The sequence below is a fragment of the Archocentrus centrarchus genome, unplaced genomic scaffold (genome assembly GCF_007364275.1).
Source record: "Archocentrus centrarchus isolate MPI-CPG fArcCen1 unplaced genomic scaffold, fArcCen1 scaffold_24_ctg1, whole genome shotgun sequence".
Classification (NCBI taxonomy): Eukaryota; Metazoa; Chordata; class Actinopteri; order Cichliformes; family Cichlidae; genus Archocentrus; species Archocentrus centrarchus.
In genome coordinates this window covers 6,942,700-7,000,156 of record NW_022060254.1, presented here as the reverse complement: position 1 = coordinate 7,000,156, position 57,457 = coordinate 6,942,700, and the positions used below count along the sequence as shown (strand labels likewise).

Here is a 57,457-nt window from a genome sequence, read left to right as displayed (position 1 = left end):
CAGCAGTGACAGATCTCATTTTCAGTGTTGACATGTTGCTGATGTGAGAACAGCAGTTCTCAGGAGGCTCTGTGTCTTCAGTCTGCTTCTAATCTCTAATATCTGACATGTTACAGCCACACAGCTCTGACAGGAGGCTGCTGCAGAGCAGGGCTCCATTTCTGAGACAGACTGCAGAGTCGTTAGTTTGACCAAACTCACTATAATATGTGTTTATTTTCTGTGGTCCAGCAGCTGATGGAGAGCTGTCACTTTAAATAAAAAGAGACCTGAGTGGGGTCTGAAATGGTTTTATTAAGATTAGATTAGATAAAATGATTAATCCCTTCAGGGTTAATATGGAAATTAAAGTTCCAGTAGCAGCTTTTACAGGTAGCATAGGCACACATACACATCAGAAATCACAAACAAACATGGATAAATAAATAAATAATAAACAGACAAGTATTTCTTTATGTTGTGTTGTGGTTGGGCTCAGGCTGTTACTTCTCCAGGAGTTTCCTGTTAAAAGACAGCAGCCTTCTCAGGAAGCACAGACTGCTCTGTCCCTTCCCTTACAGGTGAGCGATGTTGTGTGTCCAGTCCAGCTTGCTGTCGAACCGCAGTCCAAGGTACTTCTATGCGTCAACAGCCTCCACCTCAACTCCCTCTAGGACTAGTCGTACTAACATCCAGAGCCTTCAGGAACTCAGGGTGAATCTCATACACCCCAGGGGCCCTGACACCAAAGGGTTGTTTAACCACCTCAGTAACCTGTGGTACACAGCCAACTAATAAAGACTGATTGATCATTTTTAAAATTGAAGCATCAATAATTGGAAAGACTTCTTTGAACAGTCTAGTAGGAATGGGATCTAATAAACATGTTGCTGCTTTGGAGGAAGAAACTATTGAAGTTAACTCTGAAAGATCAACTGGAGCAAAAGAGTCTAAACAATAAATCTTTGAGATGCTTATGAATAATTTTTTCTTTAATGTCTAAAATTTTATTTGTAAAGAAATTCATGAAGTCACTACCGTATTTTTCGGACTATAAGGCGCACTTAAAATCCTTAAATTTTCTCAAAAAATCGGCAGTGCACCTTATGTATGAATTCTTGTTTTGATTACTGACTTTGAACCAATTTTATGTGGTACAAAATCTGCAAAAGGTTTTAGTGCGACTTTGGTAAGGGACGCTTTTCCCAGAGCGTACAAAGTGTATGACAGGGTAGCGGGGGGGTAACACCCAGCGTACGGTTTTCAAATAGTTAGAAAATGTCGGTCGGTCTGTGTAATTTGAGCGCTGATGGCCGAGGCATCCACACCACTGCACCATTGCGTGATCTGCAGTGATATTTCCTCTGGTCTGGCAGGTCAGTTCAAAGGCCTCATTGAATTCATCGATGCTGGCCCGGATATTTGTGCGTAATCTGGAGATCAGCGGCACTGTTGTCAACTTTTGTGCAACAAAACTCACTGTGGGCTGTCTCAAAAAATCGTTAAGTCACTAAAGGACGAGTAGAGGTCCGGGGGTGTGTGTGCTGTCCCCCTCGGTGCCAAAGAGAGGTCCGGGCGATGCCACAGCGTATGAAGGGACGCAGTACGAGCGCTGTATGAACACAAAACACGGTGACAGCGGAGTTTTCAGGTTTCCAGTGTTGTGTCAAAAAGGGATTTCCTTTTTATTTTTTTTTATGTTTTTTCTTACATCTGTAAATATACTGGTGCAGAGGATTTGTGAAGGGGTAATATATAAAATTAATTAAGACGTTGAAGAAGATGACGAGAGATTGCCAGCAAAAGTTTCCCTTTTATTAACAATTAAATGGTTGCTGTGTGCCGCAACCAAAACAAAACAGTAACAACAGCGAGACTGACTCGGATAATGAGGAGAGGGAACCCGGCATGCTTGTGTGTCCACAGAGAAATCAGTCACTGTACTGAGTGCTGGATAAGTGGGCTCGGTCTTTCTTCTCTCCAGGAAAACGTTTGTCTCATGCTGGTTTGGGTTTTGTTGGTTTTTAAGTTTATTTTTAGTACATATTTGAATTTATCTGCTGTGCACTCACCATATTATTAATATGTATATTTGATATTAGTGTGTCTTTTACACTGAGCTTCACACCATTCTCTGTGTGGTCTCCTTTATTTTGTCTGAACTGTGAGACACTTTGTGCCAACGCTGATCCATGGTTTAGTTTGGCTAATTAACTCATTAACTAACTAATTAACCTCTGTGAGACCTTTTACATTAACTTTTTAAAAACATTTTTAATATCATAATGAGCCATTGTTCTATAGAGCCTGATTCTTTGTAATTACCAATGGAAGATCACAGATCTATGGATCTATGATCCTCGTCAGCTGATGTTACCTGACTCTGTGTCACATGTTAGCGTGAACGCTTCCATCAAACAGGAATGTTCTGGAAGCTTCATGTGGGTCAAAGGTCAGAGCAGCAGGAAGGTGAGAAGATTGTCAGGAACCATCAGAGCTTCCAGAGAAGATGAGCTTTTGTAATCATGAGCTGATATTTAATAAAGAGTTTGAAATAAAGTGGCGTCAGTATGGCATGTTGTCTATAGGACTATGCATCTCTCTGATGTGCGACTTTGTAATTTTTTCATTGACTTTAGCACGACAGGCTATTCCACCCTGCCTGACTCCAGCCTTCAGCACCTTCCTAGAATATCGACAAAAGAAAAACGAGGAGCGGCAAAAGTATTCTGTAGGGAGAAAGGGGTTAAAGCACAAGGGCAAAATAAAAGTTCGGGTAGGTTCATCATGGCTCCGACTGAAAACAAGCAGCTTTTATCTATGAAGAAAGTTCAGCAAGTTCAACAAAGCTATGCCGAATAATTCATAACCAGTAATGGCAAATTGTCAATTCACGATCAGTCAAAATAGTAAATCAGTTGATTAATAAATTACCAACCCTTATTATGAACTGTTTGTATCCAAATCTGTGGTTTAAAGTAAAGGTTTCCATCATTCTGCTTTGACTGATATTAGTAAAAAGTTGGTCCATTTGGTTGTTATCGCAACATGTAACACAAGAATTAAAAACAAAAAGAACAAGTTTGACAGTTATTTTTAAACACTGCTCAGTCTTTCACATCTTTTTTCTTTCAGATAAATGTCGGTTTGATGGTCATTCAGGAGGGTGGTCTAAGGCCACAACGTGGAATGGTAAATGGTAAATGGACTAGTTCTTATATAGCGCTTTTCTACTCAGTATGAGCACTCAAAGCGCTTACACAACCTGTTTTGCATTCACCCATGCACTCCCATTCATACAAGCACTTCCATTTTTACAAAGCTAAGTGCTTTTTAATTAACTAACATTCACACACATTCATACTCCGACAGAATGGTCAGAGAGCAACTTGGGGTTAAGTATCTTGCCCAAGGATACATTGGCATGTAGCCTGGAGTAGCCAGGATTCAAACCGCTGACCTTCCGATCAGTAGGTGACCTGCTCTACCTACTGAGCTACAGCCACCCCAGGAAACTGTTTCCCTTCCAACAGACCCTCAGACATCTCTGCCACAACTCTGCTTAGTCAGGCTGTTAAAATATGAAGGACTTCAACAAAGATGTAAAAGATGGGCTTTTCCTTCTTCTGTATCCAGATGGGACAGAGGTCATTAATATCCCTGGGACACAAAGACCTTTTACCCTTGGTGCTTATAAAGCTGAAGCTGGCAAATCATATCAAAGGATGACTGTTTTCATCTGCTTGAAAAGGGGACTTTGAAGAAGGTAAGCAGTGATGTTTGTGTGTGGAGTTTGGCACACATTGTCTAAACTTCAACAAATATAAATTTTGAAGTTGTGCACGTAAGCATCACTGGCATAAATCAATCAAGTCAATAACATACATAGATTAGCTCCTACATGTCAAGTTACTTCCTAGAAACTTGAAAGCCACACACTCTGGGATCTACTGAGTTATGAGTTTTTACAAATGTTGTGTTTATGCATTCGGGTGTAACATTGTTTAACAAATATAGTTTTATCACTTAGTAGAAATTAAGTTATTTTTTTTTTCATGTTTTGCAGTTGGAAATTTGTCAGCCTTGCCTGACTCTGACCCAGAGATTGTTATGAAAAAATCCTCAGAGTTTGATCTTGCGGTAAAATGTATTTGGTTTGTATTTGGAACTATGTAAATGTTTTTATGTGAAATGCTTTGTGTGTCTTTACTTCAGCCATGGGAACCTCTGGATGAAAGCAGTCCTTTACAACAAGTGGCAGAAACAGAGTAAGTTATATTTTAAGAATATATCATAGCATGAGGTGTGTATGTGTACCACAAGTATTTTAGCCTTTACTGTATTTGCATACAGTATGTATTAATGACATGCAGTTTGGTTGTTTGTCCTGTGTGTGGTTATTGGAACACGTCCTATAAAGCGTTTGTATTGCTTGTTTATTTTCTGGATGCTGGTTTGTTTTTGAAGTGTCAAATATCCAGGCATGGAAATAATTATTAGCCCACACTTGCTTTCTTCAATGTCTTCTTCATTTTACTGTCTGGTATGAGTAAAGGTACATTTGTTTAGGCAAATACAATATCAACAAAAATAGCTCATAAGAGGTTAATAAAATAAACAGGACATTGACGAAAACGGGGCAGTCTCATAATTAATTCCATGACTGCATATTTTCATAATACGCAGTGATATACGCTTTTCTTTGCCCTCTAAGGAATGGTGCTGGGGTTCTTGTGATTTCAAATGAAGTACAACAGGTACTAACCCTTTTTAAGTCTTTTTATTTTTGCCAATTTTGTTATATTTGTAGCATTTACAGCAATTTTTGGATGTGAGCAGCGGAAAATGCAGAATGTCAACTTTTTTCAACTGACATTCATCTCGCACCAAAATCCACAAGTTTTCCTCTCAATCCTTTAAACTGTTAGGATATTAAAATAGTCCTAAACTGGTCAAACATTAATTTTCACTCATTCTCATTTTTGTGTTTTCAGGTTATAGATTTGGATAACAGAAATGATCCAGGCACCCGTGAATGTCTCACTGTCCAGAGCTCCTGCTACAGGTGTCTCCTGTAATTATTACAGGGGATGAGACAAAATGATAATTATTATAAATATATTTACTTTGAATCTTTTATATTTGACTTCTGTCATAAATTAAATGTTTGGTTCTAGAAAGCTGGAACTGCATGCTTATGTATTTTTGCTTTCATCTGCACTGTGTGCACGTTTTTTGTCTGCAGAAACTACACCAACCTGTTTGAACCCATTGTGATTGATGAAAAAGACGATGTTGAAGATCTCACTCATGACAAAGAGAAAGACCTGCCTACAGAAGAACCTGTGTTAGTAATTTAGACATTTTGTATTCAGTTAACCAGCATCTGTTCCCGCACATAATTACATTATGCAAAGTTTGATCAATCAGTAAAGAAGTACATCCACTTTTTTCTAGAGAAACGAACGTGCAGGCACATGAAATTATTGCACATCTGGCACTGGCAATTGACCACAATATGGACAGCAAGTTCAATATATGTCGGTCAGATGTATGGGATGGAGCTGTTCGCGGATTTCAACGCAGCACGTACTCTGACAACAACGACATGTTCATCAAGTTTAATGATGCTGCTGCTGCTTTGAAGAAGGGTTGGATACAGGTGGCCCAAGGTGTGAATTCCTCACACTTCTTGTGAGCCACCTGAGAAATCGCCCCATCTTCGATGGACCCCCAGAAAACCGTTATCTTGTATGCAATTCAAGAAGTGAGTCTTTTTAGGTATAGTGAAGTGGTTATAAACAGAAACATCCCATGTTTTTATCATAGGCAGATTTAAGTAGTAATTAACCACAATAATTCTGTGCTCTGTATAACAGCTGCCAGGGAAGATGAGTATTTTTTAGCAGGAAAGATGATTGCTGTATCCATTGTACACGGGGGACCAGCACCACATTTTCTCTCAAAGAACCTGGTCAACCACATGTTAGGGAATCCAAGTTTCAGCGCCACTGTAGAAGATGTGAAAGATAAGGAGATAGGGAAAGTTCTGCAACAGGTAGGAAATGAACAGGGAACAGATTTACTGTAGGACAAATGGAGATTATGTTAGGAATATATCAATACTTGCCAAATTTTAAGTTTCACCATTTTTATCATCCATTAAGAAATGCATGTATGATAGGGTTTGTCTGTCACCAGAACTCTAAAAGTTCTTTAGAATCATTATTCATACTACATGATTACTTTTAAAAGGGATTTCTAAAAAATAGGCTGTTTGACAAAACATTTTTAAAAAAATGCTTAAATCATAATTATCTTTTTTTTTACTTTTACTAAAACTTTCTGAGCACTGTGAATGGTTTTGTGTATGAGTGGTCCCACATAAACACCTGCGCTAAAACTCTTATTGGCATTTACACATGTTGACGCATATTGAATAATTCTTATCTATGCTATAAATCAATTATAACACTGCTATGCATTTATCCTTAACAGAGTCATTGGATTGGCCAGTCTTGGTTTCCTCCCTGCACTGCAGCAGCATTCCAGTGTTCTGTCCCCAGTCTTATGCTTCTCTGCCAAGGCCCTGACTGCTTCAGACTTGGAGACCATGTTCAGACCAGATCTCAGCCCAGCAGGAAGCAACAGGCGGCAGAAGGAGGGCAAAACACTGGGCTTTTGGGCAGATTATCTCCTTGATTCAGAAGGTTTGCATGGACAGATTGTGTCCATTGATTCACTTCTGCTTATCCTGTTCAGGATCACAGGGGGGAGAGGCAGGGTACACCCTGTACAGGTCACCAACACATAGAGACAGACAACCTCATTCACTCTCATTCACACCTATGGGCAACTTAAAATGGCCAATTAATCTAACCCCACTAAGTGCATGTCTTTGGACTGTGGGAGGAAACCCATGCAGACATGAAGAGAACATGCAAACTCCACACAGGTGGAATTGAACCCAGGCCTTCTAGATGTTATTCTAACTGTGAGGCAGCAGTGCTAACCACTGTGCAACTTGTGCTGTGCTGATGGATTGTGTTATCATTCAAAAATGTGTTGTGTTTAGATTTTTCTTTTTAGTTATAATGAAAGGAAAGCAGAAAAAAAGAAATTAATTTTCCTAAATGCAGAGTCCAACAACTACAATCTTTACTTTCTTCTTTCAGTAAAATGACAGCTGTATCTCTGGAAGATCTGCTGATGTTTGCTACAGGTCTGTCAGCACTTCCACCAGCAGGCATAATGCCACCTCCACGCCTCGAGTTTTTAAGTGAGTCACCTTTTCCAGTTGCAAACACCTGTGCAAATACAGTGAAGCTGCAGCTTTTGGAATCATACAGTGTTTTTAAGGCAAACACGGACTTTGGGATCCAAAATGCTCCAGGATTCAGCTGCTATTAAATCTCAAAGGTCAAATGCCAGTTACTGATTGCCGTCCAGTCTAGTTCAGATGCTGTTGGCATACTACCACCGCAATCTACTTTTGTAACACATTGAAGTGAAAAGCTACTTTACTGTTCTGCTAAACATTTTTGCTGTTTTTTGGTTCTCAGAGTGAAATAATTTACAGTATAGGCGAGTTGAAACAAATGCTGGACACGTTGTTACAGAGTTTTATTCAGAATGTGAAGTGCCCAGTCTGTCTTCAGGGTTTAGACTGAGTACACGGTTCATTTTAAATGTTTTAATCCACCTGTCACTTTGTATGTTCTGAACAGCAACTACAACAGTCTGACTCCAGGGGACTGTGGCAGGGACTACGCACCATCACGGACTACAAAGCACCACACACACACCCGGTGAGTGCCGACGCTTCTCTGGCTGATGAACTCAACATCTTCTTTGTGCGCTTTGAGTCGGGAAGCCGACAGCCCGCTGCGCTCCCGGCCGGAGGGGCGGAGACACTCACTGTGACGGAGCGCGACGTGAGGAGGGCGTTTAGACGTGTAAACACCAGGAAAGCGGCTGGACCAGACGGTATTAGTGGACGTGTCCTTAAGACCTGCGCTGACCAGCTGGCACCTGTGTTTACACTGATATTCAACCTCTCACTGAAACTGTGTGTGATTCCCACCTGCTTTAAAAAGTCCATCATAGTCCCTGTCCCAAAGAAACCACACCCCAGCAGCCCCAATGACTTCAGGCCCATAGCACTCACCTCTGTGGTGATGAAGTGTTTTGAGAGACTCATCAAGACATTCATCACCTCCTCACTGCCCACCACCCTCGACCCACTACAGTTTGCATACCGGCCAGACAGATCCACAGATGACGCCATATCCTTCCTCCTCCACAAGACCCTTTCACACATAGACACTGGTAAGGGGAACTATGTGAGAGTGCTGTTTGTAGATTACAGCTCAGCATTCAACACCATAGTTCCCTCCAGGCTGGTCTCTAAGCTGCTGGACCTGGGCCTGGACCCATCCCTGTGCAGGTGGGTTCACAGCTTCCTGACCAGCAGACCACAGGTGGTACGAGTGGGTCACCTCACCTCATCCTCCCTCACCCTCAACACTGGATCCCCCCAAGGCTGTGTGCTCAGCCCTCTGCTGTACTCACTGTACACCCATGACTGCGAGGCCACGTCAGAGTCCAACGTCATCATCAAGTTTGCTGACGACACTGCTGTTGTGGGACTAATCTCCCACAATGAGGAGACAGCCTACAGGAGAGAGGTCTCCCGCCTGGAGAACTGGTGCCAGGAGAACCACCTCCTGCTCAACGTCAGCAAAACAAAGGAACTGATCGTGGACTTCAGCAGGAAGCAGCAGAGGGACTACCATCCACTTGTCATCAGTGGTGCTGAGGTGGAAAGAGTGGACACTTTCAAATACCTGGGAGTGACCATCTCACAGGACCTGTCCTGGACTCATCACATAAACATCACTGTGAAGAAGGCCAGACAGCGTCTCTACCTCCTCAGGCGGCTGAGAGACTTCAAGCTCCCACTCAAGGTGCTCAGGAACTTTTACACCTGCACCATCGAGAGCATCATGCGTGGGAGCATCACCACCTGGATGGGAAACTGCACCAAGCAGGACTTCATGGCCCTAAAAAGGGTGGTTCGTTCAGCTGAACGGACCATCAGAACCACCCTCCCCAACCTGCAGGACATTTACACCAAGCAGTGCAGGCTGAGGGCCATGAAGATCCTAAAACAGCCCAGCCACCCCGGACACTCTCTCTTCTCCCTGCTCCCATCAGGCCGGCGTTACCGCTGCCTGAGGGCTAAGACTGAAAGGTTGAAGAAGAGTTTTTACCCACAAGCCATCCGTCTGCTCAACTCTGAGCCCTAACTGGACCATTATTGCACAATGTAAATATTATAATTTATAAAAGTGTGTATAGTGTATAGTATATAGAGTATAGTGTGAATTACTTTTTTTAATTTTTATTCTTCTTATTTATATGTGTGTGTATATATGGTTGCAGGTACAAAATACATTTCACTGTGCATTGTACTGTGTATAACTGTGCATGTGACAAATAAAACACTATCTGATCTGATAAGGTGTCACTTCTCATTTTAGCAGAAGAAACAGGAAACAAAAGATCAAAAATTTGGGTTCAGGTAGTGTGTCTGAAACCTGGCTATATCTTTAAGCAATAAATACAGTTCTGTGGCTGATTCCCAGTCTTGTGGCTGCTGTAGTCCATTTTGTTGTACAGCCTGTTGTTGGTATTCCTCAATGTTTTGATCACCACACAGTTCAGTCGCTTGCTTCAGGGAACACATCCAGTTCCCTCTGCTCAACAGCAAATCCACAGTCTCTTGAACCATATCTGCAAAATCAGAATAGAATTAATAATAGAATTGTGAAGCATATTTTCTACATGTACTACAAATAGTTTAATTTGTCAGATTTGTTTGCTGGCTATATGGATCTGTATAAGTGAGCACCAGAAGTGACAGCTCATAAATTAACAGCTGTATCTTACTTGTACAATGATTAAAATATATTTCCCAACTTGTGCTATAACAATTCTGCATTATTATGTAATGCAGAAGGTGATTTCTTTCTGTGAAGATGTCAGTTACCTGTGAGGCAAGAGTTCATCTGGAATCCCCCCAGGACACGATGCAAGTCTGCTTGGTCGGATCCTGTGTTTGTTCCAGAGGTCTTTGCATTCATCCAGGTCTTTCTGCAGAACACTGCTGAAGCAGAACCTCAGCAAGCACTGATGTTCATGGCTTCCATTGAAGTTTCTGGAGTCTCTTAGATCTCCATACAAGTCCATCCAAAACTGAGACCTGGGGATGCATTAAATTCAAAATGGTTCTGTTCTTGTTCATTTAATTGTGATTAAAGAAATGTCTCCCCCTTTCTGCTTCTGCTCATATTGATATTGTATGTGTCATGGTATGATGTGTGATGTGTGATGATGTGTGATGGTGTGATAGAAATGTATATTAAAAAAAATATTTCTTCTTTTCCACATAGTCTAAAAATGTTGGTGTACCTTCTCTAACCAGACAGTGGAAATACTCATTTTGAAAACAAAACATTTGCTTATGGTAAGTAATTTTGGGAGCAAACTCAATATGGCATGATAGTTGGCAAAACAAGAAAATGTTATGAAATCAATACTGATCAGCTTCCACTGTACATTGCATCTACCAAACACAGATATACCCACCTTCCTCTTCTGAGAAAAGACCACCATGACTCGATGCGTTGATTCCCTGTTGATGATCCGTAACTGTGGCTTGATGATCCAGCATAATAGTCCGTATGCGCATGACGGAGGGTACAATGTATTGCTGCCAAAGTCCCATTCTCAGTCCCGAGGTCTGTTTGTAGTGTCATTGGTATCACTCCAAGACTCTTGACACAGTTCATATAATTGAGAGCAATGACAGAAGGATTGTTGTTGGTTGTTCCACAAAAAAGCCACATCATTCTTCTTGAAAAACCATCTATACATCCTGAGAGCGCCAAGCCGAATGGCTTCAGTTTGTCGTAACCATCTACATGCCATATGTAATTGGGCCCCATGGAGTGATACGTGCGTCTTGTAAACCTCCTGTGAGTCCTCAGGGCGATTCCTTGAGGATTCAGCTGTCTCAAATGTCTCATAACTCCATGACGTTTGACACGTAGCTTGTGTTTTTGTTTGAGAACTTGCCACATAGTCCGACTGCCCTGGTCCTCTCAGCTCTGTCATAATGGCATGTCTAACCTCAGGAAGTGGAGAGTAGTTGCGTTGTCTGTACAGTCCAGCTTCTTTTAAATGCGTCTTCAGCATACGCATACTAACTGAAACATCGTGGTTAGTCCTGAGCATGTCCAGTATCACCTTGTATGTACGTCCTGACTCAAAATATTCGTGGATAGCGGTAGCTACTTCTGGATCACCAGTAATATTCATGTTTTCAACAAACGCACTAAAGCCATAACTTCCGGTAAAAAGCCAAAAGTGGTTTCCCACTGTGACCTACCTCTTCCATTTTGTTACTGTCGTGTTTTTGTAATTTGTATCTGTGCTTAGTTAATGTATGAAAGTTCATGTTGAAGGCCTTTCAGGTATTCATAAGGTGGCCCTTAGGAGCAGTGAATCTGTCCCTTCTGAGTTTGATGAGCAGGTCCTCTTCCAGCACAGATACTGAATGAAATGCTGCTCTGAAGGAAGGAGCAGCTTCTGTTCCTGCAGCAGGACCTGAAGGAGGACCTCTCAAAACCTGTGGTGAGGACAGCAAAGCAGTGGACCCGTGAGGCTGTGGAGGAGCTCCGCACATGCTTCGAAACTACAGACTGGGACTCAATGAGGGCTGCCTGTGACAGTCTGGATGACTACACGGACACTGTAACGTCGTATATCCACTTCTGCGAGGACAGCATTGTGCCATCACGCACCAGGGTGTGTTATAACAGTGACAAACCCTGGTTTACTCCCAAACTGAAGCAGCTGTGGATAGAGAAGAGGGAGGCTTTTAAAAGTGGGGACAAAGACTGCTACAAAGAGGCCAAGTACAGGTTTAGCAAGGAAGTGGCCACTGCTAGATCACATCACTCTGAGAATATACAGCAGCAGATCTCAGAAAACGACGCGGCCTCTGTATGGAAAGGTTTTAGGCAGATTACCAACTACAAGCCTAAAACCCCCCACTCCACAGACGACCTACAAACTGCAAATAGACTGAACGAGTTCTATTGTCGTTTTGATGGTCAGTTCAGCAGCCTTCACACCTCCACCAGTCCCAACTACAATACAGCCAACACAAATATTCACCCCCCAACCTCCCCCACTCCCCACACCTCAGAGAAGCCCACATCATCAAGGACTCCCACCCCAGAGTCCCCCTCATCCCCCACCCCCACAGTCTTTTGTATTCAGGAGGACCAGGTGCTAAAGCAGTTCAGGAGTGTCAAAGCTCGCAAAGCTCCAGGTCCAGATGGTGTCTCACCTGCCACACTGAGACACTGTGCTAACGAGCTTGCCCCATTGTTCACGAACATCTTCAACTCCTCACTGGAGGCTTGCCACGTGCCTGTCTGCTTTAAAACCGCTACCATTGTTCCTGTCCCCAAGAAGCCAAGGATCACTGGACTAAATGACTACAGACCTGTGGCACTGACTTCTGTGGTCATGAAGTCATTTGAGCGTCTGGTGCTGTCCCACCTCACGTCCCTCACAGCCCCCCTTCTGGACCCCCTGCAGTTTGCCTACAGAGCCAACAGGTCTGTGGACGACGCCATCAACCTGACTCTGCACTTCATCCTACAGCATCTGGACTCCCAGGGAACCTACGCCAGGATCCTGTTTGTGGACTTCAGCTCTGCCTTCAACACCATCATCCCTGATCTCCTCCAAGACAAGCTGTCCCAGATGAACGTGCCAGATCCCATCTGCAGGTGGATCATTGACTTCCTGATGAACAGGAAGCAGCACGTGAGGCTGGGGAAGAATGTCTCGGACTCCCGGACCATCAGCACTGGCACTCCTCAGGGCTGTGTCCTCTCTCCTCTGCTCTTCTCCCTGTATACCAACTGCTGCACCTCTGACCACCAGTCTGTCAAGCTTATTAAGTTTGCAGACGACATGACTCTCATCGGACTCATCTCAGACGGGGACGAGTCGGCCTACAGGATGGAGGTCAAACGTCTGGTGTCCTGGTGCAGCCACAATAACCTGGTACTGAACGCCCAGAAGACAGTGGAGATTATAGTGGACTTTAGGAAGCACACAGCCCCTCTACCCTCCATCATCCTGACTGACACCCCCATCACCACAGTGGACTCTTTTCGCTTCCTGGGAACTACCATCACCCAGGACCTCAAGTGGGAGCCCACCATCACCTCTGTCGTCAAAAAGGCCCAGCAGAGGATGTACTTCCTGCGGCAGTTGAAGAAATTCAACTTGCCAGCAAGGACCATGGTGCAGTTCTATACTGCCATCATTGAGTCCATCCTTACCTCCTCCATCACTGTGTGGTACGCTGGAGCCACCACTAGGGACAAACAGAGACTACAGCGCGTTGTGCACTCTGCTGAGAAGGTGATTGGCTGTAACCTCCCATCTCTCCAGGACCTGTACACCTCCAGGACACTGGGGCGTGCAGGTCGGATCACAGCCGACCACTCTCACCCTGGGCACAGACTTTTTGACCCTCTCCCCTCAGGCAGGAGGCTACGGTCCATACGGACCAGAACCTCCCGCCATAAGAACAGTTTCTTCCCCTCTGCTGTTGGACTCATGAACAATTACCCTAAGACTGTTACCACCACCCTCCACAAACGCTGATGACCCTATGTCTATGCACCTGTCTGATTGCACTGATGTACATATTAGTGGAATATAGTTTACATTCTTTTATCTTTTAATTAGTCTCTGCACTGTATATTTTGTAAGCTCTAATATCTCTGTATATTTGCAATTTGTATACTTGTATATTGTCTTATAGTTTTTATACTTATTTGTTTTTTTTTTTTTCTGTAAGCACGAAGTACCGCAGCAATTTCCTAATGCTGTGAACCTGTTCACCCATATGGCAATAAAAACCTTCTGATTCTGATTCTGATTCTGAAAGTTTGTTTTTAATAGAGGAGGGAGTGAACTCTGTCAGTCAGGACCTGATAGACTGATGGTTCCTGAGGGTGCAGCAAACAGCAAGAGGAGGACAGACAAACAGCACGTTACACTCCATCAGAGGAGGACGGCTCAGAGGTGAGCAGGGTCTGAGGCTTGAAGTCCTGCTCAGACTCCAGCAGTGACTCGAGGCCTCACCGCTGCAGCTCGACTGGGACACAGTTCACTCTGCTCATGAGTGAGGTCATTATGAAACTGAGAAGACATTAATGGAAACTTTACACCTCACTAGAATCAGCTTCCTGTGTGAAAACAGTTGATCTTTGAGCAAACACTGATCTGACATCCTGTCAGCTGACACAGCTGGACTTAAACAAGTTGTTTCCTGTTCACAGAAATGACATCAACCTCACACAATCTCTCAGTTATAAGAGTGTGGTTGTGTTGGTGTTTGAAGGTGGCAGTCCACATAATCCAAATAGTTAAACTCTTTATTCTCTCAGTGCTCTGTTTCAGTATGTTTACACCATACAGCGGTCAGCAACACTATGCATAAATTATTTATGTTTAAATATAAATTTTTATGTCTAATTATAATTCAACTACAAATGCATGTATGAGTAAATAAATAATGGTGGTGATAGAAACGAGGCCTAATATTTTATAACAAACTCAATTAATGCATCCAAGAACCATGAGCCCCGGGTGCTGATTCAGAGGGTCTGAGGACTGTTTCACCACACTCTGTGGTCCTGCAGCCCTCAGGCAATAAATGTTAACTGTTAACGTTTTACCAGGGAGGACACCAGTGATTCCAAGTTACCATTCCTGGTCTGTGTGGTGCTTATTGAGGAAGATGGAAGCCCCCACACACAGACCAGTATCTCCTCTTTGAGTCCCACCACCCTCTGCAACACAAACCAAAGGTAAGAACGAGACAAACAGCAGGCCACCCCAGTAACCTTAACTTCTTCAGTGTTCATTAATCCAATGTGTGTGTATGACTAATATACTTTAATACATTATATAAAATAATAGTAAATACAAATCTAAAAGTGATTAAAAAAAATTCCCAACACCACCTCCAGGGGACTACACCCACTGGGTCTCTCCATCATTTTGGTCCAATGCATAAAATAGGTCTGTGGTTAAAATCGGCTTCAAGAATGATTATCTTTTAATAGCCACATGCTGTAGAAAATATTCTGTCATGTTTGAGTTGCTCTGTTTGGACATTACTGTCTTACCAGAGAACTGCACATCATTTAACCAGGTCACCAAAGCGTCTTTATTCTGAGACTTCCTCCGCCTTCAATGCAGTAACAGGCTGAAGTGAAAGTCTGCTGCTCACTCTGATCATTATCAGCAACATGAAAACTACACCTGCCTCTCTGCTCCTCGGTGAGTCACACACACTCGTTCCTTCAATGATCCCAGCTCACACAGGGACACATACGGAATAAACACAGTTTTCTTGGTGCTGAAGGAGGAAAAACAGGAAGTCAGCTTGTTTTTATAAACATGAGCGAAATACAGGCAGCAGATATGAATTTGAAATAAATTTTTGTTGAAAAGGTCACTGTGTGCTTAAAGGAACTTAGATTCAAATTTGCTAAAAGAGAATAATTTCCAGATGAGGAAAACATATTTAAAGTTTAATATGATTAAATGGACCATTTTAAGAAAAAAAATATTAACTCATTTTGAATTTGATGGCAGTAACACATCTCGAAAAGTTGTTACAGGGCTGTGTTTCCCAGCACTCAACATCTCCTCTTTTAACATCTGTAAACATCTGGGAACTGAGGAGAGCAGCTGCTGGACTTTTGGGAGACGAACGTTGTTCCGTTCTTGTCTGATAGAGGATTTTACAGCCCTGGAGCTTCTTTGCTGTATTCTTGATTTCCTGATCCTGGTGATACTCAGCTGGTGAAAGGTCTGGACTGGAGGCAAATCAGTCTTCTACTGTGAAGCTGTGCTGCTGGAATAGCTGCAGTATGCGGTTTTGCATCCCTGTAAAAGGCCTCATCTGGAACACATGCTGCTCTAAAACCTGTACATACCTTTCAGCACTGCTGGAGCCTTTGCAGATGTGCAAGCTACCTATTCCATAGAACAGTGATTCCCAAAGTCTGGCCCAGGGCCCCTGGTGGGCAGCAAAGGTACTACAGGTGGGCCAAAGTTATAACACAGGGATCCTCAAATCCAGGCCTCGAGGTTCAGTGTCCTGCAGATTTTAGTTGTGTCTCTGCTTCAACACTCCTGAGTCAAATATAGAAGTCATTAGCAGGACTCTGGAGAACTTGACTGCATACTGAGGAGGTAATTCAGCTATTTGAATCAGGGTTGTCGAATCAGGGACACATCTAAAACCTGCAGAACACCGGCCCTCGAGGCCTGGAGTTGAGGATCCCTGTTATAACAGGTTAGCTTGTTGTACTGTATTTACAGTAAAGCTCTGTGTTGGTGCACAGAGGCTGTGTTCATGGTCAGAGTTACAGGTTACATCAGTGCAGCAGAGATGAGTTTGTATCAAAGCTGCTGATGCTGAAATTCATTCACTGAATCCAACATTTCTACAGCCTGATAATATACTTGAGTAAAGAAGTTGAACCAGTACTTCAACTTTCACCAAAATATTTTTGAACACACATACTTCTACTTCTACTCTCACAGAATGTACTTTTGCCACCTCTGCAAGTGGGTCACACATTGGCCTTAACATTTTACATATGACTTTCCAAGCTTGCAAAGGGGAGACCTTTCACAGAGCTCAACACCTGAACACTGTGAAGATGAAGTCTCTGAAAAGCTGCCCCCTTGCAGTCAGTTTTATTGCTTCGATTTACGTCATAGGTTAAGTTCAATTATAGGTCATGACATTTTGACATAGACATGTGTGTGTGTGTGTGTGTGTGTGTGTCGTCTGGATGTGTGGGACATGAAACTGTTACTTTCTTTTTCGATTCTTAATTTTCCAATAAGTACAACATATTCAAAAGGCCATATATGGTGATTTTGTGCACTCAGTAAGATGTGATAGAAAGAATTAAAACATATATTTACAACTCCAACAGGAAATACATTAATCAAAATACAAGAGAAAGCAGAGTGAAGCTTTAAGATTGAATGGGTCTCCATGGGCATTTCTAATTTCTAAGGGGGCCACAGCACTCTTGATTTTGGGAATGACATAGAAACTAATGCACCCCCATACCATCAGACATCTTGTTTGTTGATTTTAATCTTGTTTGTTGATTTTATATATATATTAATCTTGTTTGTTGATTTTATTTATATATATATTCTTTTCTTAATAGTGTAAATTATTATATTTTTATTTATATTTATAATAACTGCGGCTGCTGTTACACCCAAATTTCCCCTCTGTGGGACAATAAAGGCTGTTTCTTCTTCTTCTTCTTCTTCAGACATACAGGCTTTAGAACTGAATGCTATCCAGAAGGTCCCTCATCTTAGTGTGAGCGATGTAGCATTTATGTTTTCCAAAAAGAATTTCAAATTCTGATTCATCTGAACCCAGGACAGTTTTCCACTTTGCCTCAGTCCATTTTAAATGAGCTTTGGCCCACAGAAAATGGCGGCACTTCTGGATCATCTTCACATATGGATTTTTCTTAGAATGATTTAACCTGAAGTGTTCCTGAGCCCTGCAGTGATTTCCGTGACAGAACCATGCAGTGAGGGCCTGAAGGTCCAAAGATCACATTATCTAATACTGATGTCCAGCTTTGTCTTTTGCAAACAAAAAGTCTTCATTCTTCAAGTCTTTTGCTACAGAACCAGAATAGCCCCACACCATCCAGAGCCTTGAATAACTTCCAGCAAACATCAGGAGCCTTGCCAGCAAAAAGACGAGTCACCCCCTTTGTCCTCAGACTCAGCGTCCTCTATGGGAGGTGTGTCAGTGGAATTGAGGAAATCCTCAAAGTACTCCTTCCACAACTTGACAAGGTCCTCAGTTGAGTTCATCAGCACTTTATCCCCACTGTATAGAGTGTGAGCAGGAAGTTCTTTCCCCTCCTGTGACTCCCGATGTTATCCAGAATTCCCTGAGGCCAACTGGAAGTCCTACTCCATGGTCTCACCAACTGCCAGAGCCACGGTCCACTTGGCTGCTGGTACTCGTCAGTTTTCAGAGTTCCACAGGCCAGTCAGGCTCAACAGGACTCCTTCCTCAGCATGATCTGGTCCTCACACCAATCACCATGAAATGTCTGGAAAAGCTGGTGCTCATCTCAACTCCATGGTGCTGGAAACTGTTTCCACTCTTAGGTTTGCCTATTCTTCAAACAGATCAGTGGATGATGCAGTAGCCATAGCCCTCCACCACACCCTCCAACATCTGGACTACAGCAGAACATACATCAGGATGCTTTTCCTCAACTATAGCTCTGCTTTCAACACCATAGTGTAGTAAATGACAGGTGTCACGGCATGTGACCAAAAAAAATCAAGGGTACATGCCATGTTGCCTGTGACTGACAGCACCGCTCACTGGTACCCCTGGTTATTTGGGCTAGGTTCATTCAGTCCAGCGGCAGGAATGTGGGAAAAAGACAGCAGGTGTTCAGAGTTTTGTGAGTGTCCAAGCCAACTTGACTGTGGCAGCAATGAGCATTAGCCTGAACAAAGTTAATGAGTTTAGAGGGGAAACAGAAGTAACAAGAGTAGGACATATAATCCAAACCATGTTCAAAGCAGCACAGTGGATGGAAAAGTGGAAGAAGATGGCAACAACAAAATCTTAAATTTTGTGTTACTTTTTTCAATGAAAGGAGCCTATCCCAGCTGTCATATGGCAAGAGGCAGGGTACACCCTGTACAGGGCTAACACATAGAGCACGACAACCATTCACATCTATGGGCAATTTAGAATAACCAGTTAACCTAAACCCAGTAACTGCATGTCTTTGGACTGTTGGAGGAAACCAGAGTACTCGGAGAAAACCCACACAAACATGGGGAGAACATGCAAACTCTAAACAGAAAGGCCAAGGTGGAGTCGAACCACCTTGGTGTGGTGGTTAGCACTGTGAGGCAATAGTGCTAACCACCACACCACCGTGCTGCCCAATTTGAAATATCTGACAAAATTCAGGAAACATGAAAGCAGCATAAGTCAAGTTGGAAATGAAAAGCAATCAGTGTTGGGTAAATTTAACATCACCTGGATGAGGGACACCACATCTGTATACAGAGACATGCAGAGACACAAGGATCTGCTTAAAAAAACAAACAAACAAACAAACAAAAAAACCAAGCAGGCATTCACTATCACAGATTGTAGATGGTATTACATTTTGTGGGGCACATGAGCTAGTTTTATGGGGATCCAACCAAACTTACCTTCAGAGGGGTGTGTTTCTGCGCTCTGTTGACCAGTTCTCCTTTTTTTGGACAGCTGATAATCTTTCAAGCACGCAGGTTGTCAAGTACACCTCTAAAACTAGTCAAAATGAATCGCTTGATTTTGCTTGATGATAGCAGTTTATAAAAAAAATATTAGACCCCATTTGTAGCTGTACAAGCTGATGACACAACGGATATAACATGTTTAAGAAACATTGTCTCATGCACATTTTTTGTGCACTAGTATGTTTATCAGTTCTATCTGATAAATTCCTGCTAATTCTCACCCTTGTTAGAGCATTTTTGCTAACATCTCAGCAATACCAGCATTTTTTTCTAACCCCTTCAAGCAAACTGCAGTCCTGGGTGTGTGGCTGGATTCCAGCATCAGGACAAATAAGGGATAATTTTAAAAGTTGCACTGAAGTCCTCATTGTGTTTGAACACAAACAGACATTGAAACAATGTTTCAAAAATAAAATTTGGAATGCTTTGAAAAGAATCCAGAATGATGAGTCTTGGGAGAGTGTGTCGATTCAACAAGTCCACGGTCTGTCCACTTTACTGGGGAATGCCAATTTTCTGTTTTCCATTCTCTTGTTATCGAAGGATATCTAAAGGCCTTTTTCACACTGGACGTGTAAATTTCATGTGAGTGTACCATGCATTAAAAATATTTTTAACTCACCTATTCTTAACACAGCCCTTCCACCAATTGGGTCATTTCACACGATGAATTTGTAGCATTTTTTTTTAAATCAAGTTCAACATGAACTAATTTATATAATGCATTTGTTAGAACAGCCACCCATTATCACCACTGATACAGTGCCTTGCGAAAGTATTCGGCCCCCTTGAACTTTTCAACCTTTTGCCACATTTCAGGCTTCAAACATCAAGATATAAAATTTTAATTTTTTTGTGAAGAATCAACAAGAAGTGGGACACAATCGTGAAGTGGACTGAAATTTATTGGATGTGTCAAACTTCAAATAAATAAAACAAAATAAAAAACTGAAAAGTGGGGTGTGCAATATTATTCGACCCCCTTGCGTTAATACTTTGTAGCACCACCTTTTGCTGCAATTACAGCTGCAAGTCGCTTGGGGTATGTCTCTATCAGTTTTGCACATGGAGAGACTGAAATTCTTGCCCATTCTTCCTTGCAAAACAGCTCGAGCTCAGTGAGGTTGGATGGAGAGCGTTTTTGAACAGCAGTCTTCAGCTCTTTCCACAGATTCTCGATTGGATTCAGGTCTGGACTTTGACTTGGCCATTCCAACACCTGGATACGTTTATTTGTGAACCATTCCATTGTAGATTTGGCTTCATGTTTTGGATCATTGTCTTGTTGGAAGATAAATCTCCATCCCAGTCTCAGGTCTCTTGCAGACTCCAACAGGTTTTCTTCCAGAATGGACCTGTATTTGGCCCCATCCATCTTCCCATCAATTTTGACCATCTTCCCTGTCCCTCCTAAAGAAAAGCAGGCCCAAACCATGATGCTGCCACCACCATGTTTGACAGTGGGGATGGTGTGTTCAGGGTGATGAGCTGTGTTGCTTTTACGCCAAACATATTGTCTTGCATTGTGGCCAAACAGTTGGATTTTGGTTTCATCTGACCAGAGCACCTTCTTCCACATGTTTGGTGTGTCTCCCAGGTGGCTTGTGGCAAACTTTAAACGAGACTTTTTATGGATTTCTTTGAGAAATGGCTTCCTTCTTGCCACTCTTCCATGAAGGCCAGATTTGTGCAGTGTACGACTGATTGTTGTCCTCTGGACAGACTCTCCCACCTCAGCTGTAGAGCTCTGCAGTTCATCCAGAGTGATCATGGGCCTCTTGGCTGCATCTCTGATCAGTCTTCTGCTTGTTTGAGATGAAAGTTTAGAGGGACGGCCGGGTCTTGGTAGATTTGCAGTGGTCTGATACTCCTTCCATTTCAATACGATTGATTGCACAGTGCTCCTTGAGATGTTTAAAGCTTGGGAAATCTTTTTGTATCCAAATCCGGCTTTGAACTTCTCCACAACAGTATCTCGGACCTGCCTGGTGTGTTCCTTGGTCTTCATGATGCTCTCTGCGCTTTGAACAGAACCCTGAGACCATCACAGAGCACGTGCATTTATACGGAGACTTGATTACACACAGGTGGATTCTATTTATCATCATCAGTCATTTGGGACAACATTGGATCATTCAGAGATCCTCACTGAGCTTCTGGAGTGAGTTTGCTGCACTGAAAGTAAAGGGGCCGAATAATATTGCACGCCCCACTTTTCAGTTTTTTATTTGTTAAAAAAGTTTGACACATCTGTCGGGTTTTTTTGCGGCTCTCTCCCCCTGTTGCTCTTACCAGGCGGAGGGGAGACCAATGGGAGCAAATGCACCTTGAGAAAAGCTCCACACTTCACAGAAACTCACTGGAGATGAGCAGGTTTCGTTTCCAGGATTTATTGAAGCACAAAGTTAAACAAAGTTCGAGATATCAAAAAGTTAAACAAAATACAAGATAGCAAAAGTTAAACAAAATGCAAGAAAGCAAAAAGCCTCCCGAGAGTGAGCGCCTTGGTGCTGTTATAAGGTGGTAGAAAAGCAAAGAAATAAACGTCCAGAGTTTAACAGAATATAAAAACAGAAGCCCTCTCGGGAGTGAGAGCCTGCAGCCGCTGCAAACACGGGTGAGAGGAAGAGCAAAGAAGAGCGCTCCCTCCCAAGTTTGCCATGCCCTTATATAGCCCAATCTCACACCTCCTGCAGCTGTTATCAGGGGAGGGGACATATTAAGATGCTCCTTTAAGCAACAGTTCTATGAATTGATCTCAGGGGGGCTAGAAAAAACCCATCTTTCCCACGTTCCGAAGTCCAGGTGTGCCTCCTCCCCTCCCCTCGGGATTCACTCCGGCTACTCGCCCCTCCCCTCGGGAGAAGCTGGGTCAAAAGTGCACTGGGTAAAAGGTGAAGCTCCTCACAAAGGTGGGGGCTAGCATTACTTAATGGAAAAATCCCAGGTTGCCTGCAGAGCAGGCCTTTTCCACCTACCTATGCAGTGCTCCAGTGTGTGAGTGACAATATAGGTGACAAATAATACATAATGTGACCATTAATTAGAGTGTGTGATTAATATATATATAACAATACATGATATAAAAATATTGATATAAAATACTGATGTCATCAAGATAAAAATACACGACATTTCCCCCTTTGATGCCTACTGGTATCAACACAACGTATTTTTATCAATTCAAGAGTAAATATTTGTTTAAACAAGGTGAACATTGCAAAAACACTGCGTGAGCTGTTTTTATTGATATAAACATTTGCAAGCTTCAAACTAAATCTTCTCACTCACATGGTGTGCTCGTCACTCTGGATGCTAGAATAAATCTCAATCCAGAACAAACAAACTGATCTCACCAACACAGCATCCTCACTTACAGTGCACACCACACAGGTCAGAGGCACCTATACTTAGGGGCACAAAAGATAAGGCACTCGAGATATAGTATCTATGTGAAAACACAACAATAGCGGCAATAGCAAAGACAATTTCAATGTTAGACAGACTTCATAACATTGTCAGCATCTTTTAGACGATCATTCAGTCCTCATGATGTTGTAGCATCTTCTTCAGGCTTCTGTGAGGACCACTTCCTCCATTCCACCTGTTCCCCCTTCGTTGCTTTAAGCAAATCGTTGATGATCTTCAATTTCAATTCTCAGCAGTGAGCTTCTGAATCTCACTGGTTTGCTCTCCATCGACGACCCTGGCCGTAGCCAACTTACTGGTGACAAAATCAGTGTCACTGTCGAGCTCTGCCGCTTCATCCGTTAGCTGACTTGTTTCACAGACTTGGTTGCTTGAAGATGCGTTAAGCACTTCTGAACTGGAGGATCTCTCAGATTCCCCCTAGTTAGCGTTGTTCCCGGTGAGCCTCGTGCCACGGGTGTTAGGTGGCACTGGCTATCTGCTGTCATCAGAACTCCCACTGGCTGGGGAAGCAGCTCCCAGGAGTCACGTAGGTGATGTCATCATGTCGTGAAGGCCCCTCAAACGACTTGGTTCCAATCCAGGTGGCGTCCTCAGCCCACAACGCGTTCTTGTCGAGATGGTTCCTTCTGCTTCCAGAAGATCTAAGAAGATCTGGGTCCATGCTGGATACCTGCTCTGCTGAGTCTCCTCTCTCCTTTAGCTGTTCCACGACAGGGCGAGCCTTCGCTGGTCACGGATCTCAGCAAGATTTTCTCCAATACGAGGCCAGGCTCGGCAGCCTCTTGGCTGGGGGAGGCTGAATGGGACTGTCAGAACCTTATCTTCCATTCAGGTTTTGTTGTTACTGCTTATAGCATAAAACATAAGATTAATAATATCCATAACATGCAATGTTAGATCTTCTTGAAGTAAAGCACTCCCTTTTCTCCCTTTCTTCTTATTAAGTTGTTTTTATATTTACACTTCTCTTCATTTTTATGCTTTTATAATGGGTAACAGAAAGGATGGCATCTACAGTTGTTATCTTACCTGGAGGGTCCTTGCCATCACACAGTAGTGTATTTCATAAGGCAGAATATACTCAGTCTATTTTGCATTATCATGTACAATATTTCATGCAGTTACCCCTTGTAGTTAATCATTTTGGTTGTCATATAATCTTTTATCTTTCAAATTTAACATAGGTTAGAATAATACTTTGACCCAAAGCAAGCTTTGTTTGCTTTACAGATGGACTTCTAAAGCAGATAAGCATCCATTATATTTGTCTGATAGGAGTTTCTTCTGTTCATTTAGGACAGTATCTGTCATCTGTATCCCCAAATAATTATGGGGTTCCCCAGGGTTCTCTATTGGGGTCACACTCTCTTTTCTTTATATTTGCTTCCTCTGGGTTCCACTTTTGAAAGGCACATCATTGCCTCTCATTGTTTGGCAGATGAACTACAAATATACTTACCTTTATAATCTGACTGCTTCTGCTTCTATGCAGACACTAGTAAACTGTCTTAGGGATATGTACTCATGGCCTGGAGACAAACCCTCTTAAGTCGAATAAAAACAAAACAGAAATTATATTATTTGGACCACCCCACCTTGGTTGGGTATGAGAGCGCTATTGATCGTTTAGCCTCCTATTATCACTCTGTTATGTGGAACCTTGGTGATTTTTGATGGTGTTCTAAAACTCAATAAACACATTAGTTTTGTTGTTAAGATGAGCTTTTCCAATTAGTTAAAAATGAAGACCTTTTTCCCACAACATGACTTAGAGAGAGTAATTTATACTTTTGTTACTTCTTGTTTCAACCTAGTTATAATTCTTTATACGTTGGATGTGATCAGGCGTTACTTAGTTATTTAACTGAACTTTTGAAACCCTATATTCCTTTCAAAGCCCTGCGGTCTACAAACCAAGTGCTCCTCAGTTTGCCTAAATCAAGGCTGAAAAGCAGAGGCAACAGAGCCTTTACAGTGGTGACATCTGATCTCTGGAGTGATTTACCCTTTCCCATGAGAGCAGCCCAAATTCTCAATCATTTAAAAAATTTAAAAATGTTATATTTGCTTACATACAGATTTATTTGAGTTTAGTACCCTTGGTTTTACTGTGCTAACACAGCTTTTTCTTTTTTTTCTGATTGATTCTTAGTATACATTTATTTATTGTTGGTTTAGTGACTGATCAACAAAGCATGTTTTATATAAACTGTACTGCACTTAGCTCACTTGAGATTGTTTTAATATTCTATAACATATATTTTAAATTAACTTGATGCACCCAAGCATATTATCATATTTAGACAAGAAAGACCTCACTTTCTGCATTATGTTACCTATGCGGAGCGGTATTAATACTATTATTATTGCTAATGACATAGCAAATCATCAGCCTCACTTTCTAAATTCCTCCAACAATTATTCCCCCTTGAGGCTGATGAGTGCTTGACCATAACTTCCTACCTCGGCTCCACTGTCTGTTCTCCAGCCTCATGTTGACCCCCTCTGTATTCAGATTACTTATGTCCAGTGAAGTGTCACCCTTTAGTTCTCCTCCTCCTGGAAAGACAAAGTTAGCTCTGACCAGGCTATGCCCTCGATCACACCTTTGACATCTCCTGGCCATTTGATTTTAAAATAATGGCCACTGCACTGGGAAGCTGTAAAGCATCAATTAACTGCAACACAGCCTCTCCATATACTATAGGATTGCCTTCAGCTCTGTGAAATCCTCTCTATTTCTAAATATTAGCATTAGCATGACAAACCTCATTAACCTAGGCTGAAGCAATGTACAAATTAAGTCTTACCTGTAGCCAGTGTACAAGCTGCTGTTAAAGCTTTTTGATCTGAGATCAGCGATGAACTCAGCAGATCAACCTTCTGAGCTTCCAGAGTAGAAAAACTTACACCTGCAAAATTTAGTTAAACAACTGTGCAGCCCACATTACAGCCACACTCATCCCTAAAGCAAGAACCATCCAAAAGCAGTGTTAAATCAGCTGTAATAAATTCATTATGCCCATTAATTTTCTCAGCTCCTGAATTTGTCAGTCTGTGGCACAATCATGAGGAGTTCATTTTGGAAACAGGGTTAACATTATTACATCTTTAATAGTTCAGGGGCAGATAATCTTACCTCCTGCCCCGTAGTTTTATTTGAGTGATGACAAACCTCGGGCAAAAAAACAAAACACACAATTGATGTGGCATACAAAGAGTTACAGGATGACCTGGAGTTAAAATCCTAGTTTCTGAAAAACAAAGTCTGCTGCCATCAAACCTTGATAGCAAGGTGAGAAGCCAGCTTTCATGTTATCCAATTTTATATTGTAATAAAGCAGGAGCTGCTTACCTACTGGGAGATCCTGCGTAAGGGCAGCTCTTACCTAGCCCCTGCTATTAGCCACATATAAATGGAAAGGTTTCGAGTAATCTGATTACCCAATGCCAGGTCAGATTGCGTGTCCTGCTTCAGTGCATCAGATGTTGCTTCAGCTCCCACCGACCACTGCAGCTAGGGATCAGAGTTAGTTTGTCCTGCTGCTTTATTGAAGCAGCAGAGATGCAGTTTTAAACACATAGTCACAAATCCACCGTCTGCTGAATCCTGTCATTCCCAAACATGTCAACATTCACCAACCGTTTGCGGTTGTCAGGTTTTAATCACAGTTTCTAATTGAGAGAGAACAATTAGCGTCCTCTGTCCACCAAACTGTCTTCCTAGATATTCAGTGGTTTGTTAGCAGAATTGCAAGAATTCTTCTCATTTTGTTCTTTTAGAGGACGACAAATCGGCTGCATGCTGTGAGACAGTACTGAGAATATTCAAATACTGCAAATCTTACACTAAAATTTGGTTTAAGATGTTAGGGCTGTTAATCACAGTTATCACAGCTGTCATAGAATGTACTAAGTACTAAACATAAATACCACTTAATATCTGGTGCACTGTTAGAAAGCAAAGATATGGATTAGGAACCACAGGTGTATCAGAATCTGTAATTGTATCAGTATGTAACTGTCTGAATTTTGGTTTTAGTGTATGAGCTTTAAAAGCACTCCAGCCTTCAATAGCTCATCAATATTAAGCCTGATAGCTTCAATGGCATGTGACTTAAATGAACATTGCCTAATTTAATAAGGTAATTTGACCTCAGGTTTCAGCTCAACTGTATCAGGCTGGACAAATTTGAGCCTTCCCTCATTTCAAGGATTCAAGGATTTTCATTTGCCATCTATGCATGGACCGAGGTCCAGACACATTGGAATTTTTGCGCAGGGCTCTCTCGTAGTCAGCCAAGTATACTGCGTTGTTTCGCTCAGTTGAGATGGAACCTGTTTCAACAACTACTTATGTTCAATGGTAATTGAATTTGATCTACACATGTTTATCTAATAAACTATCCATTCACACTTCAATCATACTTGGTGGTGGTAAGTGTTTTGTCCTTAGAAATGTGCATGCATTTATTGTGTAGTTAGATTCCCTCTAAAATAAGCTTTGTCTTGTTAAACATCAGTGCAGTACATGAGAGTATGTCCACGAGCAATCAGCAAAGAGATGTGGCCCAGCATTTGACACTTGTTACCAGTTTTTCAGTCCATCAGGTGCAGCAGCCACACCCTGTGGAGCAAAGTAGATGTAGTCACCAGTAAAAATGAACTGATCAACAAAAGAACATTTTTCTTCTTACGTTCCCCTATTGATCAGCTCATCAAATCACAGTCCATAGTCTTTGGACTCCAGTTTCTCATCAAACAGTAAATGTAGAGCAATCCAGGCTCCTCAGCTCCTCAGTCTCCTCCTTTGCATTCGTACCCAGAGCTCCCACATTTCATCCATCGTTCATTTAACATGGAGTCTTCAGTCACTGGCTGCAACCAAAACACCTCAGGTTGAACCCAGACACAGTCTCTGTGTCTGTTGGCACATCATCACTCTGTGTGCTTCCTCAGTTGACAGTTTGCATACAGTTCATCACTGTTGCACATGATTTTGCTTCTAAAGAACACAGAATGTCTTTTCTCATAAGACTTATTGAAATGTCAGCTTACTTGACAAATTAAAGGATACGTCAGGTTGCTCCTTTTCCTCTTCTGGCCTCTCTGGACCTCCTTATGGCCAACAGGCTGTTGGTCCAGCCCAAGAGGTCATGTGGCAATCTATCTGGAGGTGACCTGTGAAGTTACCTCTAAGCAGGTTGTTCTCTGTTGAGTAGGCTGAGTGAGTCCAAGCAGCGGTCCTGGCTGTGACAGTTCTCTCCTTCCTCCACGCCAGGTCACTCTGCCTCTCATCTGCTTCTAGTTTCTCCCTCTCAGGTGTACAAGTCCAGATTGTCACCTTGATTAACACGCATGTGTACAACAGGCACAGCAGATTCAGTTAGAGTGTTAAGAACAGTTGGTGCAGGGAATCCACTCGTTACCTGTGTAGTGCTGACAGCAGGAGGAGCTGGCTGGGTGAGCGAGAAGAAGCTGCAAGACTCTGAGCAGTGTTAGCAGTCAGCACTGCAGCCTGAGCCTCAGTGTGCAGTTATCAGAGGTGTTTAGCCTTCTCCTTCCTGTGATTGGTCAGCTCTCAGTCTCTCCTCCGTTGGAATGTACGCAGCCCTTTTGTTGGACTCTCCTCCTCTCTCAGGATTTCTCCTATCTTAGAAGAGCTCTGTCATCAGGATACTGCTGCCTGAAAAACTCCACTATACAGTGTGTTTCATCTCCAGTTTCACATCATCAGGCAGGTTAGTCTGGAATACTCTGCTCAGCTCACTGGGATGTCTCCCAAAGAGCTTAAATGTCTCAAAGTGCAGAGCAGCTCCTGCAGCATTTTCTCCAAAGGAAATGATGACTTACTTGGTTTTTTGTGTGATGTTGAGAACAGTCCATCAGCCAGTCTCACCATGTCCATAAGCATCCATGGCTCATGGGTAGACACACCTCACCCCCTTCACGGTGGAGCACATAGACACATTGCGCTCCCCCTTCCTCCCATTCAGGAGGTAAGAGTTCTTGTGTGTCTGGACGTCACTTTGCTGGCTGTCCGTCTGGTGTATTATCTTCCAGCCTCTGCAGCCGTCTCCCTCTTGCTCCTGCCTCCTTTGCAGGAAGGCCATCCTCTTCCTTGTCCAGCTGTTGTTATTGTTGTTGTTTAGGAAGGTTGCTGTGGAGACCTGCAGCGTCATCTGTAAATCATCTCTGGACACAATGTTAGTAGAAGAGAACAGATTGCATTCTGCTCATGTACTCTGCTCATTATCTTCATGGTTTTTGTTTAAAAGTCCACCTCTTGTGTGACGTCACTCACTGCAGTTTGCTCAGAGGACATGCTTCTCAAAAATGATCTTCAAGCACTTAAAGAATAAAGTGGAGGCATTTTCTGCCACAATGGGGCAGAGAAAGACACTTCAGGAATTTTCCCTTTTTTTTTTTTTGTTTCACCTCCACTTTATTACATCATTTCTGTTTACCATAAATTTTGCTTTAATCTATTTCCCCTCTATCATAACCCCAAAACCACTTTCTATCAGTAAACGCATTCTCATCTCTATGTCACTCAGCAACATGCCATGTTAAAAGATACCAGGTGAAAGTCAGAGATGGAAGTCCATCATTGTCATTGTGCATATACCACACTCCTGGTTGGAGGTGGATATTACCGTTTTATTACCGTGTGCATGGGGCTGTGGATCACCCCCCTGTTTTAGAGGATCTCCATGGGTTCCTGCTCCACACTCGCTCTCTGAGAATAACACAGTGTCCACTGTGAAACAATAGCTGTCTCTCTGGCTATAATTTTTACTCAGAGTAATCTCTCAGCACCATCAAATTTATTTAATTCATTTGTTATTTATTTTAAATGTGTTTATTTAATAATTTGGTAAACTTACAGATTTACTTCTATAACTATGTTTGGAACCAGGCAGATATACAGCAGAGAGGTCATTACAACTCAATTTACCCCCTTCTTCTAAACCCTCCGGTATTCAAAGAATGTGCTGAGGTGAAGACATCATCTGCACTGAGAACACACACACAAATATCCAAACAATATTTCCCAAGGACCAACTTACAGATTTTTCTTTTTCTAGGAACTCCTTTTGACTTCATCTTGAATTATGTTTTAAATTAAGGTTCTTGTGAGGTGTCAAAGCTTCAGGTTGATCAGCTGAGTGTCCTGCAGTCTCTCAGACCTGTTACACAGATGTGTTTCTAATAATCAGATTATCTGTTTCTGAAATTCCTTTATCTCCTCAGAGGCTCAGCTGATATTTTATCCTCTCTAATCTATTCTCACCACTCCTTTACCTCACTCACACCTACTACATTTATATTTTCACTTCAATCTATTTATTTTAGGCTCAGTTTGTGTCCAAGCTATATTATTATCATTACTATTTTGTTATTATTTATTATTCATACTATTGTTATTATAGCTATTTTATTTAATTCTCTCTTAATTCTCTCTTCTTTCCTTTTCTCCCAAATATTTTAACATTTATTTTCCCCTTATTCTTCCAAGTTTAGGATTCATTCTTACCCATTCTCTTAGGCTTTTTAATTTTATTTGACTCTTTTTCTAGTTAATGTTACTTCTATTATTAGCTTTAATCAATCCAATTATTCTATCAGAGGTTTTTCACTTTTAAATGGGTTACTCTTTTATTCAAATGTATTTAAACTGTTCCTGTTTTCCCCTTTTGGTCTCTAATTTAACACTTCTAGCCCCTCCAGATTATCTACTTTTAAACTTTTTACACTCTTCAATATTAACTTTAAACCTCAATGATTAATTTTCCTAGTTTGCACTTATTTCCCACAAGTTTATGCAAACTTTAATTCACCAATTGTATAGAAAAGCAGACAAGCTCTGCTTTTAATATACACCCCAACAGATGTATGCTGCTGCAGGCTGAGGCCTTGCAGCCTGCAGCAGGTCCATCTTCACAGATCACTCCTCCACTACACTGACCACCAGTTCATGAACACATCTATTAATTTATTTGATCTACACTCCGATTATTTCCCAGTTATTTTATTGTTACCATTACATAATGTTATCTGTTATTCTACTACAGCTGTTAGAGATTTTATTTATTTCTTCACTATCTTCTAGTTTTCCCCAAGTATTTCCTCCCTTATTTTTACCAATTTCTCCCAATTGTGTCACTTGTTCTCACTGACCTATTTTAAACTTCTAATTCTAATCTACTTCTTTTCAACTTTTCTTTTGACCAATATCAAATTTAACATTGTTTGAATGACTTCTGGCTCCGGCAGGAGCTTTGTTTTGTTCACAGGGCTATTTTTATTTGAGCTCCTCCCGATTATCCAGTCTTTAACCTATTACTGGTTACAAAGTTACTATTAACCCCAATTCATAAATTCCTTATTCACATATACACAACTTTTTTTCTTTTAGAGCAGAGAGAGAACTGCCCAGCGACAGCACTCTCTCTCTCTCTCTCCCCCAAACTCCCTTCCTGCTCACACACACACACATCCCAGGCTCTCCCACACACACACACACACATACCAGGCAGGCAGACACACACACACACAGGTCCGCAGCCAAGGCCTTTGCAGCTTGCAGCAGCCTCTCTCCTCCTTCTTCCACAGCAGGTTATATTCTTGAAGCACAATTTACAGCAATAACAAGGATAAATGAATTATACTTTTCAAAAGCAGAATATACAGCAGGGAATAACTACAAGCCCAGGCAATATGTACAAAACATTACTTAAACACAACTTAACCAAATGGCACCACTCATCCAGTGCCTGACGTCATAATCTCCCAGTCGGACCTCGATGCCTTATTATCAAAGGTTTCCCCCTTCAGAGAGCTACCCCTAAGAGCTTATCTCGATCCGCCCCTGGTTGTCGACCCCGACCGTGGACCCCCGCTCGTCAGAGCCCGAACCTTTAGCGGATTCTGATGAAACGTGCGGTAACCGCCGTGCGACTTTCTGCTAGCTTCCTTTTTTTCATACAGTGAATCCTCCAGGCCGAATCTTCAGTGCATTGTTACCGCAAAGGTCTCAAAATACTAATCATGGGACCCCCAATAGCTTACTTCCGATACACGACCTGGTCAATATCGCCCGCGGCAGATAGCAGCCTGAGCTCGTCCGGCCCAAGATAAAGGTTTGGACCGGATAATTCTCAGCGGTAAATCTCCGCGAGGACCTATCACTTTATTCTCTTCAGCGCTTCTCAATAAATACCACAGAACAGATACGACAAGACGAACAGACAAAACAAACACCATTCACAGCTGCGATCTCACACACAACACGCATTCATTCCACTCCAGAGTTCAGCAAAGCAAGAAAAACCCCAAACACAACACCTGCTCAATCCAGGAGTCTCCTTTTATCCAGATTAGACCATTTTAGCTCAAAATAGCCGACCACAAAACCCTTAAATTTTACAAATTCTTTATCCAGAGCAAGACAGCTGTTTTATTTTGAAAGTGTAACCAGGAACTTGGGCGGAAGTCTCAGTCACCCGGACAACACCATTGTTGCAGAAAACTGCTTTACTTACTTTTGCGCGCTTTTGGTGTTCTCCGTAGCAACGTGAGGCTCCGTCCAAACCCTAGGTACCTCTCCAGCTGTTCTTATCTCGGAGTCCTGCCGCGGTCGCCAAGATGTCGGGTTTTTTTGCGGCTCTCTCCCCCTGTTGCTCTTACCAGGCGGAGGGGAGACCAATGGGAGCAAATGCACCTTGAGAAAAGCTCCACACTTCACAGAAACTCACTGGAGATGAGCAGGTTTCGTTTCCAGGATTTATTGAAGCACAAAGTTAAACAAAGTTCGAGATATCAAAAAGTTAAACAAAATACAAGATAGCAAAAGTTAAACAAAATGCAAGAAAGCAAAAAGCCTCCCGAGAGTGAGCGCCTTGGTGCTGTTATAAGGTGGTAGAAAAGCAAAGAAATAAACGTCCAGAGTTTAACAGAATATAAAAACAGAAGCCCTCTCGGGAGTGAGAGCCTGCAGCCGCTGCAAACACGGGTGAGAGGAAGAGCAAAGAAGAGCGCTCCCTCCCAAGTTTGCCATGCCCTTATATAGCCCAATCTCACACCTCCTGCAGCTGTTATCAGGGGAGGGGACATATTAAGATGCTCCTTTAAGCAACAGTTCTATGAATTGATCTCAGGGGGGCTAGAAAAAACCCATCTTTCCCACGTTCCGAAGTCCAGGTGTGCCTCCTCCCCTCCCCTCGGGATTCACTCCGGCTACTCGCCCCTCCCCTCGGGAGAAGCTGGGTCAAAAGTGCACTGGGTAAAAGGTGAAGCTCCTCACAAAGGTGGGGGCTAGCATTACTTAATGGAAAAATCCCAGGTTGCCTGCAGAGCAGGCCTTTTCCACCTACCTATGCAGTGCTCCAGTGTGTGAGTGACAATATAGGTGACAAATAATACATAATGTGACCATTAATTAGAGTGTGTGATTAATATATATATAACAATACATGATATAAAAATATTGATATAAAATACTGATGTCATCAAGATAAAAATACACGACACATCCAATAAATTTCATTCCACTTCACGATTGCGTCCCACTTGTTGTTGATTCTTCACAAAAAATTAAAATTTTATATCTTGATGTTTGAAGCCTGAAATGTGGCAAAAGGTTGAAAAGTTCAAGGGGGCCGAATACTTTCGCAAGGCACTGTACCGGTGGTGGCTCTTATCTCTAGGAGACTGGTTCAAAAACTCAAGCTGTGTACTGAGGCCAGCACTAGCTCCGGCTCCCTCCCCACCAGCAAGAGATGATATTCCATGTCACTATGACGAGATTTAGCAACTAAAAATTGAACCACCAGGGTCACAATATATTCTTTGCCAAGAATAACCTCACCCAAGTATATGAAACTTTGGATTTAGCTGTCATGGTTTAAGAGTGGTTCAGGTAAGTTTTAGTGAAGAATGACTTAGATGATGATGTTACCATAAAGGCCTGATTAGTGGAGTGCTGGACAGATAGTTGGCCTTTTGTAACCTAGCACATGGGAGATTTTAGTGCTGCTAGTAATTCATAGGCTGATGACTTGGATGGTCTTACCCTAGCCCTGAGTGCCCACTTCAGGTTATGCACCAATTTACTTTTAAACATTGTGATCTTTCAAAGTGTGGATATCCCCTAAAAGGTGTCACAGCTGATTTTTTTAGTACTTTAAATACCTTTAATGACTTCTAGCTGTGGCTTTTTTCCTCCTGTTGCAGGTGTGTGTGTGCTGCTGCTGTCTGCACCGACTGTTTCTGCAGGTGAGTTGATGGAAGTGAAAACAATCAGAGAGACTCCAACAAGAACGCAAACACATTTACTCTGTCTGTCTGTCCTCCAGTCTCTCTGTCTGTCAGTCCAAACCTTCAGCAGTTCTTCAGTGGACCTTCTTCAGCGGCTCTGAGTTGTGTTGATGATGGACAGACAGTTGCTGGATGGACAGTGAGGAGGACCAAAGAAAACCAGACTGAAGAGTGCGGAGCAGCTGCAGACTTTGGAAGAGTTGTTGGTTCCTCCTGTGTTCTGGACTTCAAAACAATCTTGAGTGCAGATTACTGGTGTGAAACCGGTTCTGGACAGAAGAGCGATGAAGTCTCCATCAGTAGTTCAGGTACAGAAAGTGATCCCAAAGGTCTCCCTATCTCTGTAAAGTTATTTTAGACATGTACTGCTACTCTAAAATTTTCTGGGTGACTGGTTTGCAGATGTCGTTTAAGATTTGTTGTGTTTTTACCTGAGATAGTCGCCCCACATGGTTTACACATCGCTCTGTTTGTCACAACGTCAAAGGACAAATGTGTCCATACATCGGCTCTTCTCTTTGTCCCTGCTGACATTGTTTACATAACTTAGTTCTATCGGAAGGAACAACCAATCACAGGCTAGTTTGGTCTTCACTGGTTTAGAGCAAATTTGTGCAACTGTGCGTTTGATTGGATGTTTTCCTAACTTGTCCCGCCCTTTCACAAAATTAAATAAGATCTGATTGGATGTCATTCCCGCCAAGCAATTTCCTCTTGTTTTCATTCGTTGACAAAAGTGTCAATTAATTTCATTGTCATTTTTATCATTTTAGGTAGTTTTTATTTAGTTATCACCACTAATGCTTAGTGGTTGGGTGAAACCATTTATTGATAAACAACTGTGTTATCTCTTTTTACACTGGCTTGCAAAAGTATTAATACCCCTTGAACTTTTCCATATTTTGTCACATTACAACCACAAACGTAAATATATTTCACTGGAATTTAATGTGAAAGACCAACACAAAGTGGTATACAGTTGTAAAGTGAAAATAAAATTATATATGATTCAAAACATTTTTTACAAATAAAAAACTGAAAAGTGTGGTGTGCAAAAGTATTGAGCCCCCTTTTCTCTGAGTGCAACCAATTGCATTCAGAAGTTGCCTGATGACTGCTAATGACTACAAAGAGTCCACCTGTGTGTAATCTAATCTCAGTACAAATACAGCTGCTCCGTGACGGCTTCAGAGGTTGATTAAGAGAATATTGGCGAGTAAACAGCATCATGAAGTCCAAAGAAAACACCAGACAGGTCAGGAATAAGGTTGTGGAGAAATTTAAAGCAGACTTAGGCTATAAAAAGATTTCCCAAGCTTTGAACATCTCACGGAGCACTGCTCAGTCCATTATCTGGAAATGGAAAGAGTACGGCACAACTGTAAACATACCAAGACAAGGCCGTCCACCTAAACTTACAGGCCGACCAAGGAGTGCACTGATCAGAGATGCAGCCAAGAGGCCCATGGTGACTCTGGACCAAATGCAGAGGTCCACAGCTCAGGTGGGGGAATCTGTCCACAGGACAACTATTAGTCGTGCACTGCAAAAATGTGGTCTTTATGGAAGAGTGGCAAGAAGAAAGCCATTGTTAAAAGAAAACCATAAGATGTCCCATTTGCAGTTTGCCAGAAGCCATGTTGGGGACACAGCAAATGTGTGGAACAAGGTGCTTTGGTCAGAGACCAAAATTGAACTTTTTGGCCAAAATGCAAAACGCTATGTGTGGCAGAGAATTAACACTGCACATCACCCTGAACACACCATCCCCACTGTCAAATATGGTGGTGGCAGCATCATGCTCTGGGGCCGCTTCTCTTCAGCAGGGACAGGGAAGTTGGTCAGAGTTGATGGGAAGATGGATTGAGCCGAATACAGGGCAATCTTGGAAGAAAACCTGTTGGAGTTTGCAAAAGACTAGAGACTGGGGTGGAGGTTCACCTTCCAGCAGGACAATGACCCTAAACATGCAGATGAAGCCACTCAAATTGGTCGGCCGATCCGTGATGGGACCTTGGCTGGTCTGTGGCAGATTCGGGGCCGGAACGTGGCCGAAATGAAATCCCCCGCTCATGATGTAGCAGTTCAGCCACGGGTGGGAACGCCCCTAAGCAGCATTTAGGAAAACTGGTGGTAATGTCTTGTGTATCCACCAGGAGGAGCAGTGATAGTGGAAGCGCTTTCACTTACAGCACGCTATGCTGTATTTAATCATACATATTATATTTGCTCAGAGGTTCTATGATTCTAACAGAATCATAATGTTGAACCTTTCTGTAAAATACTGATATAAATATTTGCTTGCTGCCAGTAAAGTAGACGATCTAGGCACTGTACAAGCTGACTAATGAACATGTAGGCATGAAACAATTATTTAACCGCATTGATAATGTTTGTAAACAAAAAGAAAATCCAAAATGTAAATATGAATTGATTATTGCTGAGTTCTGTCAGTGAAGGGCGCATTTATACGACAGCGGGTTTGCGCAACAATGATGTATGTGAGTGTGTATTCTGCTCTGAAGAAATATGGCAGAAATATGTGGAGCTCTGTTCAAAAGATTAAGGCTGAAGATTTAGGGAAATGCTACTTTAGGGGAGGGACCCAAAGATTTGGCTCTTACATTTACGGGAATAATCCCTTGCTAGTGACGAGCTAGTATTCTGCCAGAAAGTGATTGTCAAAAAGCTATTTTTGGTATTTGCCAGAAAATTATTGGCTGTATTTAAACGGCTGTAAATGACTTGTTGACCTATAATCTGCTTTCCAAATTAACAGTCACAGCGGCTCCTCCGTGAATCGCCACCTCATCGTGGTGAAGGGGTTTGTATGTCCCAGTGATCCCAGGAGCTATGTTGTCCGGGGGCTTGTCCCCCTGGTAGGGTCTCACATGGCAAACTGGTCCTGGGTGAGGGTCCAAACAAAGAGTGGTTCAGAAGACCCCTATGTTCGTAACAGCAAGGGAACAGTTTACCCTGCCCGGGTTAGGGTTACCGGGGCCCCACCCTGGAGCCAGGCCTCAACGCATGGCCTGGGCTCTGGAACCAGTCTCCTGAAGAAGGGCTGGACTCTGTTCCAGTCTGGAGTTGCCCTCGGTGAGAGGCGGCAAGCTGGGGTGGGTATTTTTGTATCCCCCCGGCTTGCTGCCTGTACGTCGCAGTTTTCACCGGTGGACGACAGGGTAGTTTCCCTGTGCCTTCGGGCTGGGGAACGGGTCCTGACTGTTGTTTGCGCTTATGCGCCGAATGACAGTTCAGAGTAACTACCCTTTTTGGAGTCGCTGGGTGGGGTGCTGGAGAGTGCTCCATCTGGTGACTCCATAGTCTTGCTGGGAGACTTCAATGCTCATGTGGGCAATGACAGTGAGACCTGGAGGGGCGTGATTGGGAGGAACGGCCTGCCCGATCTGAACCCGAATGGTGTTTTGTTATTGGACTTCTGTGCAAACCACAGTTTGTCCATGACAAACACCATGTTTGAACATAAGGTTGTCCATAAGTGCACATAGCACCAGGACACCCTAGGTCGCAGGTCGATGATTGATTTTGTAATCGTATCATCAGATCTGCGGCCGTATGTTCTGGACACTCGGGTGAAGAGAGGAGCTGAGCTGTCAACTGATCACCACCTGGTGGTGAGTTGGATCAGGTGGTGGAAGATGCTGGACAGACCTGGCACACCTAAACATACTGTGAAGGTGCCCTGGGAACGCCTGGCAGAAGCCCCAGTCCGGGAGATCTTCAACTCCCACCTCCGGCAGAACTTCGACAGCATTCCCAGGGAGGCTGAGGACATTGAGTCCGAATGGACCATGTTCCGCACCTCCATTGTTGAGGCTGCTGCTCAGAGCTGTGGCTGCAAGGTGGTAACCCCCGAACCAGATGGTGGTCACCAGAGGTGAAGAGAGCCATCAAGCTGAAGAAAGAGTCCTATCGGACTTGGTTAGCCTGTGGGACTCCGGAGGCAGCTGACAGGTATCAGCAGGCCAAGCGGAATGCAGCTAGGGCAGTGGCCGAAGCAAAAACTTGGGTGTGGGAGGAGTTCGGTGAGGCTATGGAAAAAGACTTTCGGTCGGCATCGAAGCGATTCTGGCAAACCGTCAGGCGACTCAGGAGGGAAAGCAGTGCTCCACTCACATGGTTTATAGTGCGGGTGGGGTGCTGCTGACTTCAACTGAGGTTATAGTCGGACGGTGGAAGGAATACTTCGAGGACCTCCTGAATCCCACTGACAAGCCTTCTATAGTGGAAGCAAAGTCTGGGGACGAGGGAGATGACTTGACCATCACTGGGGGTGAGGTCACTGAGGCAGTTAAACAACTCATTGGTGGCAAGGCCCCTGGGGTGGATGAGATTCACCCTGAGTTCCTGAAGGCTCTGGATGTTGTAGGGCTGTCTTGGTTGACACACCTCTGCAACATCGCGTGGAGATCTGGGGCAGTGCCATTGGATTGGCAGACCGGGGTGGTGGTCCCCATCTTTAAGCAGGGAGACCGGAGGGTGTGCTCCAACTTTTGGGGGATCACACTCCTCAGCCTCCCTGGTAAGGTCTATATCACGGTGCTGGAAAGGAGGGTCCATCTGTTAGTCGAACCTCGGATCCAGGAGGAACAATGCGGTTTTCGTCCTGGTCGCGGAACGCTGGACCAGCTCTTTATCCTCTCAAGGATATTCGAGTGTGCGTGGGAGTTTGCCCAACCAGTATACATGTGCTTTGTGGACTTGGAGACGGCATTCGGCCGTGTCCCTCGGGGTATCCTTTGGGAGGTCCTGCGGGAGTATGGGGGTGTCTGGCCCATTGCTGCGGGCCATTCAGTCTTTGTACAACCACAGTGAGAGCTTGGACTGTATAGCCGGTAATAAGTTGAGGCGCAGAGCGCACCAAACGCCACTGCCGAGCATCCTGTTGGCTAATGTCCAGTCACTGGATAACAAGCTGGACGAACTCAGGGCCAGGATACAGTTTCAGAGGGACATAAGGGACTGCAACATCATCTGTCTCACGGAGACATGGCTGACCCCCCTCATACCAGACCACGCCGTACAGCCGTCGGAGTTCTTCAGTGTTCATCGCACGGACAGAACGAGTGAGTCTGGAAAATCAAGAGGAGGAGGTGTGTGCCTAATGATTAATAACAACTGGTGTGACAGTAGGAATGTTGTCCCTCTGAAACAATCATGTTCACCTAACCTGGAGCTCCTAACCCTGAAATGCCGCCCCCACTACCTGCCCCGCGAGTTCACTTCGGTCATCTTCAGCGCCGTCTATATTCCACCTCAGGCGGACACAAACACTGCACTATCCGAGCTACATGAGGCGATTTCCACCTATCAGGCTAACCAGCGTGATGCGGCTCTCATCGTAGCCGGGGACTTTAACAGTGCAAACTTGAAAAAGCTGATACCGGAATTGATTCAACACATCGACTGCCCCACCAGAGGAGAGAGGACCCTAGACCACTGCTATTCTCCATTCAAAGAGGGCTACAAAGCAAAGCCTCTTCCGCCTTTTGGGAAGTCTGACCACACCTCTGTCCTTCTCATGCCGAAATACAAACAACGGCTCAGGCAGGAACCCCCTGCTGTGAGAGAAGTGACATGGTGGTCTGATCAAACAGAGGCCGCTCTGCAGGGTGCGTTGGATTCAACCGACTGGGACATGTTTCGCAGCAGCGCGGGCGGAGACATCGAGGAGTTTACGGAAACTGTCGTGGGATTTATTGGGAAAGTTGTTGATGACACTTCACTTAGGAGGACCATCAGGACTTTTCCCAACCAGAAGCCGTGGGTGGATAAATCTGTCCGCGACGCCCTGAGGTCCCGCACCGTTGCCTACAACTCCGGCCTCGCCTCTGGGAACATGGAGGACTACAAGGTTGCATCATACAACGTCCGCAGAGCGGTGAAAGAGGCTAAACATCGCTATGGCCGCAGACTGGAACAGCAACTACAACAGTCTGACTCCAGGGGACTGTGGCAGGGACTACGCACCATCACGGACTACAAAGCACCACACACACACCCGGTGAGTGCCGACGCTTCTCTGGCTGATGAACTCAACATCTTCTTTGCGCGCTTTGAGTCGGGAAGCCGACAGCCCGCTGCGCTCCCGGCCGGAGGGGCGGAGACACTCACTGTGACGGAGCGCGACGTGAGGAAGGCGTTTAGATGTGTAAACACTAGGAAAGCGGCTGGACCAGACGGTATTAGTGGACGTGTCCTTAAGACCTGCGCTGACCAGCTGGCACCTGTGTTTACACTGATATTCAACCTCTCACTGAAACTGTGTGTGATTCCCACCTGCTTTAAAAAGTCCATCATAGTCCCTGTCCCAAAGAAACCACACCCCAGCAGCCCCAATGACTTCAGGCCCATAGCGCTCACCTCTGTGGTGATGAAGTGTTTTGAGAGACTCATCAAGACATTCATCACCTCCTCACTGCCCACCACCCTCGACCCACTACAGTTTGCATACCGGCCAGACAGATCCACAGATGACGCCATATCCTTCCTCCTCCACAAGACCCTTTCACACATAGACACTGGTAAGGGGAACTATGTGAGAGTGCTGTTTGTAGATTACAGCTCAGCATTCAACACCATAGTTCCCTCCAGGCTGGTCTCTAAGCTGCTGGACCTGGGCCTGGACCCATCCCTGTGCAGGTGGGTTCACAGCTTCCTGACCAGCAGACCACAGGTGGTACGAGTGGGTCACCTCACCTCATCCTCCCTCACCCTCAACACTGGATCCCCCCAAGGCTGTGTGCTCAGCCCTCTGCTGTACTCAGTGTACACCCATGCCTGCGAGGCCACGGCAGAGTCCAACGTCATCATCAAGTTTGCTGACGACACTGCTGTTGTGGGACTAATCTCTCACAATGAGGAGACAGCCTACAGGAGAGAGGTCTCCCGCCTGGAGAACTGGTGCCAGGAGAACCACCTCCTGCTCAACGTCAGCAAAACGAAGGAACTGATTGTGGACTTCAGCAGGAAGCAGCAGAGGGACTACCATCCACTTGTCATCAGTGGTGCTGAGGTGGAAAGAGTGGACACTTTCAAATACCTGGGAGTGACCATCTCACAGGACCTGTCCTGGACTCATCACATAAACATCACTGTGAAGAAGGCCAGACAGCGTCTCTACCTCCTCAGGCGGCTGAGAGACTTCAAGCTCCCACTCAAGGTGCTCAGGAACTTTTACACCTGCACCATCGAGAGCATCATGCGTGGGAGCATCACCACCTGGATGGGAAACTGCACCAAGCAGGACTTCATGGCCCTAAAAAGGGTGGTTCGTTCAGCTGAACGGACCATCAGAACCACCGTCCCCAACCTGCAGGACATTTACACCAAGCAGTGCAGGCTGAGGGCCATGAAGATCCTAAAACAGCCCAGCCACCCCGGACACTCTCTCTTCTCCCTGCTCCCATCAGGCCGGCGTTACCGCTGCCTGAGGACTAAGACTGAAAGGTTGAAGAAGAGTTTTTACCCACAAGCCATCCGTCTGCTCAACTCTGAGCCCTAACTGGACCATTATTGCACAATGTAAATATTATAATTTATAAAAGTGTGTATAGTGTATAGTATATAGAGTATAGTGTATAGTGTGAATTACTTTTTTTATTTTTATTCTTCTTATTTATATGCGTGTGTATATATGGTTGCAGGTACAAAATACATTTCACTGTGCATTGTACTGTGTATAACTGTGCATGTGACAAATAAACACCATCTTAATCTTAATCTTAATCTTAAGTCGGATTCGTTTCCTGTGGGTGTTGGACTCCGTCAGGGCTGCCCTTTGTCACCGATTCTGTTCAGAATTTCTAGGCGTAGCCAGGTGGCGGAAGGCTTCTTCCTTGGTGGCCTCAGAGTCTCACCTCTGCTTTTTGCAGATGATGTGGTCCTGTTGGCTTCCTCAGGGGGTGGCCTCCAGCTCGCAGTGGAATGGTTCACAGCCGAGTGTGAAGCGGCCGGCATGAGAATCAGCACCTCTAAGTCTGAGGCCATGGTCCTCAGCCGGAAAAAGGTGGAGTGCCCTCTCAGGCTCAGGGATGAGTTCTTGCCCCAAGTGGAGGAGTTCAAGTATCTCAGGGTCTTGTTCACGAGTGATGGGACAAGGGAGCGGGAGATCGACAGACGGATTGGGGCTGCTTCTGCAGTGATGCGGATGCTGCACCAGTCTGTCGTGATGAAGAGGGAGCTTAGCGTAACAGCGAAGCTCTCGATTTACTGGTCGATCTTCGTTCCTACCCTCACCTATGGTCACGAGCTTTGGGTAGTGACCGAAAGAATAAGATCGTGAATACAAGCGGCAAAAATTAGTTTCCTTCAAAAGGTGGATGACCTCTCCCTTAGAGATAAGGTGAGGAGTGCGGCCATCCGGGAGGGGCTCAGAGTAGAGCCGCTGCTCCTCCACATCGAAAGGAGCCAGTTGAGGTGGCTCGGGCAACTGATTAGGATGCCTCCTGGCCGCCTCTTGGGTGAGGTGTTCCGGGCATGTCCCACCGGGAGGAGACCCAGGACACGCTGGAGAGATTATATCTCTCGGCTGGCCTGGGAGCGCCTTAGGGTCCCTCCGGATGAGCTGGAGGAGGTGGCTGGGGGGAGGGAAGTCTGGGCTTCTCTGCTTAGGCTCCTGCCCCTGCGACCCAGCCCCGGATAAGCGGAATAGAATGGATGGATGGATGGATGGACAGTCACAGCGGCAACGATCGCAGTCATGCCGCTGTGAAAGCGACCAAATGCAACAACAGCCACATGTTCCGCAACAGAATCCAGCTGAATACTGCAGTATTTATTTATTTATAGGTACAAAAAACTGTATGCTGACAGGTAGGAGAGAGTGAACAGGGCGTTAATGTTCGGTCTGAGAAACCCTAATCTGATGAATGTGTAAATAAGCACACTAATTACATGATGTTCTATCACCAGTTTTACAAATAATTTATACCTGTATAATTTTAAAATGTAGTAGACTGCCTTCCACAAACCACTTTGTCTTTTTCTTTAAATTAAAATCTCTGAAAGCGGCGCTCAAAAGAGAGTGTCTGCACCTTTGGATAAAATAAATGAATACTGCGTATCTCTGGTAAATCGCTACAGTGATTTTAAGGGCAGAAACTACCTTTGCAGACACGTAAGAGAGCCCAGACTATCATTAGCATTACAGAGGATTCTTCTGTGGAAAGAATTCTCTCTCTCTCCCACCCCCACCGTGGACCCCTGCGGCCAGCTCACCAGCTGAGTGCGGCAATTTTAAGAGGCAGCATCTCTACGTTGTAATAGGCATACAGTTTAAGTATGCCCATTAAGACAGTGACAAAAAGTATTTATGACAGTAAAAACAGTCCAGTTTGTATTTAACCGACCACGTTTTTCCCGTTTTAATACTTGTTGATTTACACTGTGATTTGCACTGTGATGCAAATAACAGTGAAACCTTTTCACCTCTCAGTGATCAGGTGTGAAATAAAACACTTCATGCAGCCAAGAGGCTCCGCCCACCCCCATCTCTGTGTCTGTAGAAATTTCTGAGCGAACACGACTGTTAAAAGTCGGTCATTATACTATTGGATGCATTCAGGAAAACTCCGACACTTTGACACTCAGACCATTCTTGTTATCTTGTGGCAGTAATGAGAGCACGGACTCTACTCGGGAGAAACTTGCGGTTTCAACACCAAAAAATAAACCACCAAAAACTGAATGTCAACTTGGAAAACCTTAAATTTACGAAATTCATGAAATGTTCCAAGCTGGCTTTTATTGGTGGTCTCTGAACGTCCCGTTTTCCGGAAAGCACCATGAGCTTTGCTCTCAGTCACATCACCCAGACCCTTTCCCTGCCCCCACCTCCATAAAGTTAGCACTGGTCTAATTCACTTTAATTTGGTGGCTCAGTACTCCAAAATCTCTCATTTCTTTATATTTCACAGGAAATGGGAGCAGCCATTTACTGAAACATACATGAATGCAGTTTATAAGGTTCAAAATGGAGCCTGAAAGCCAGTACCTTTAGCAGGTAGCTTATAAAATCATTTTATAATTGACAAAAGTGGAACTTCATGCAGAACTTCTAACAGGAGACTGAAAAGGGAGAAAGCGTAGATTGCTCAGTGCAGCACTACTTAAAGAAAACTATTTATTCATTTACTTATTTATTAGATTCACAAAAATAAATTGATCAAAAGAATGTTTGGTGATTTGCAGTGGAAAATGTGTGAAAGGTCATACTGACCACAAATATATCTATTTTAGATTTTCCACACTTGTTCCACCATTAGTTGCAGCTTTGTTTTAGACAGTGAAAATACTTCAGCATGAAATGTTAACAAAACATTTGTTAATCACAGAAGTCAAAGTTTTGTGAAGAAAGCGCCATCTCTTGGTGACACTCTGCAATTGAGGGAAAGGGGTGTGGTCATGCTGGGAAGTAGATACGCCCAGAAGAAGGAGGGGGACTTCCAGCTGGCTGGGAGCCGGCTGGGAGCGGCAACTTTGAGTGGCTTCATCTGTAAAGCCAGGGCTAAAATGGAATGGTTTTAAACCAAACATATTCATGTGTTAGAACGGCCCAGTCAAAGTCCAGACCTAAACCCAATCGAGAATTTGTGGCAAGATCTGAAAACTGCTGTTCACAAACGCTCTCCATCTAATCTGACTGAGTTTGAGCTGTTTTGCAAAGAAGAATGGGCAAAAATTTCAGTCACTAGATGTGCAAAGCTGGTGGAGACATACCCTAAAAGACCTGCAGCTGTAACTGCAGCAAAAGGTGGTTCCACAAAGTATTGACTCAGGGGGGCTGAATACTTTTGCACACCACACTTTTCAGTTTTTTATTTGTAAAAAATGTTCTGAATCATGTATAATTTTCTTTCCATTTCACAATTGTATACCACTTTGTGTTGGTCTTTCACATTAAATTCCAGTGAAATATATTTATGTTTGTGGTTGTAATGTGACAAAATATGGAAAAGTTCAAGGGCTATGAATACTTTTGCAAGCCACTGTAAATCATAATGACAACAAAAAACATCCAAATGACCCTGATCAAAAGTTTTCATACCCTGGTGATTTTGGCCTGATAACATGCACACAAGTTGACACAAATGGGTTTGAATGGCTACTAAAGGTAACATCCTCACCTGTGATCTATTTGCGCGTAATCTGTGTGTGCATAAAAGCTGAGTGAGTTTCTGGGTCCAGACAGACTCTTGCACTGATGTTTCTGGATTCTGAGTCATGTGGAAAGCTAAAGAATTTTCAAGGATCTACGGGAAAAGGTAGTTGAAGTGTATAAAACAGAAAAGGGATACAGAAAGATATCCAAGGAATTGATAATGCCAGTCAGCAGTGTTCAAACTGTGATTAACAAATGGAAAATCAGGGGCTCTGTTAAAACCAAATCATGGTCACGTAGAAAAACAAAAATTTTGGCCACAACTGCCAAGAAAATTGTTCGGGATGCAAAGAAAAACCCACAAATAACATCAGCTGAAATACAGGACTCTCTGAAAACTAGCGGTGTAGCTGTTTCAAGATGCACAATAAGGAGGCACTTGAAGAAAAATGGGCTGCATGGTTGAGTCGCCAGAAGAAAGCCACTACTGCGCAAATGCCACAAAGGATCCTGCATGCAATATGCCAAACAGCACAGAGACAAGCCTCAAAACTTTTGGAACAAGGTAATTTGGAGTGATGAGACCAAAATTTAACTTTCTGGCCACAACCATAAACATTACATTTGGAGAGGTGTCAACAAGGCCAATGATGAAAGGAACACCATTCTTACTGTAAAGCACGGAGGTGGATTGCTGATGTTTTGGGGACGTGTGAGCTACAAAGGCACAGGAAACTTGGTCAAAGTTGAAGGAAAGATGAATGCAGCAAATACTGGAGGCATCAGCCCAGAAGCTGTGCATGGGATGTACTTGGACGTTCCAACATGACAACGATCTGGGGAGATCTCAAGCGTGCAGTTCATGCAAGACAGCCCAGGAATTTACAGGAACTGGAGGCTTTTTGCCAAGAAGAATGATCAGCTTTACCATATGAGAAAATAAAGAGCCTCATCCACAACTACCACAAAAGACTTCAGGCTGTCATTGAGGTTAGAGGGGGCAATACACGGTATTAAGAACTGGGGTATGTAAACTTTTCATCAGGGTCATTTGGATGTTTTTTGTTGTCATTATGATTTAAAAATAGAAATCACAGTTGTTTATCAATAAATGGCTTCACCCAACCACTAAGCATGAGTGGAAAAGATGTTTTTGTGTTATCATTCATATTCTCTGAAAAAAGGCCAAGAAAGCAAAAATTATGCTGGGGTATGTAAACCTTTGAGCACAACTGTAACAGTCCTGACTCTTGCTGTAGTAGTTCCAGTTCGTCCGTTTTGTGGACGATGAATATGGCGTTGGTCAGGAAGATGCTTGGAATCGGCGGCTCGTGTGGCTGATGTGCTATCCTTGCATGTAATTCCTACAGTTTGCAGTTCAGCTAGGGTGTAGGAGAGTTTAAGACTAGCACGCATGCAATACTGACTATAAAGAACCGAAAAAGGGAGCCAAGAGCCGCTTCATCTATATGCCTGCCATCTCGAAACAATATGATTGTTGGGTTTTCTCTGTATTATTGGAGGGTCTTTATCTTTCAGTATAAAGCATCTCAAGGTGACTTTTGTTGTGATTTGGTGCTATATAAATAAAATATAATACAAATAAATAAAATAAAAAAAGAAATTATTTCAAATTTTTCAGGTATGTCTACCTACGTAATATCTATGGAAGCTGCTTGACAACCATGCTAGCTAGCTGATAACGATCAGCCTCTTAACTAAATATGGTAACTTCTGGCTCCAAAAATCAAGAAAATTGTGGCCCAAAATGCCACTCAGTGTTCAATATATGGAACCCAAAACCAATGGGTCAGACTACAGTGGCTACATCCGTCTTTTGGACAGTCTTTGATGATGAACACTGATGAATTCAGGCCCATGTTATCATTTGTGCTCTCCAGGCAGCTCCCTGCCTAAATACAACCTGAGAGTGAGAACCTGTCTGAAGCTCAGTGTTTCCTGTTGTGTGCTAAGTAAAAAGATAATGGTGAAAAAGATCCAGACCCGATTTGTTTTCTGGAGTTCATGTGTGAAACAACTTCTGACTGCTCTGTTGGTGCATCTCTTTCTCTTTATGACTCTGTTTTGTCTCTCCAGAAAAAGGTGTGATCCTGGAGATCCCTGCACTTCCTGTGATGACGGGAAGTGATGTCACTTTGCGTTGCAGACAGATCAATGGTGACACAGTGGCAGCTTATTTCTTCTTCAGTGGACGTCTTCTTGGATCTGGATATGAGGAGCACATCATCTCCAATGTGCAGCAGGTGGATGAGGGTCTCTACTGGTGTGCTACTGATTTGACTGGACCATCTCCTCAGGGCTTCCTGAGGGTCAGAGGTCAGTATCATTTCCTGTCACGTCATGTTGTAGGTTAAATAGTAAAAAAGAACTTTTGCATTTTCCTAAACATTCTTTTCAACATCAGTGGAAAAATCCTAAGTGGAGGAAAAGTGTGAAAGTGTGCCGTTAATAATCCAACAGCATCACAAAGAACTGTGGAACAGCTGAATAATAATTTAATCGATTTTCCTGTCTCTACAACATTTATCTAATCAGTTTCAAATCCTGACCTGTGTTTCTGGGTGCTGAGTAAATGCAGTGCTAAATTTAGACAGAGACATTTCAGATTAAACCTTCCTGAGTGACAAACTACCAAATTAATGAACTGACTTAATAAACCAGCTTCATCGTCTCTCCTGCAGGTCCTCCTACAACCTTTGTCAGATCTTCTGTGGCTCCTCCTCATTTGGACACCATTCCCTCCCCCTCCACTCTTCCCCCTCCTGCTAGTCCCACCAACTCTTCCTCAACTCTTCCTCCTGCTTCTTCCTGTGTGTCTTCATTCAGACTTGTCTTCCACCTGCTGGTCTTCTGTCCATACTTCATCACAACTGGTCTGCTGCTGTCCATGTGCTTGGACAGGACCTCAGCCATGAGCTCAGGTAGATACAAACACAGACGTCTGCACATGTTCCTTCATATCTTGTTTTTGTGCCTTGTATTTAGTTGTACTTCCCTTTTCTCATTGCTCTTGATTAGTTTCAGCTGCTCTTGTGTTTCCAGATGTTTCCACTCTCCCAGAGTGCCTGTTAACAGACTCTGCTGTTTAACTGCCATTGAGTGTGTCTTACTTCTGTTTTGGATTTTAGTCTTCATTTCAGCATCCACCTAATAAAAGGTTCTTTTTAATTTGTGTGTCTGTGAGTCCTGCATCTGGGTCCTCCACTCACATGACAGCACTGTAATGAAACACAGTCACTGATTTTCTCGTTGTCATGAATCGAGACACTCGAGGACAGTGAGATGAGAGAAGCTGAACAGACAAATGTGCTCATTCCTGAAGTTAGCTCAGCAGGTTAATAACCAGCTTTGTGTGACTGTAGATCCTTATGGCCGGTGTTAGCATAAGTGAATCCAGATAGCACAAAGATATCCATGGTGCATTGCTCTGATGTGTTAACTCTGTCCACAGGAAACAGACCTGCTGTCTCCATGGAGATGACCCGGCAGGTGGAACAGAATGATGACGTCGCTGCTGATGTCACCACTGAGCACGACTTCTCTGAGTACTCTGAATGAAGCAGTTTCAGTGACGTCTGCCTGAATCTGCTGCACTGATCTGAGATCTGTCATTGTCACACTTCTCAAACTCGTGAAATATTATCAGACTCGAGCAGCAAGAAGCGTCCACCACACAGGAAGCTCCAGCTTCCTATGTCTCACAACACAAATGGTTTCCTCCCATTCCTGCCAGGCACTTCCTGTAAGCCCCTGTAGCTGTTCCATCAGTGCTGCACTGAGGGGTTTTTGTTTATATACTTTATATAGAGTTTTTAATCACAAACACAAAGATTTATTCCCCACACCAAGTACATATTAATATAACCGTCATGATCCAGGGTCTGTGGCCCTGCGTTTTGAGTTCTTTTAGTGATGCTCTGTTTCATTGTATCTTCTGGTTGTGTTTCTTAGTTTTTCTTACAGTCTAGTTTCTCAGTGGTTGTAGTTTTGTATTGTCTTGGTTTTTTGTTAATTATAGGTTATTCTGATTTTCCTGTGTCTTTGTGCACATGTGTCTGTGCTCCTCTGTTTGTCTGTCTCCCGTGTTCTTGTGTGCTGGTGTTTGTCTTCATTGTTCGTGTTTCCACTCACCGCTCGTTTCCTCTGAGTATTTTTGTATTTGCTTGCGTTAGTCACAATAAAGGCTCGTTTTGTTTTACACCACTGCCTGCTCCTGTGTCCTGCATTTTGGGTCCTCTCCACCTTCCCACGCCACACGGCCTGCACCCCCGGACCGTGATAAGAACAAACATAGTGCATGTGTATAAAGCAATAGAAAAAAATAGGGAGGGCTGTTCTGCTTATGTTAGAATAAAACAAAGTCAATTTGTTATTTCTAAACAATAAAACCAAATAAAATCAAACAAATCCACTCTATATGTAACTAAAATGCAGAAATCAAAATTAAAATAAGAATTAAGATATTAAAAGCTTTAATAACCATAAAAATGAACTAATGGGCATTTCTGTCACACGTTGCATTAATGCAGCTCATCTCTGCTGTGAGGCTGACAGTGAATTGTGTATCAGAAGCTGCAGCTCTGCACACAGGAGTTTATTTTTCCATCATGAGGAGAAATTAACATGAAAATATAACAGTGGAAGAGCAGCCAATCAGATTTAGCCTGGTACACCTGCAGTGATAAGTGAATTAGCCTGTTCTAATTAGTGGACAGATATCAGCTCAAGATCCTGACCTTTAACCCTTTTTAACTTTACAGATTTAACTGTTACTACATGTAAAAAAAAAAAAGAAGAAGAAATCAAACAGTAAACATGTAATTTTTGTTTTTTAAACAAACAAAAATCCCATGTTTATATTTGGCCTAAGGCGGGAGTCATTCAGGTGTGTTAAACTGAAAAGGAGTCAGACAGAGATCACAGGTGTACTAACAGCTCTACAGGCCAGAGGGAAACGTGGTGAACTGCTCCTTTAATCTGAAGAACTCATCAGTGTTTCACAGGGAGGCGTCTCAGTGTGAACACACCATCAGCTGTTACTAAACTGAGGAGAGCAGCAGCCTGAAAGTCAGGTGACTCTGAAACCACCAGTTAAAATAACCCAAGCATCACCACCACCCACATGTTCTTTAAAATGCAACAACCCAAGATGTGTGTGTGTATATGTATGTGTATATATACACACACACACACAACTCTTGGGTATATATATATATATATATATATATATTGTAACGTTGTAAACACACTTCCACAGTCGGCGATGTTCACAACAAAGGTCGTCTTTATTAGCAAAAAACGGCTGCTGTAGGCCACAGCCCCGCCAACCACAACTACAACAACGGAACAGCAACACACACACACAGGCAAGCTCTCGGTCTTTTCTCTCTCTCCATGCTGCCTTCACGAACCTCCCGAACAGTCCGAAATCCCACAACATCAACACGCTCTCTAACTAAGAGAATCGCTACATTGCCCCCCCTCACTAAATCCCTCGCCCCGAGGGATCCCGTACAAAGTCTCTGAGGTGACCTGGGGGTCTTCTCTGCCTCTGCAGCCCCCTTGTAGACGACACTTGGGGCTGTGTCTGCTGTCCTGCAGCACCCTGCTTTTGATCTGGGATGGGGTGCAAAAGTGGAGGAAGCTGTGGGGCAGTAGAAGGGGGCACAGTCAGTGAGTCTGGGGCTGTGGCTGTTTCATTTCTCAGGGGGGTCGACTGGACCGGGCGCACATCACCCTTATATGGAGCCAGCCTGTCTCTATGAAGGGCCACTCGTCTCCCCCTAGTCGGCAGCTGAACCCTGTACACCACTTCCCCCAGCTTCTCTACCACTACACAAGGCCCCACCCAGTGGCAGTCCAGCTTAGGGCACCGGCCTTTCTTCCTCCTCGGGCTGTACACCCACACAAGGTCACCGGCCCTGAAGTCTTTCCCTTTTACCCTCAAGTCATAATTCCTTTTCTGTCTCATTCCCGCTTTCTCCAGCTGATCACGGGCAAAAGCATGGGCCGACTCCAGCCGGTCCTGCAGTCTCCTGGCGTATTCCGGACCCGGTACGACTACCGGAGCGTCCGGAGGCCTCCCCAGTGCCATCTCCGCTGGCGTCCGTAGCTCTCGCCCCAGCATGAGCAGGGCAGGCGTACACAAGGTGGAATCCTGCACAGCGGACCTATACGCCAACAAAACAAGGGGGAGATGCATGTCCCAATCACGCTGGTGCTCTGCAGTGAGGATGGCCAGCTGTTTCGCCAGGGTCCTGTTGAAGCGCTCGACGAGCCCATCACTTTGCGGGTGTAACGGTGTCGTCCGGGTCTTTCGCATCCCTAAGCGCTCACACATGACAGAGAAAACAGCCGACTCAAAGTTCCTTCCCTGGTCACTGTGAATGGTTTCTGCCATCCCGAACCTGGCAAACATGCCCTCCACCAGCCTGTCGACCACCGTCTCCGCCTCCTGGTCGGGTATGGCATATGCCTCCGGCCATTTTGTGAAGTAGTCCATGGCAACTAAGACATAACGATTTCCTCTGTCTGTGCGTGGAAAAGGCCCCATCACGTCCACTGCTACTCTCTCCATCGGGGCTCCCACTGCTAACTGCTGTAGCTGGGCCCGGGACTGGTCTGAGGGACCCTTGTGCGCTGCACAGAGGTCACACCGGCGGCAAAAGTCCTCAACATCCCTCCTGAGCTGCCCCCAGTAGAAACTCTGCCGGAGCCGCCGAAGGGTTTTGGAAACTCCAAAATGCCCCACCCCGGCGGTTCCGTGGGAGGCCTTCAAAACTGCCTCCCTCAGGGCCCTGGGGACCACCACCTGCCACCTCTCCTCCCCCGTAGCTGGCTCCTTCCAGGCTCTCTGCAGCACTCCGTCCTTTACTCGGAGAGCTGAAAATTTCACAAACAGTCCTTTAGTTGCAGGTGAGTATCCAGCCACTCCGCTCCACTGCGGTCTTTGACCAGACTCCACCCATTGTAGCACTGGCCGGAGGTCAACATCCTGCTCCTGTTGCGCTCTCCACTCGAGCGGGTCAATCACCTGTGCCACTCTGCAGGCCAGCTCACCTCCGCTACACCCGGAATCATGCTCTCCCCCAGCCCGGAGCTCCTCCTCCCGGGCTTCCCGCTTTTCGCAGTACCGGCAACCAGCTGGAGCACAGGGGCGGCGGGACATGGCATCTGCGTTGGCGTGGTGAGCCCCCGCTCGGTACTTCACTTCGAAGACGTATGGCGCTAATTCCTCCAGCCAGCGTGCAATCTGCCCCTCTGGCTCCTTAAACGCCATTAGCCACTGCAAGGCTGAATGGTCTGACCGGACAGTGAAGGGCAGGCCACAAAGGTAGTACCTGAAGTGACTTATTGCCCGTACTATGGCCAGGAGCTCCCTTCGCGTCACACAGTAGCGTCGTTCAGCCTTATTAAAGGTTCTGCTGAAGTACGCCACCACTCTCTCCCCCGCTGGCCCCACCTGGCTCAACACTGCCCCCATTCCGACATCGCTGGCATCTGTGTCTAGAATAAACGGCAGACTGGGGTCCGGGGTGGCGAGGGTAGGAGATTCTGTTAGGGCGTTTTTCAGCCGCTCAAAAGCCTGTTCACATCCTGCTGACCAGTCAAAGTCACTATCCTTTTTCTGCAGGCGGAACAGGGGCGCAGCAATACAGGAGAACCCCCTTACAAACCGCCTGTAGTAGGACGCCAGACCAAGGAAGCTCTTTAAGTCCTTCAAGTTTGTGGGGGTTGGCCAGTCCTTCACCGCCTGCACTTTCTCCTCCAGCGTACTGATACCCTCACCCCCGATTTTGTGTCCCAGGAACTCCAGCTCTTTTCTCATAAAGCAGCACTTATCAGGGTGGAGTTTCAGGCCCGCTGCCGCTATCCGCTGTAGAATCTGCCGCAGGGATGCCAGAGCTGCCTCGAAGGAACTTCCGTGGACCAGGATGTCGTCAAAGTAGACCAAACATTCCTGTCGGGGAATATCGGCCAGCACCTTTTCCATCAACCTTTCAAACGTGGCCGGCGCATTGCATAGGCCGAAGCAGAGAACACGGAATTGCCACAGCCCCCTGCCTGTGCTGAAAGCAGTCTTTGGTCTGGCTGCGGGGCACTTGCCAATACCCGCTACGCAGGTCCAGCGAGGAGAACCAGGAAGAGCCGGAAACCAAATCCAGGCACTCATCGATGCGGGGCAGCGGGTATGAGTCTTTCTTAGTCACACTGTTCAACGGCCTAAAATCGACACAGAATCTCATTTTGGGGCTCTTCTTCTTTTTAACCATCACAACCCCCGAGGCCCAGGGGCTGTCGGAGGGTTCAATGACGCCAGCCCTGAGCATCTCCCTGATCGCACTATCAGCCGCAGCCTGATGCGCCAGGGGGAGGCGGCGAGGGCGTGACTTCACAGGCCGTGCATCTCCCGTGTCAATGTCGTGCTGCAGGAGGTGAGTTAAACCTACCTCGTCTTCTGACAGAGCAAAAATGTCCTTGAACTCCAGCAGCACCTGCCACAGCTCCTCCCGCTGTGGATGATCTAAATCTTGGCAGCTACGTGTCCATATGTCCCTCACTACTGCCAGTCTATCCCCCTCCCCCATTACAGTGTGCTGGTCTGAGGCAGGAGAACCCACCACGGTGGCTAAATCAGGGTCAGGGGACAGGGGTGCAGGGGGGTAGATCGGGGGCGGAAGGTGTGCCTCATGGTGCACCCCCGCTGCTCTCGACTTTGGCGGGTGTAGGTTCGGGGCCTGTGCGGGGCGCACCAGGTCAACCATGGGGCCCCCTGGAAAGGTCAGCGTGTTATTCCCCAGGTCTAAGACACTCTGTGAGGCCCGCAGAAAGTCCAGGCCTAATATGCAAACGTCCTGCACCGCTGCCACCCACACCTCCAAGTTCACTCCCAGGCCCCCCACCTGAATAGGGACCAGTCCTTTTCCCAACATCGGGGCTAACTCACCAGTCACTGTACGCAGTTTTACTGTAGTTGGTTCCAACTGGGTTCCTACCGGCACCACGTCAGGTCTCATCAAGGTCGCAGTGGAGCCAGTGTCGACCAGAGCTGTGCACGGAGCCCCTGCCAGGGTGATGGGGATGTGACAAAAATCCCCTGCACGCGTCCAGCCCACCACCCTCGCGGACTCTGTGCTGTCGTCTGCTTCTGGGGGGAGCTGAGCCCCGCACCCCCAGCTGTACCGTTGGGCTCTGTCCACCGGCGCCCCGGCGGATTGGGACACAGAAGAAGGGGCCTGCGCCGTCCCGCCTACGCAGGCCCTGAGGCGTTTCCCTGCACCGGCACGGTCTGGGCATCGCACGCTGATGTGGCCCAGCTGTCCGCACGTCCAGCAAACAGGAGGGTCTCGGCGAGGACGAGCACCGCGGCGTGAAGATTGTAGAGACACGCCTCGAACCAGTTCGGTCAATTCGGCCGCCCAAGCTGGCACCCCCTGGCCCGGGGCCTCCGGCACCGCAGCCCTCACCACCGGGTCATACTCGCTATGGTCGCACCCCGCAGAAGCCACCACGGCCTCCCTCTCCAAGGCCATCTCCAGGGCCTCGTGCAGATTGCGGGGGTGGGAAAGTTGAGTCTGGATGCGCAGCTCACCAGGGATAATGGCGCAGATGAGCTGGTCTCTGGCCAGCTCGTTCTGCACGTCGATGGGCATGTGGGCATATGCTTTCTTCGCTAGCATCTCAATGTCATTAGCCAAAGCGCGAAGCGGCTCACCCGGTTGTCTCCGTCTACTCGTCAGTTCGGACCGCAGGACAGCAGGCTGGCCACACTGCCCAAACCGCCGCTGCAGAGCACCAACCAGAGCCCTGTAGTCACCCCTCTCCGCTGGGCTAAGCAGCAGCAGGCATGCCAAAGCGTCGTCAGTGAGGCACAAGGCTAGCTGGAGTGCTTTAGTGTCTGTGGACCAGGCCGCAGCATGCGCTAACAGTTCAAATTGAGCATGGAAGGCCTCCCAGTCAGCCTTACCGGAGTACTTGGGGGTTTTCACATTTGCCTGGCAGGGCCGGGCGCCACTATCGCCAAGCACGGGCCCCGCGCTGTTCGGGGCGGGCGTCTCCGCGCCCGCGTATATTCCTGCAGTCGATGGGCTAAAGCCAGCGGCGGCCGCCAGGCCTCTGGCAGTCCGTCTGAGGCGGGCCAAACGCTCTCCGGCACTGTCCGCTCCCTCAGGACCCAGCGTGCCCCCAAAGTCACTGTCCATAGCCTCTCTCTTGATCTTCGGGCGGGCCCCGGCCACATCTCGCTGCGCTGCCATAGTTAGCACAGGCTGTCAACTGAGGTAGCCGAAGCAGGGCTAGCCGACGGTTAGCAGTTTGACTTCTGACACCAATGTAACGTTGTAAACACACTTCCACAGTCGGCGATGTTCACAACAAAGGTCGTCTTTATTAGCAAAAAACGGCTGCTGTAGGCCACAGCCCCGCCAACCACAACTACAACAACGGAACAGCAACACACACACAGGCAAGCTCTCGGTCTTTTCTCTCTCTCCATGCTGCCTTCACGAACCTCCCGAACAGTCCGAAATCCCACAACATCAACACGCTCTCTAACTAAGAGAATCGCTACATTATATATATATATATATATATATATATATATATTAACGCGTTAAAGTCCCACCCCTAATATTAGGGGTGGGACTTTAACGCGTTAATTTCGATTAATTAATTATGGGGAAATTAACGCGTTAAAAATTTTAACGCATTTTAATCGCACTTTGCACCGTGGAACGTTTCTCAGTGCGCGAGTTCCCGGCATACAGATTATATCGACGCACAATGTCCAAATTAGGGGCCGCATCCTGCGAAGGACCCGGCTCACGTCTTTCGCAGCCCACGAACACCACAAAGGCCGGAAGTGAGCGGCTAGCCTTCATATCAGCTGCCGTCACCTCTGTGTAGCTCATGTCGCCTAGCAACCGTGAGTGTGAAGCACAGCTGTGTAAAAACAGCTGGTTAAACGGAGAACGAACTTTTTCTCCTTTTTGTGGTTTAATTTTAAATCTTTAATTCAAAATAAGCTGTTAAAACAAGCATAACACATTTCAACATCAAGGAATACAGCTGAGAGAATGATTAATTTCCAACTATAACAAGTGAGACATTAATGTTGAATAAAACTATCCAGTTATGATGCTTAACTTTAATTTCAGGACTTTGCTTATCACAGGAGCACTTCCACCCTTCATTGGTCTGTGTAGTAGACTGGTGGGAAAATAAACAAAATTTTGAAGTTTAAGCTTATGTGTATTGATTCATTCATCAACCAAACTTAAATTAATATTTATCATGTCAAATATTGAAATGCGATTAAAAAGGGATTAATTTCGATTAATTAATTACAAAGCTTGTAATTAATTCGATTAATTTTTTTAATTGAGTCCCACCCCTAATATATATATATATAGTATATAGTATATATTATTAGTTATTATATATATTATTAGTTTGGATGGCAACAAAGAGAGGAGAAGTAGTCAGAACTGAGGGGATTACACTACCAGAAGGCAACATTGCAGACATTGAGGACAGCTAAAAGTACCTTGGAATCCTACAGCCAAATGGAAACCATGAAGAGACCGCTAAGAAAGCTGCAAACTCCAAGTACCTGCAGAGAGTAAGGCCAGTCCTGAAGAGTCAGCTGAATGGGAAGAACAAGATCCAGGCTATCAACACCTACTATGCCCTGCCAGTTATCAGATACCCTGCTGGTATAATAAGCTGGCCAAAGGTGGAGATGGAAGCCACTGATCAGAACCACTCTCCTAGATGAAACAATGAGGATCCATGAATATATCAGGAAGATGGCCACAAAGGATCATGTGCTTAGTGAGTACCTCAGGCAGCAGAAACCCGAGAAAGAAGAGGGCGAAGAACAGGAACCATCATGGAAGAACAGGCCTCTGCACGGCATGTACCACCGGCAGATAGAAGAAGTGGCTGATATAGAGAAATCCTACCAATGGATGGACAAGGCTGGACTGACAGACAGCACAGAGGCACTAATCATGGCAGCACAAGTGCAAGCTCTGAGTACAAGATCAATAGAGGCTGGGGTCTACCACACCAGGCAAGACCCCAGGTGCAGGCTGTGCAGAGATG

General features: G+C 44.8%; 1 protein-coding gene across 1 annotated transcript; it reads left to right on the top strand.

Annotated features, from left to right (window-relative positions):
* Positions 1–34,130: 34,130 nt before the first annotated feature.
* LOC115775664 (uncharacterized) lies at positions 34,131–48,910 on the top strand (the record flags this gene model as incomplete). Its single annotated transcript, XM_030723136.1, has 5 exons — positions 34,131–34,167; positions 34,248–34,517; positions 47,429–47,668; positions 48,034–48,273; positions 48,804–48,910. Coding segments are annotated over 5 exons (894 nt in total), but the record flags the coding sequence as incomplete, so codon positions are not given.
* Between the last annotated feature and the right edge of the window lie 8,547 nt (positions 48,911–57,457).